Source organism: Lycium ferocissimum, chromosome 4, assembly GCF_029784015.1.
Source record: "Lycium ferocissimum isolate CSIRO_LF1 chromosome 4, AGI_CSIRO_Lferr_CH_V1, whole genome shotgun sequence".
NCBI lineage: Eukaryota > Viridiplantae > Streptophyta > Magnoliopsida > Solanales > Solanaceae > Lycium > Lycium ferocissimum.
This window is the reverse complement of record NC_081345.1, coordinates 46,496,809-46,568,897: the sequence shown is the minus strand read 5'-3', so window position 1 is coordinate 46,568,897 and position 72,089 is coordinate 46,496,809. Positions and strand designations below refer to the sequence as shown.

Sequence of the window (72,089 nt, the reverse complement as noted above, 5' to 3'; positions counted from 1 at the left end):
TTATTTGATATACACTCTTTTATATTTGAAATATATTCTTTATATGTTTCATATACTTACATTCTTTTATATACATAAACATGCATTCTTTATGTACTTGATATACCTATTTTACATATTCTCATATTTTTAAACGTCTTTTATGCATTTATATACATTCTTTACACTAACAGATATACACTCTTTATACCAACAGATACACTTTTATACTTACGAGGTACATTCTCTTTACACTCCTTTGTACATTTCTATCGATATACATTCTTTATAAAATACTTTATAGTTGATATACATACATTTTTATACACTGCATTGAGACGTTTCCTTGAGTAGGCGACATGCCAAGTGGGTGGAGTTCATTGAGACGTTTCCTTATGTGATTTCATACAAGCAAGGTAAGGACAATGTGGTGGCTGATGCATTATCCCGCAGGTACGTTCTTGTCTCTACTCTTACTTTCTAAACTAATGGATTTGAGCACATTAAAGGTTTGTATCTTGATGATTCCGAGTTTGGGGTTGCTTATCCGCGTGTTTGAAGGGACCCTTTGAGAAGTTCACTTTACGTGATGGGTTCCTTTTCAGGGAAAATAAGTTGTGTGTGCCAATATGTTCATTGCGTGAAGTTTTTCTAAAAGAGGCACATTGCGGGGGTCTCATGGGACATTTTGGAGTGCCAAAGACCTTAGATATACTTGCTGAAAATTTCTTTTGGCCTGGCATGCGCAAGGATGTAGAAAAATTTTGTGCACAATGTTTTAATGTAAACATGTTAAATCTAGTGGTTTTGCCATACGGGTTGTACACGCCTTTACCGTTCCGATTTCACCTTGGATAGATATCTCTATGGATTTTGTCTTAGGTTTGCGAAAACAAAGTATGGTAAGGATAGTGTCTTTGTTGTGGTGGATAGATTCTCTAAGATGGCTCGTTTCATTCCATGCTTGAAAACTAATGATGCTTCTATGTGGGCCGATTTGTTTGTTAAAGAAATTGTGAATTTACATGGCATACCTAGAACTACTGTTAGTGATAGGGATGTTAAGTTTCTTGAGCCACTTTTGGCGTGTTCTTTGGGGAAGGTAGGGACCAAATTGTTGTTTTCTTCTTGTCACCCCACAAACCGACGGGCAAACCGAGGTGGTGAATAGAACTTTAGGTAACATGTTGTGGCTGTTTTGAAAGGTAAATTAACTTCTTGGGAGGATCACTTGCCTTTGGTGGAATTTGCATATAATAGAACTATTCATTCTTCTACCGGGTCTTCCTCTTTTGAAGTTGTTTATGGTTTTAATCCCTTACTCCCCTTGATTTAGTGCCATTGCCTAATAATGATGTTGCTAGTCTTGATGGAACAAATAAAGCCGAGATGATGAGAAAAATACATGAGCGAACTAGGACCGGCCATTGAAAAGAGGAATGAGCAAGTTGCTTCGAGAAGAAACAAAGGACGAAAACAAGTCATCTTTGAGCACGGGGACTCGGTTTGGGTTCACGAGAAAAGAAAGGTTTCCTTCTAAAAGGAAGTCTAAGTTGCGTACTGAAGACAAGCGACGGACCCTTCAAAGTTCTTGAGCGAAGTGGAGACAATTATTACAAGTTGGACCTGCCTGGTAAGTATCAAGTAAGTGCTACTTTCAATGTTGCTGACTTGTCCTTGTTTGATGAAGGGTTAAATTCGAGGACGAATTCTTTTCAAGAAGAGGGGGATGATAGCTCCGTAGGCGAGGATGGCGCTATAGAAGCCCAAGAAGATCGTCGTCAAGGTCACAAGCTAAGGAGATGCAAGCCAAGGTTGCTGAGGCTTCAATTGGAAATCAAAAAGATGCTTATCATGGAAGAAAAGCCCAAGAACGAGTCCAAGAATTATGCGGAAAGAACGGGCTAAATACTATGCATATTTCATGATCCAAGTCCAAGCTCAAGAGGAGGAAGATTGGGCCCACATGGAGCCCAAAAGAGCTTAAATTCAAGCCCACATGGGGATGAAGTTTCTGCCCAGAAAGGAATTAAATCCAACCCAAATTGGGTTGGAGAAAATCACACGTACAAGTGATTTTTTGGGCAACCTTCTCCTTATTCTATTAGGTAAGAAGTTTGCCAATTATTTTACATGCTTTCCTAGTTTAATCCTAATTAGGTTTTAGTATTTAATTATTTCCATAAAAGTAGATTCTAATCCCATTCTATTTGGGATAAGTTTCTCCTATATATAGGGGTGGATTTTGTTATTTTAAATGAGACAAAATATTATTATTATCGAGAGTTTCTCTATTTTACACCTTTTCAGGCAATGGCTACTTTGGATTTATCTTTAACCTTATAAGAACGATTCTTTTAAGAGGTAAGATTAATTCGTACTTGATATCTTTGGTTCTTATTCGTAATTAAAGAAGGTAATTAGTCTTATACTAATTATTGTCTCTAATTTCTTCGAAATGTGGTCTAGATCACCTTTTGATATAAGTTTTTGAATTGACTCTATTAGCATCTTAATTAGTCTTAATCCACTAATTTTGAATACTAAGACCAATTAGGGTTCTTATCACTTAATCTTGAAATTTAGGGATTTTATTCTTAAATTTCGCCTATCTTTACATTCTTGTCTTTAATCTTCGTATTTTCGCTTCCGCATTATAATTTTATTTTGTTCAAGTAACCCGATTCTTATCAGTAATGTTTTGAGAATTTTCAATAGTAATAAGTGTACAAGAATAATGAAGAAAGAAGGAAATAAGTAAATATGGGCAATAAAATAGTTACCTAAATAAATAAGGATACTACAAATCAGCAATTACCTAGAAAAACTCTTTTATTCCCCCAATTATGTTGCCAACAACATTACCTATTCCTCCATAAAAGGGAAGAAGTTACTATTTTTACTTTTCCCCAAAAAATATTCCCAAATAATGTGGACCCCACTCCCCATAATAAAAGCAAGAAATAACCTACTTCTCCCCCAATATCTCTTCAAACTTCCAATTCAACGTACACTTCTTTTTAAATAGTAAATATATATATACAGGGTCTTAAAAAAAAGTGATCCCCCTAAAAGGTTGGGGCCCTAGGCCATTGCCTTACCTTCCTGCTCTTTCAGCCGGCCCTGATTAATGGTGTTCGTTGTGAGTGCGGACTTGAGGTGGTAGTGTTGGCGATGGTGATCGTTGTGGGTATGTAGTAGCTAGTGGTAATGTGGCTGACAATAGTTGTTAATGATGGTGGTAGTTGGTGGCGGCGGGTGATAGTGGTGGACAATAGTGATAGCTAATGATATTGATGATGATTGGTAGCGGTGATTGGAAATATATAATGGTATGGTTAAGGGGATTGGCGGTTGTTGTGGTAATAGTAGTTGATAGTGATGATTGTAAAGGTTGGCTAGTGATGATGATGACTGATTGTGGTGATTGACAGCCGTGGTGATTGTGGTTGAGGAAGGTGGTGATGGGTAGTGGATGGTGGTAGTTGATAATAGTATGTGGTGACGGCAGTTAACGATAAAAGTGAATGGAGTAGTGGTGCAATGTCATTTTTACATAGATCCTTGAACTGATTAGCATCTTAAAGATATTAAGACATTATTATATATCTTAATCATTCAAATTCATTAAATAATTTTGAAATTAAAAAAAATAAATATACTTGATGGATGAAATCTAAATAATTAAGATTCGACAAGTGAGGGACGGTGGTAAAAACAATTAGTGAAGTGTGGAAAACACTTTTAATTAAGATTCTGAACTAAAAACAATTACAAACACTTTTAATGAGTGAAATCAAGCGAGAATAATTAAGATTCAAACTTGACAAATAAATGAGGCCATACTTCATGGCGAACTCACACAAATACCACTCATTCTATAAGTCTAGGTGATGCAAATGGGTGACTCACCAACCTCCACAACTTACTCTCTTCATTTTTCATTCAGTATAAAAACATACATGCAAAATGGATGAGTTTTTTTTTTTTTTAAATTTCCCACCCGGTGTTCGGTATCTGCATTGGAATTTGACTAAATCCGAATTTGCACCAAGAAGTGCTACATTGGGGGTAAAGCGCTCACTAACAAAGGCTACTCCGTACCCAGAGAGACTCGAACTCGAAAGCTCTGGTCAAGGATGAAGGAGTACTTACAACTCCACCACAATCCTTGTTGGTAAAATGGATGAGTCTGAACAGTACATTATGCTATTTACTATAGAAAGTTTGATAACTCGAACCTAACCAAATCAGGTTCAACTCAATTTTTTCTTTAGAGATCAATCCACTTGCAAGTTAATTAGATGGAGGTCCACAATCTACAATTTTATTTGTCCTTTGAAATTTCTCATGCTTTCCTCTTAAATTAATTTAGTTCTGATTTTAGATTTTTGAAAACAATGTGTATTAAGATGTTGAATCAGACGAGTTGATTTTGCACAAAGAAATAATATATCTAGAAAGATAATATAGTGAAGCAATCAAAATCATCATTTATCACAAAATATGCACTTGATAATAAAGAAAATTTTAAACTTGATTTGATTAAAAAAAAGATGGTTTAAAGAAAGAAATAGATATTTTGAGACTAAACATGCCTATAAGTAATTGTTTTCGCTATCCTAATTTAAGCTTTATTTAATTTGTTTTCCTAGTTAAACCTACGATCATTGGCCAACCAATTACTTGTGTTTTATCTTTTATGACTGAAAAGTCTTAAATACTACATATAGTACTTGTTTGGCATGTTACCCAAAAAACAAATATACTTTGTTTCGTGTTATTATGTCATACACTAACAATTATAGCAGATAGGACTTGGCATGTCAATGAAGCTGAGCCTTTCATCTTCAGATGTATTTAAGTTATTTGCATTAATAATGTAAATATTTTCTACACATGTAGTTTAACTTGTAAAAGCAACATTATTATTATTATTATTATTATTATCGGGTTATTAATTAATATTTATCATAAATATTTACCTCTAATTATCTTATATGACTTGATTCAAGGTTATCGGGTGTAATTTCCTGCAAATTTTTGCACGGATTAGCCTTCATATGGACTGGTCTTTTATTTTTGTCCCTCAAATCTGTGGTCTTTAATTTTCCTCCCAACTGCTTATATACTGAAAATATTCAAATATGTTTCGCTCGGCATAAGTTCTGTAACATTTTTATCTTCGGAAACCGAACTTTTGCCTTGCTCGGCACAAGTTTAATAGGAATTAAGTGATAACGTCCAAATCCACTCCTCAAGTGAGAAAGTGTACACAGTTGTATGCGATATAATTTACCCAACAATAAGTTGGGGTCGAATCCCACAGAGAACAATATTAAGGCGATTAAGAAAGTTAAGGATTTATCACCAACTAAGCTAAGCTAAACACTTTTTTTCAATATTGATTTTTGATTTAAAATTAACAAAGATTAAACTAACCTAGAAATCAAGTAAAATGATCAATGACTACCAACATGGATATAAGGGAAATTACTCTCAAGTAACGATCCAACGTTTACGATTTTACAACTAAGAGCGAGTTTACGTTAATAGATAATGGTTTCTAAAGTCTCATTGAAAGTCTTCCAACCAAATCAATGAATTTCATTCTAAACTTTTCGAAGTTTAGAGTGTGATATTAAGCACTACCAATTGAATCTCAAGTTAACTTTCATATTCCTAGCTCAAGTTGTTAAATGGGGTTTAAAGCCTCAAATCCAGGTTAATTAATCTTTTCCAACCTCAATTTTCCTCTTTCGAGCTCAAATCGAAGTAAATGGGCGAGTCCTAGGGTTAGCTAATCTCTTAAGAAGCATTAAAGAACAAGATTAATTAAAGAAATAAAGACCCACTTCATTAGAAATAAAAATAGTTCATTCAATACATAAGAAAAACAAGAGATTTAATTCAACACTTGATAATAAATATCCTCATATGCAAGATTCAAGTAATGAAATGGAGTAACACACACTTAGATATTCAATACATAACAAGAATTGAAGAAAGGATTAAGAGTTTTCTCATTAAAGCAGTTCAATCTTCTCTTACAAGGTGTTAGTTGATGAACCCTGCCTCTCCAAGCTTGAAAAATATGGCCAAAGATGATAATAATTTCTCAAAGTCTTGCTTTTATAGTTCCCAACTTTTTCAAGTCCAAGAATAACAAAATAAGCCCCAGATTTCAGATATTGCAGATCTGTCGTTTTTTGCATTTTTTATCCACTTTTCTCATTTCTTAAATTTGGCATCTTTTTGACTTGTTTTTCACTTGGTTTCTTCCCGATCACTTCTCAATCACGTAAGAACTGTAAAATGGAAATAAACAACATTAAATGCACTCTTTTATCAATCAAACAAATCAAAAGTCTAAGAGTAAAGAAGAGATAAGTTGGAAAAATACCAACTTATCATTAAGTTATACGACATAGGCTGTGTAGTGTTTTTCAGATTATGTCGAGTGTTGAAAGTCTTGCTTTTTCTGGCATAACTTGTGTGGATGTGATGATACATATGCCAAAGCTAAACACTAACTATGTCGAGCGAAATCTAAACTTATGCCTTTTTTCAGATTATGTTGAATGTTGAAAGTTTTACCTTGTTTGGCATAACTTGTGGGATGTTATGATATACATGATGAAGCTAAAACGATAATTATCTTTGGTCGAAATTTAGTTTATACCGCGCCAAAAGTCTTTGAATGACAAAAATTAAATACCACAAATTTGAGAGGCAACAATTAAAGACCACCCCGCATAAGGACATTTGTGCGAATAACCCAATTTCCTGCTCATGTTTATAGTCCAAAGTTTAAGAGATGATCCTAAGCCCGGTAAGTCCGTGGGTCAACTTATTTACATGAACAAATTACACTGAAGACAAAGAGTGTGTTTGCTATGGAGGAAAACATATTTTGGAAAATGTTTTCAATTTTTCCATGTTTGGTTGGTCACAATGTCTTGGAAAACATTTTCTCTAGGAAAACAAGTTCCTTGAAAATGAGGAAAATAACTTCCTTAATGGAACTAGGGAAAACAAGTTCCACAAGTAACATTGCAAGTTCACTGTCTCCTTCCCACCCACCCATGTGACACTTCGTACCTTTGGGCTAAGGTATGACCCTTATGATGGGAACATAATGGAACCAAGATGAGATATAAGAAGTGTTTCGAAAATCAATCAAGGTATAAGAAGAGTCTGGCCAAAGTATAGTCGGAAGCTACTCTACGGGCCATGTTTTCAAGTGAGTTGCACAAGGCCTCACTTAAAGCTAGTATTCAAAAAAATCTATAAGGAATTTGAGAAAACTCAAAAATAAAGTTGTAGCCCTTTGAAATACCTTTCTAAAGATATGGTGCAGCTTAAACGTAGCTCTATGCTAATAGTTATGTTTCTTTTACTATCGCTGGTCAGAGCAAGATTTTCAGATTTTGGGCGACGTTTTAAGCCTTCTCCTACTCGAATTGGGACTCCTTATTTTATTATTTTATGAAGTAAAAACGTCTCTAACACTATTCTAAACCCTAAGAGACTATTTATTCTCTCTCTACCTCTATCCCTAAAGAACCTACGCACTCTAATCCTTCAAGAACCGCAAGAAACTCATTCTTGCAATCAAGAAAAATGAAGAAACCGTCAAGAGTTTGGTTTGGCGATTTAGTTTCCTAAGGTTTCCTCCAAGGTAAATCTTTTAATCAAGAACTTTTGTATTCTACAAGATTACATCATTTCTAAACACTTGAATAAATTCATCTACCCCTGCACCCTATAAAATCAAGAGTCATGAAGAGTTAGTATTTTCCGTAGACTTTCACTGTGATCAGTCATATTCAATTGGTGTTTCCTGGTAATCTAACCATTGGATCGAGCCTAAATTTACCTGAGTATTCACAACATATAAGTCTATAATCTGAACGGTGGAGATTTGATTTGGAGGTCCGGAGCATTTCCCTTTGAGCTATGAACAGTAGCTATGAAAATTAGTAATACTTCTCTAATGATTCAAAGCTAGAGTTTGGGTATTCTTCGTCAGAGAAGCAAGATACTTCGTTGGATTAGAGCATTTACAGGTGTAGGGTTTCTATCCACTTGTGGGAATATCATTGTTCTTCCCCACGCCACGTTCTTCCATGATTATACGAAAGTTTACCAAAACTAGGGTTTTAAACATGTTCATGATAACCCTAAGTATATGTACCATTATACACTTTGTTCGTATAATTAATTCGTTATTGTGTTCTTAATATTCTATTCTGGTTATTGAGAATCTGTTCGTAATCCATGAAAATCCAAACTTTGCATTTCATGAGTTCTTAAATGCAAGATATGGATTATTACGCTTACTTTCATGAAATGCTGCATGCTTCCATGTTTTCATAAAAGTTATAATATATATCTATATTCATGTTATATTACACTCACGAATCATGTTTATAACTCGTGTTATGAAAATCATGGGCTGCTAAGCCAACTATATCCATGTTCATGTTTTGGGAGTAGTACAAATTACGTAAAGGCTCGGACAACAACCAGCGTTTGCCGAGCCGTAGGATAAGGATCGATTCGCCCAGTTAGGAAAATACCTTCATGTTTACCATTGCGGGTTATTGGATCCATTCGTGCCATGTTGATGTCTTGTACCCCGGCAAAGTACGAGATGTCTTAGCTGATCGGGCAGAGATGTACGCCACGTGCTCACATGGTGGTTACATGTCGGTTATACTAAGGCTCTCCCATTTAAAATGTTTTACTCATGTTATATATATATATATATATATATATATATATGCGTAATCGCACTATGTCCATGTCCATGTATTTTACCGGTATAGCGGTTTTCAATTCTATTATTTCATGTGCCATGTTATTTCATTCGCTTGCTTTCTGGAGACCAATTCAAATGTACTAACGTCCCCTTTTATTTGCCCGAGGAGCTCGCATTTTCATGATGCGGTTACAAGACGTCAAATAAGCTCGTTAGGATTGTGCTCGTATCAGCTATTGGTGAGCCTCATTCCGTTCGAGGTGTTATGCTTAATTTACTTTTATGTTAGTTATGCAGTTAAGGTATGCTGGGGCCTTGTCCCGATATACAGTGTAGCAGTCAGACTCATGCCAGAGGTTTCATAGACTAGTCAATATGTCATGTCAGATGAGTTAGCCTCATTGGCTACCTTATAATATTTCGGCGTTCATGATATATACTTATTATTTTCAGACTTATGAATATTGAATTCCATGTTTTTCACAAACCATGCATGTTTATATTGTATTCCACACCAGTTCATGCCCCATGTTGATTCAACAAGCCATGTGATTCGCCCGGTCACATCATGCAGTCAGTCACTGAGTGTCGTGTTACGCCCAGGCCATGGTTCATGGCGTGACAACCTAACTCCCCCAAATCCTACCCCTCGACCTTCCTACACCCCACCACCCCCGAACCTCCATCCCATACACCACCCCACCCCACCTCACCACCTAACCACCCCTACATCCCCACCCCACCTCACCACTTAACCATCCCTCCTACCCCTAACCCCTACTACCTCCCTCCCCGCCCCTTACCCCTATTACCACCTACCCCCAACCCCTACCTCTCACCTCCTTACCACCACCCCTTATATCTCAACTTTAAAAAACTAGGCACTTTGTGAAAGTAGTAACTTTCAAAAATAGCAACTTTACAAAAGTAGCCGCTTTTAAAAATACTACTTGCAAAAAGTAGCTACTTTTCAAAAATAGTGATTTTGCAAAAGTAGTCACTTTTAGAAAATAGCCACTTTGTGAAAGTAGATACTTTTTTAAAATAGTCACTTTTTGAAAGTAACCAATTTTCATAAATAATCATTTTGTGAAAGTAGTTACTTTTAAAAACTAACTACTTTGCAAAAGTAACTATTTTTTAAAAGAGCCTCTAGAATAACCATTTTTGCAATGTGCCCTTTCTAAGATAGTGGCCACTTTTGTAAATTAGCCTTTTTTTGAAGTGACAAAAAAATGACTACTTTTGTAAAGTGGCCATTTTTTGAAAAATAATAAAAAAGTTGCTATTTTTGCAAATTTGCATTTTTGGTCATTTTGAAAGAAATTTATTTTTGCAAAAATAGCTATTTTTATGTCACTTTTCAAAAAATGGCCAATTTACAAAAATAGCCATTTTGTGTCACTTTTAAAAAATGGCTAGTTTACAAACATAGTCACTTTTTTGGGTTGTCTTTCAAAATGCAAAGTAGTCATTCTTTTTTGGGAATTCTACATAGCATAACTAACTCTACTACATATTTATATATAGTAGCTATAGTTTAAAATAATTATATCCCATAGCTAATAATAATATGTTAAATACAACTTATAGCTATATATATATATATATATATATATATACAAAGTAGAATACCCCATCATCACATTATTCACTTCCAACCCAACCCTTCCATCTCTCTCTCTCTCTCTCCCGTCCCTCTAATGCTCGCCGCCGACCGCCACGACCTTTCTCCGACGATGACCATCGAATCCGGTCATATCTTGGCTTGGATCGATCGATATAAATCAAATCTTCACCGATTGGCCTTTCGTCCTTCTCCGGCGAACTTTGATGGTTGGATCTCGATCCAAGATACGCTTCGCATCCGATGGATATCGACGATCTTCAATGATTGGCCTTCCATCCTTCTCAGGTGAACTTTGATACGTATCCGGCGGATATAATGAGATCTTCACCGTCGACAAATGTTGCTTTGTCGAAGTACGCTTCGACTTCGTGGCTTTTTCCGGTCGTATTTCGGTGCTTGATGTGAAAAATCGTGTTTCTTTTTCAATGTATTCATTAATTTTTTAGCATACAATTCTGTATTCTTTAATTTTTTTGTATACAATTTAGTGTTTGGGTGTATTTTATTTCTTGTATTCGTATTTGAGTATATTCGTTAATTTTTATTTCTTGTATACAAATGAATACATTGAATGTCGAAGTGTATACAAATGAATAGAGGAATTTTATTTCTTTGTATTCGGGTTTTTGAGTGTATTCGTTAACTTTTTAGCGCAAATCCCGTGTTTTGTATACAACCGATTAAATATAATAAAGTGAATACAATATAAAAGTAGCTACAATGAATACGGTTGTGTTTGAATACATTTAAATTGAATACAAAATTCAACAAATTTTAATATTTGATTCATGAATACACGATGCTAATACAATAAGTAACATGTCGAGTTTTACATATTTGCTACATCATGTAAATAGGTAAAATGTAGCTAAAATGCATAAATAAGGCCTTCCAAGTTAGACATTTATGAAACTTTCCCTTCTTTTTTTGTTGTCTTAGAAAAAGGCCGCTTGCAAAGGTACGCACATATTTGGTTATCTTATAAAAATAGCCACTTTGTGAAAGTAGCATCTTTTTCAAAATGACGAGGTAGGGGTAGTAGGGAAGGTTGCGATGGGGGGGGGGGGTTAGGGGGTTGGATTGGTATTTCCATCAAACCAAACACTAAAAAATGTTTTCTACATCCAACCAAACACAAGAAAATAATTAGGAAAATCACTTGTTTTCCAATAAATCATTTTCTGGGAAAACATTTCCATCACACCAAACACACCCGAAATGTAATTACTATTTAAATAGAGCCTAATGATTTCTTTTCAATTTATATGTTTGAGTTTTGTGCTTAATGATAACAACTACTGATCTGTTTGAATAGCATTGATTATTTATATACTAGCAACTAATTTCGTTTGCTAATGGGAAGATACTTTCCATTGAAAATCGATATACATATTTGGAGAGGCACACATAATAATAATAATAATAAAGGGTGTAAATATACCTCTCAACTTTGTGATTTAGAGCAGATATACCCCTCGTTAAAATAGTGATGCATATATATCCCTGCCGTTACACAAATGGTGCAAAGATACCCTTTTAGCTAAACCAAATTTTAAAAAAGATCATTTAGCTTGTTTTTTAATTAACAAAATACCACGTGGCTTTAAAAAATAAGTCTACCTATTTTTTTTAGTAGTCTTATTTTTTTAAAGCCATGTGACAATCTTTTTTCCAGTGAGCCGATTTGGTTCATTAAAAAAAAGAGACTTTTTTTTTTTAAAAGCCGAGATATTTTTTTTAAACGAACGAGACAAACCCATTAGCAAAAATTACCTCATGGCTTTAAACAAATAATTCTACTACAAAAAATGGGTTCACTTAATTTTTTAAAGTCACATGACATTTTCTTAATTAAAACATACGCTAAATGATTTTTTAAAAAAATTATGGCAGCGAAAAGGGTATATTTGTGTAGCGGCAGGGGTATATATGCACAACTTTTTTAACGAGGGTTATATATGCTCTAAATTGCAAAGTTAAGGGATATATTTGCACCACGTATTTCCATTTGTCAATTAAAATTTAAAAGAAAATAACCAATTGATTAGTTTCTTTGGGAACCCACAACTCTTTTTCTTCTATTTTCTTTGTCTGTCAAATCTTTGGTGACGAGGTGAATTATATACTCTTGTTCCTTTCCATGAAAATGACGTTCAAAAAATCTACCTAAATATTAGTAATATATTTTAGGTGTGGTGTTATATTATTTCTAAAAAACTACTTATCATATTTTGCAATATTATTGAAAACATTAGTTTCGACGTTTTCCTTTGTCATTTCTGGGTTAATGGTTTGCTTTGTCCAAATTTTATTGTTTATTGCTATATCAGGACTCACGAGACCCAAGTTTTGAGCATTTTTGTCGCTCCCTTTAGTGATATCCTATAGAATATTAGAATTAATAACCTGTTTTTTCCTTTTTTGGGAAATTAAAAATATTTTCTTATTAAAAAAAAAATACTTATTTTACAAAGTTAAGGCGTTTCATACTTTAAGGGAAAAAAAATGTTTTTGAGTAGTATTAAAAATTGTCTTTTATTTAGAGGTTTCAAAATTATTTTATTTAGAGGTGTCTTTAGTATGAATAAAAATATTTTCTGGAAGAAACTTTGTCTCATTATGCAATAAAATATAAAAATTGTTTCAATTAAAACCATCAAGAAACACATAAGCGAATAAAGTCGTTTTTCTCCTTTTAAATGTTTTTTTTTTAAGAAAAATATTTCCAGAATAACTTATTTTTTGAACCATACTCTTTTGGTTGCAGTTGTGTAGGTCACTTGGTTACAGAGATTAGGGGGTTATTTCAGCATAAAATTAGAAATTAAATCTGTCAAATATTTGACTGTGAATATTGGCTAGAATCAGAATAAAATTTATACAAAATCTTAAGATTATTTATCTTAGATAGAAGGTGGGATTGTAATCTATGATCCTGAGATTATAATCTCATAATTATAACTGAGATAACACCAAAAGTTAGTGATAAAATGCTCAAAAGATTGGATAAATCCAGTTATTAAGGCTAATCATATACTTTAATAACCGAAAATATTCCTACTATTATGATTTCTCTATAGTTAGTCCAAGATGTGAATCTAGCACGTTTAAAGACTGCTTAGAATTCTTTTTTTTAAAAAGACGCAAAAATGCATTTAGTGAGTTCGATCTCGCAACCCAACACTTAACCAGTGCTTCATTCGATCTTGTTTGATCATGTGTTTCTTCAGTTAATATTAGCCGTGTCTTAAGAATTATCTACATAATATACCGAGTTTAGTCCGATGACCATGGGTTCACGTGACCCAATTTTTCTATATAAATTCACCCCGATTAGTCCCCACCATAATCAATTCAATACTACTAAATCTATTAAGGCATCATTGTGTTAATTGCTCTGTGTTGCTTCAATCATTCCAATTCAGAAAGAAAGAAAAAACCCAAATAAGTGATGAAATTAAAGTGAGATAAGCTAATCATTTAATTCTTTTACTCTTTATAATGGGCAAAAAGATGACCTTTTTTTCGCAAAAGGGTTGTCCCCTAATTATAACATAGACCAATGTTATGGTGAAGTGTCCAAAAACCCAAGAATTAAATATTTTTTTGGTATGTATATTGAAAAATACTAAATAAAAATATTACATTTTTTTTATAAGCTACTTTGTTTAAATCAATTAAAACTCTATTCTCTTAATTTCGTTTTCCCAAATTATTAGAGCTTCTTCATGTTTATGACCTTCACTTTTTAGAAAGTCGACACATTTATTTGTCTCTATGTATATATTTATTATTCATTTTTTATCTTCAAATAAATATTTACAATCTTTCATAATAACCCTTTTAAGTGAGATTAGTTGATCATTTAATTCCTATTTTTTAAAATTCTATTATCCTTTGTAGTGGTAAAAAGATTGATCTTTTTCGCAAAAGGGTAGTCCCCTAATTATCAGGGCCGGTTGAATAACAAGGCAAGTGAGGCAATGGCCTAGGGCCCCACTTTTTTGGGGGCCCCACTTTTTTTAAGCCCATATATATATATTAGAATGGTAAAATTTCTCGAACGAAATTTTATCATTGGAACTTCCTACCATTTGTAACTACCCTTTTAATATTACAATTCGTAAAAAAATGCCTGATTTGTGTATGTTTTCGGATGTATTTCTTGTCAAGTAAATACATGAGCATACGGTAAATAAGGGAACAAAACCTTATTTTAGCCTCTAAACGTGGTGATATTAAATTAATTCAATATATTTTTTAACTTCCTTTCCACATAATTACTGTATTATCCCACACCTTAAACGATTCTCTTCTTCCATTCATTGTTCAATCACTAATAACGTAAAAAATTCAAAAAATTCAAAAATAAATCTTCAACACATCTGAAAATGCAAAAAGAACAAAACACGACAATCATCGTGTAATTCGTAAAAAGACCGTTTTTGATTTCACAAATTTCGTATATTCAATTTGTATTTAGGTGATTTCAATTGTTTTCTTGGATCAATGTCAAAGTTGTTTATTTCTTCGATTTTGGTTTTTTTTTTTTTGATTTCTCGTCTTCATCACCGATATTCGAAAATAATAATGTAATCTTATTGTAAGTATGTTAATGTACATGAATTGTTAGGAATCCAAAAAAAAAAAGGATCCATTTCATATCTTTTATTTTCTCTCAAGCTAAAACTAAGTATTTCCGTTATGTAACAATATGTGTATGTTATATTGAAATATGTTTTCTCTTTTACACGTTCCAATAACTTTTCGAAGTTTTCATCAATAACTTTCCGAAGATCCAGCTATATATATCTTTTATTCCCCGAATCTAAACTATGTATTTCTTTTCTCGTAATTCAATATCTAAACCATGTATTTCTCGAACAAATGTAATTCAAAAGAGTAGCTCTACTATGTATTTTTATAATATCTAAACTATGTATTTTTGCACTGTCTAAACTATGTATTTGTAAACTATGTATTTATGAACAATGTAAACTGAACTATGTATTTATGCACTGTCTAAACTATGTATTTATAAACTATGTATTCTCGAACAATGTAAACCTAACTAGCCGAACTATGTATTTTTATAAACTATGTATTTACGAACAATGTAAATCGAACTAGCTGAACTATGTATTTATAAACTATGTATTTCTGAACAATGTAAACTGAACTAGCTGAACTATGTATTATTTAAATTTGAACGTGAATCTTATGTAGGGCATACATATTACAGGTTTATGTCGACACACGTTGATTCAAAGGAATTTTTTTTATGAAATGGCCAATATTTCATCATTGATTAGACACTCGGGTATTTGGAACGACAAGAATAAATACGTCAATTACAAAATTGATGTCGTGACTTTCAAGGAGTATTCGACGTATGAGGAATTGTTACAAACAACATTGCAACACAATTGAATTTGGACACGAAAATGAAAAACATAAGCATAAAATACATGGTTGAAGGTGATTATATTCCAATGGAAATTCACAATGATACGGGTGTTAGGGTGTATGTGAATCCGAAGAAGGAGAACAAATCATTACCAATGTACCCATTATGTATCATTACAACCGATAAAATCATGGAGATATGTATATCGGATGAGAGTTGTGTTCAAGGTAATTATTTGCAAATCGGATACACGAATCAAACAAGCTTGGTTCCCATGATTTTGCATCATCAAGTTGTGGAAAGGCTGATTTGTTATTCGAAAACAACAAGGGTATGGTTATTGATGACAAGAACCAAAAAGTAGTTGCCGTCGATCAAGGCAAAGTTTGCCCATAAGGCATAAGTATGCCCCCATCGGCATAAGTTTAGTAAATCCTTAACAAGTTTATGCCGATGGGGGCATACTTTTAAAAGGGAAACTTTTATGCCGGACCCGCATAACTTTGTGAAGGAATTATCAAAGTTATTTACCCATTGATACTTATGCCAAGTCCGCCCCATAAGGCATGGTATCATGCCGGTCCCAGATAAAATTTGTAATTCACTTAACAAAAGTATGCCGGTCAACGCATAACTTTGGTAATTATAAAGGGGTTTTCAAGTCGGTCCAAAGTCAGCTTTTGAAAACAAGAGGCACGATAAAATCTTCATAGTCCGTGGGATCAAGAAATATCCATATCAAATACGCAAGATGTGTTTATTAACCTAAAACATATCTACAACATACATATTTTGTGACGGGGGAATTAAAACACATATTTTGTAGAACCTTGTGAATAAATGTATTTGTGGATTCATGGTGTCGCATTTCTCGTATTTTCTCAAAACTTCGCATTTATTTGACAATATATGGAACTAAGTACTTCAAACATATGGAACATAAAACCCACCGAGATTACTTTGGTTAAATGATAATTATCCAACATAAGTCAAAATACATCTAAAACATCGTATTGTTTGCTGTAATGAAAAAAAGGACAAAAAAAATGGAATGCACGAATAGTATTTATCAAACATCAATTGCATCTATTATTCATAATCGATTGGTGGCCCGATGGTCTCGTGGAACTCATTATTACCGCATTGTCGCAACCTTGCCTTCAAATAGTCCTACACAAGAGTGCAATCGTATCTCATACGCCGTATGCGTGCATCAATGACATCCGGAATCCTTTCACCCGATGTCAAATACTAAAGATACGCCGGCCACAAAAACACCACAAACTTCCTAAAAAAAAAAAAAAAAAAAAAAAAAAAAACTTTTATTAGAAAATATATGTTTCAAGTTCTAAACAAGGTATCTCAAGTTCAAATAACTCATGTATTTTATAAGAATAATAAATTGATATGATATATCATGTAATTGATACTCTATGATATTTTAAAAATGTATGTCTATAACTTACGTACCAGCGCTTGTCAGGCAGTTATCAACATAGACAACTTCAAGGATATCGAACCGTCCCTTATCCGCATATACGGGGTCTTTCACCAAATCTATGTTGATTTACATAGAACTAAATTGCATGTAGAAAATGTAAGTGTTACGGTAGCAAGCTTTTTTTATTTCATTCCTAATAACCCGCGTGTCTGTGCGATTGATACGATTAGAATGTCACACCCCTTTTTTTTTTCGTAATAAAAATAAATTTGATTTGTTTTTATTTAAAAGGGTTTTTCCAATTAAAGTGACATTTTGAGAAGGGATTATTTATTTATTACAGAGTCGCCACTTGGAATTGAGTTTTGGTGTTCCAAGTCACCTTATAAATCCCTAATCAAAAGGAAATGACTCTATTTTTATTGGTCTGCGAAACAAAAGTCCTGATAAGGAATTCGTTGACCGAGGGGGAAGGTATACCCCTCGAGTCCCGTGGTTCTAGCACGGCCGCTTTTATTGACTAATATTCGGCTTAAATTAATCTTGAAGAAAACATGTTTGTCTTACTTAAAATATATATTCCCGACCAAATCAACTGAGAGAGATGAAATAATATATATTCGAAGAAGTCAAGACAATTAAATTAAACTAGCTATTTGAAGTATTGTTAAATGACATGAAACTTCTCGTTAAAACCATTATAATTTTTCGATCTCTTACCCATGTCCAAGCAAGTACAGCAATGTTATTTTTCTAGCTTAAAATATTGCCTGACCAATTTTCTAAATAAAAAAGAAAAAGAATAGCAGATCAATTACTTAAATGGATTGAAGTCTTTTTTTTTTTTTTCTCTTTTATCCAGGACTTAGAGTCCTAAGACTTTGACGACCTCTCACTATATGCAAGTAATCAAATCCCTCAGCCACGAACGTTCAACGTATGTTTTTTTTTTTTAACATCATAAATGCATTAGAATAAATTAATGATGCAACATTTACGTTGAAGATAAAACCAAATAATTTTAAATATGCACGGATTGAGGATAGCAAACACTCAAAAATGAAGATTGTGATTAACCTTATCATATGTGGCTAACAAACTTAGCATTATTATATTAAGCATATCACTTTATTCATGCAAATCCAAATATAATAAGACAAACTAATCAACAATTAAATACCCATTGCTACATGGAACATATCCATAGAATTGGCTCAAAGAGAATGTAGAAAAGAATCCCATGTAACGATCGTAAAGTTTCGGTAATTCCGTAACCAAACAGAACCGAAATCGAAACCAACAAATCCTCCAAATTCTTAAATCAATCTCGGACTCACTAAAATATGACATGATAAAGTTAAGCATGAACTTAAAATTCAATTGACATCCATATTTTCCTTCTTGAACGTAAAAATATAATCTTGACCCAAACTGATTAAATTAATGTCGCCTAAACTTCTCTGTGGTTTTAACATTTATTGCTAGATCATGTATCAATTAAAGAAAGAAAATTATTTTAGCACCAAGTCACTAAAACATGGGTTTTCAATAAAACTAATGGAAACATTAGAACTTAATTAATGCTTTCAATTCCACATTAGTTTTAGGCCAGATTCACTCATTATTTGAAAGAAATAAACAGATAACAGAATAATTACAATTAATCATGGCATAAAATATTAAAATAAATTTCCTTTTACGTCAATTTTGGCAAATAACTTTACACCCCAAAATACTATTTGAAACCTCTAATCTCAACGTAAAGAACTATTAGTTAACTGTAATCAATCCATCACCTATATTCGATCATAAAGCAAGGTTAAAAGGTTATTCCAAGATTTCTGACAATTAAAGCTAAATTCTCGATAAGTCACCATAACTAAGCAAACACAACTAAGCTTGCACCATTAATCCCTTTTTTAACATTTAAAATCATCACGAGTTTGAGGAACATCTCTTTATTTAACCTTTGACTTTATAAACTGATACACCAAAACTATCAACAAATGATTTCTACACTCAACGTCTTAAAAAACAAGTTACTGATATTTATAATTTTCTAGAAAAGAACAACTAAGGTTCCATTTTACAAACCCAACAGCAACATGTAATATAAGAATATACCACGTATAACATCATTTATTTGCAGGTTCGAAAGTAGTCTTAGTTCTGTCCATGTATTTACTTGATTCATCTAAAAAATAGATTTAACTTAACCAATTCCTAAGAAGTATAACCGAACCCGTGCTTTTATTGAGACATATAAGATAAATTCATAAGAAATTTTCAATTAAGTAAACACTTTTGCACGAACTAAAATCTAATTTACTTTAATTGAGATTGCCAACATGATTTTAACTACATAACTTATTTAATAATGGATGCACTAGCATAAACTACAAAATAGTGGATACATCAGGGATATGTATATATCAAAATCATATATAACACGTACAAATTCATATAAAAGAAAAAGAGTGTAGAATATGAACCTCTTAGTGTGAATCTTCTTTAATATGAAATTGATTACAGCAAACTCCGGCGGACTCGATCTAACCGGAAAAAAAAAAAACTGTGACAGGAGCTCGAACCACAAACCACGAACGGAATCCAAATCTCGAACTCGTAAACCCTCAAAGCTCTTTGTTACTGAAATTACTCTCTTTTGTTTTTCTCTCCGTATTTTTGTGTTTGTGGATGTATATCCCTCCTCCTTGTGGTGTTTCTGTGCGTGTTTTTATATAGGTGAGGTTTGTGGGTCTTGTGCAAGTGTGTGCTAGTGAAAATAGGGACGTGAAGGAGTAGGAGAATTGGAGGATAAGTTTTGTTGAGAATTTTAAGGGAGTGGGGTTTAAGAGATTGGTTTTGTTGAGGATTTGAAGGGGAAGGAGGACGTGAGGGATGGGGAAAGGATAAGTTTAGGTCTTTTAGATTTTGGGAAGAGACATGATTTCATGGGATTTGGATTAGTTATTTTAGGAAAAAATTTCGTTCCCTATTTCTATTTGTTTGGCTCTTTCCGTTTTTTTTTTTTTTTTTTTTTTAAATATGGTAAGAACAATATTAGCTAATTATTCTAGACTAATAAAAATATTTAACATTTAAATAGTAGTCCAATCACTAGCTTATTTATTAAAACGTAATTTAGAGGAAAACATATTTTTTTATAAATTTTCTTTTCTTTGGAAATGAGGGCAAAACTTACCCTAAAATGTGACTATTTTTTGTAGCTTTCGATCTTTAAATGCAAAACTTACTAAAAAAATGAGATAAAAATTAAAATATCTAACTAAACCTAAAAGAAATATTTAAACGCTAAAAATTATGTAAAAACTTATGTTCGGTCAAAAATTAGGTGTTCACAGTAAACATACAGACGCCTGTACATTTTTTAAAAAAAAAAAAGAAGAAGAATTCGAAGGTAAAATAATGAATGAAAAACTAATGATAAAATATTTAATTCATCATTAAAAATACCTGTCCTTGAATGAAAGGAGTACCAATAAGTTGACTAAAATACACAAAAAAATGAAAAACTTACACAAATACACAGCCACCCACGAATCTCTTGACAAAAAATGTAGTGGAATCGTGCTTGATGGTAATGGATAGATTCGATGAGAAAAAAAGGCTAAAATTAATGGAAAGGGAGAGAGAAACTAAAGTATATTACGTGCGTTTCAAAAAATGGGAAGATGAGATAGCGTTTCCCTTTATTTACTATGTGTATTTGTGAACCGATAGTGGAAGTTACCGTTGTATTCATAATGGGCAATTTAGAAAATTAATTAGCTATTATTATTAATTTTAATAAAAGGTAGTTATTAACATTAAATAGGTAGTAAAAGTAGCTATAACAAGTAAATTTCCTATATATATACTAGTTATGTGAGGCCCGTGCTAAGCCCGGGCCCAAACTCAAGATATATAAAAGCAAAGTATATTTTAACTAAAGAAATATAATTTAAGTTAGTACAAGTGTACAATAACAACAACAACAACCATATACCCATTGTAGTCCCACAAGTGGGTAGTTATATAAAAGCAAAATTTTCATTCCACTCCTTTAATATTTTAACTTCCATTTTGATGAAATTATTTAATTCAAATCAAATTTGGAACCGAATTTGACATTATAACTTATGTATCCTAATTTTCCGAAGTTATTTAATTCTAAATAAATAATCTATACATAGTTAATGAACTTTTAAGACAAATACATAATTTAACTTGTGCAAGAACATGGAGTACCTCTTCTCTTAATTAGGGATTAGGGGTTCGAACATGGATATGGAAAAATCTTTGGAGGAAGCGCTCCCCGAATAAAGGCGCGATGCAAAGGCGTAATTATCCGGATTAATTGGGCTCAAATGCGGATATCGAGCACCAATCGAAAATCAAAGAACGTGAAAAATGAGGTAGAGGTTCGATAGCTTTTGAAAAGTAGACTTTAAAAACAAAAACAAAAAATTGACATAAATAAATAAGATTAGGACCTAAAAGTAATTAATTAAAAAGTTTTAAAAAAAATTGAAAATTATTGTAAGGACTACAAAAGTCCCGTGCTCGATAGCTTTTGAAAAGTAGACTTTAAAAAACAAAAAACAAAAAAATTGACTTAAATAAATAAAATTAGGACATAAAAGTAACTAATGAAAAAGTTTTTAAAAATTTGGGAAATTATTGTGACTACAAAAGTCCTCACATTCCCTCTTATATATAATAGTAATTATATATATAATATATATATGTATATACTTAAAAAATAAGTGTAGTGTACTACGTTTGACTCTATATATTGAGGTAAAAGTAAAAAGTAACATCTTCCTTTGTTAGGGGAGTGGGGCCCACATTTTAGGAATATTTTTGGGGAAAAAGTATAACTTCTTTCCTTTTTGGGGGGATTAATTATAACGTTGCACTAAAATTGGGAGAATGTAAACATTTTTTTAGGTAATTGTAGATTTGATAGTATCCTTATTTATTTGGATAACTATTTTATTGTTCATATCTATGTATTTCTTCTTCCTTTCATCATTCTTCTACTCTTTTATTATTGAAAATTCTCAACTCTCCTACAGTCCTAAAAATTCTACTACAAAACATAGTGCTTACAAAAGATCAAAGATTTACTTTTTGATGTCTTCTTCAAATTATCAAGCAACGCAACACTATTTCGATATCATTATATCAACTTATCAAATTCTTGAACCAAAGTTTTATTGTTCTAATTTTATCTTATATTTCATTGAAAATTTGTCATTGTTGATATTCTTATTTCATAAGTATATATTTTTGCTTTAGTTAGTATTAGAATTTATTCAGTTTAAATATGTCAAACTAGAAAACATGAATCTGGTTGTGCAAAAAGAGAGAAAAAGAGAAAAGCTGAAGAATTTGTTAAATCCCAAAAAGGAGCACTTGATAGGTATTTAACTAATAATAAAAATATTGATTCGGAAAATATAGGAGGATGTTCTTCAAATGAACAAGTCACTAATAGAGTTGAGTTAGATGATAATAACATTCAAGAAGAAAATATAGAAGAAGTTAATGAGAGATCTGATATAGTTCTAGAAACTCAAAAACTCCTAAATGATTTAAATAATTGCATCCCTAAAAATTTATACGATCCAAGTCAATGGGATACTATAGATACAAAGTTGAGAGATCTATTAGTAGAAAAGGGACCAATTAGAATAACTGACATAAATTTTTCAAAGGATAAATACTCAAGACATTTTTCTACAACACATTATATTCAAAAATTGGCAAATGGGGAAAGACATGAAAGAAAATGGTTAGTTTACTCAAAAGATTTGGATAAAGTCTTTTGTTTTTGTTGTAAATTATTTAGTAAAACTTCTAGTACTTGTAACAGTAAATTAACTAGTGAAGGTAGTAATGATTGGAAAAATCTTAGTGCTAAAAAATTGAGATCACTAGATGATGAGAGTTTGAAAGAGTATTGTCTTAACCTTGAACTTTCTTTAGCACATAATAGTTATTCGATATTTATGGTTTAGATTTATTTTTTGAATTAAAAGTGTTAAGAGAAATAATACAAGTAGAAGATAATGATCTAATCGAAATACTCAATCAAATAAAAAGACTTGATTCTTTTCCAAATACATATATTGCTTATAGAATAATGTTAACGGTTCTCAGAATCGTTGCCTCACTCGAAAGAAGTTTTTCAAAACTAAAATTAATAAAATCTTATCTAAGATCAACAATGTCTCAAGAGAGATTGAATGGATTAGCTATATTATCAATTGAAAAAGAATTGTTAGAACAAATAGATTATAAAACAGTAATTAATGAGTTTGCAACTAAAAAAGCTAGAAAAGTAAACTTTGAATAAAATTATATATGATGATCTTTCTATTTTTAAGGAAAAAAAATTAGGGCCTCTCTATGAAGTTTGGCCTGAGGCCCCCGATTTTGTTGAGACAGCCCTGCTAATTATTATACACAGCCTGAAATGTCCAAAACCCCAAGAGCACTATATTTAATTTTTTGGCACATTGAAAAAAAAATAAAATTAAAGTACTGATTTTTTATAAGCTAATTTAAGTTAGCTAGGAACAAAAAATTTGGTTCCTTGATCACCTCTTTTCAAATTAGCAGAGTTTTCAGTTTTATGACCTTTATTTTTCAAAAAATCGACTTATTATTTGCCTCTTTTCAAATATATTTAATATAAATGTTGTTAACTTTCATCAAGTATATGCAATGTTTAAAAATAACCTGTTAAAGTGAGATTAGCTGATCACTCAATTCATATTTTTTTGAATTCTTTTGCCCTTTATAGTGGGCAAAAAGATGACCTTTTTTTTTTGGTCTTTTCAAAAGGTTAGTCCCCTACTTATTACACAGAGCCATGTAGATGATGAAGTGCCCAAAAGTCACAAGAATAACACATTTATGATTAACACATCAATTATTCAATTCACAGGTCGGTGAGTCACAAAATGAAATATCTTCCCCCATATGTTACTTTTAAATGAACAAAAATCATGCATGTCTATCATGACTATTGACTAGGATGACTTTTGGGAGGGCCCTTCTCCTCCCCTCACCCCACACTCTTTAAATAAAGACAAGGATTATTTTACTTGCAATATTTTTCATTTTTTTCCGCGGATTGCCCTTCTTTTGGGGTGGTCTTTAAATTTTGCCTCTCATATTTCGCCTTTAAATTATACCCTTTTTATATCGTCGGTCTTTAATTTTTGCCCTTCGCATTACAACTTTGAGCTTTCACGCCAAATCATGAGGTTCGAGTTCGAATCCCCGCTCAAGCATAAATTAAAAAAAAAAAAAATTACAAGGCAAGGTTTGAGTCGCGTGTATGCGGACCGCATACTTCTTGTTAAAGAATTACAAATTTTATGCCGGACCGCATACTCATGCCTTATGGGCGGACTTGGCGTAAGTATACGGGCCCGCATAACTTTGATAATTTCTTCACAAGTTTATGCGGCGGTGGGGGCATACTTTTAATGGGCAAACTTTATCTTGCCGACCGCATAAACTTGTGAAGGAATTATTAAAGTTATACGGACCCAAAGATACTTATGCCAAGTGCGCCCATAAGGCATAAGTATGTCTGGGTCCGCATAACTTTGGTAATTCCTTCACAAAGTTACGCTAGGTGGGGGCATTTTTAATGGGCAAACATTTATGCGGACCGTAAGATATTGTGAAGGAACTATCAAAGTTATACGGACTCCGGCATACTTATGCCAAGTCCGCTCATAAGGCATAAGTATGCCGGTCCGCATAACTTTGAATTCCTTCACAAGTTGTATTATCTCATGGGGGGCATAGCGAAATTTAAACTCGCCTTGCGAATTTTTTGTAAAATTTTGACCGCGCGTGGGTTCGAACCCGGAACCTATGGGTTTTGTAGAAACAAGAAAAATTTAAAGATTTCAAATATGAGAGGCAAAATTTAAAGACCACCCCAAAAAGAAGGGCAATTCGCAATGTTTTTTGAATTTGAGCAATTCTATCATTCATTAAACGTTCGGTTTAACAAAACCCCACATTAGAAGCAGTGGCTAAGCTTTCATTTTTTAAGAGAAGTTAATTTACACTCCTTTATAGCGTATCATACTATATATATATATATATATATATATATATATATTTGGCATGATGAAAAATATTTTTTTAGGTAGTAGGCTTCTTACTTATTTTTCGTGTATTTGGTAAGTAAGCAAAAAATAAAATTAGCAGAGAATTTATATATAACTTAGAAAAATACCATAGGGGTAGAGGTGGGGTCAGGGGTGGTGGCGGATGGGGCGATCAAGGGGCGGAGGGAGATTGGGAGCGTTAGAGGTGGGGAGGAGACAATAAATTTGAAATGTCACTTATAAAACTTATTTTTTATTCCAACTAGGGAAAGTCATTTCCTGATTTTTAAGGAACTTTTTTGGAGGAAAAATTTTCTAAAATATTTTAGCCAACAAAACATGAAAAAACTAAAAAAAGTTCAAAAATATTTTGCCCCATAGGAATCACACAGTTGAATTCCCTTGAAAGGAGTAAATTATATTTTGACTCCTCTTAGAAAAGATCTTGGCTCTGCCATTGGTTAGGAGCTCGTTTTTGTCCTTAAAACCTAATGAAGCTCCGAGGTTTAAAATCATAACTAAAAATTAAGGGATAAATTTGAATCTTTTTTCTCCAAAAATATACACTTGAAGTTCCCCATTTTATGCTGGAATTTTATTAATGACAAAAAGAAATACAAGAAAATTTAGTAACCAGAAGAGTACAAATGGATTAAAAAAAATATAACTAACAGGAGGACTAAATTGAACATTTCAAAATCTACAAAGGGTAACTTTGAACATTTTGCCTCAAATAAATGCCATCGCATAATTTAAAACCTGTGATCAGATTATCAGAATGTAATAACTGAACTAAGTGCATGTCAAAAGAAACGTATTGATTCTTCTCAGTTACTTGCAAGACTTTGGTTTTTTAAAAACATTAAAAAAAACAGTTGAATTTTCCATTGAAGCAAAGCTTGTAACTTGCTATATTGGATTTTTGAGAATCCAAAAAAGAATTTATTCTTAGCTCATCTCTCTTGTTTTATCCCATTTCTCACGCTTTGATATTTTTGTCTTTTTTCTGAAATTGAGTTTTTGATAGTTATCTTTATTTTACATAATACATGAGACTTTTGTTCAATTATTGAGCCTGAAAAAAACACTTTCAGGACAAGAAACAAGACCATCCATTTATTAGAGGTATTTATAATTAGTTCTCCCTTTTTTTTTTTTGAATTTTATTTATGTTCTTGCATGTGGTTTTTCTTTAGCACTTATCAAGAATCTTTATCAATATTTTCCTTGTTATGATATTTTTTGGGTTTTAGTTATGTTGAGGGTATCTTATCACTGCTTCATTAGATGCTAGAAAGTTCTTTTTATTTTTCTGGGCTTACATAGTTGAATTTCAAGAATTCTTCAAAGTTTCAATCTTTAATGACAAGTTTAATAAAGTTTGTAAGAATTTGCTTGGGTTTTTTTCAAAAGGTTGGTTTGAACTTTTTCTTGAAAAAAAGTAGGTACTGCCTTTTTTTGAAAGATTTTTGAAAAACTAAGTAGGCGTTTGGCCATGAAAACCAAATATTTTTCACTTTATTTGGAATTTTGAAGTTAGAGTTGTGTTTGGTTATAGTTTTTGCAAAGAATATTTGGTTGTGTGAATGTACTGAAAGTGAAAAAAGTGAAAACAGGGTTTTAGGTGTTTTTCAAATTCCAAATACAAGCTGTATTTGGAATTTTCATGGCCAGTGAAAATTCTCATGGCCAAACGGGTCAGTTTGAAAATCTTGAAAATGAAAAGGTAATTCTTTTTTTGTCAAAAACAGTTGAAAGAAACAAGAAAGCAAAATCACTTTTGCTAAAGCTCAAAATTTCCTTCTTTTATGTTCTTCTGTGAGTTATGTTGTGCTTAGGAAATGGAGATTATGGAGTTTGGTTAGCTATTAAAGGAAAATGTATCTGATTGTTAAAATTTGGATTCCCAAGGGTTACATTGTTAACTTTCTTGATTTTGTGAATGCAAATTATAGAGTCTCTGTATTCTGGTTTAAGATTTGTATGTCATTGTAGTTATATGATAATGTGAAATAAAAGCCAAAATTATCTGGTTTTGGAATGAATTGGACATGAATAGAAATACAATGGAGTCATATAGTTGATCCTAGATGACTTGGAACTCGAGCGACAGGTCATGTAGAGCAACCAAGGGCGGAGCTACAGTTCGACAGAACTCAGTAGTGTCGGCTCAGACCCTGTATTTTGTGTTAAAAATCTACTTAATATGTATAAGTAATTTATTCAGAACCCAATAAGGTACCTTTTCTAGAATCCAGAACCTACAAACTCAAAATTCTAGCTCCGCCTCTGGCAATGGGTAAGGGCCAGTACAACACTCGGGTAGGGGATTTGGAGGGGTGGAGTGTTTACCATTACTAAAATTTGGAAGTGAGGCTAAATTTACTGATTCAATGAACTGTGTCCTCAAGTTTTATAGTTAGGCTTGTAAAATGTATCTTTCTCTTCACCTCCTTTCCTCTTCTAAGCAGAACTTCAGAAAGAGTGGTCAACCTTATTGTTAGTGGCCAATGGAATCGTTCTGAAGACACCTCTATCGATCTAATGTGTAAATGACTTTGAACTATTTCCCTATAGAGTTCTCCAGAAAAATGTTTCTGGCTTTTCTGATAGAAATTGCAAATGAGCAACTAGGGGGCGGCAACTAAAGAGGTAGCGAGACTGATCGCAATTTCAGGAATAGGTTGACTTTATTTCATTTTGTTATGGAAAGTGAAAGTCATTTCTTTGTTTTAATCCATATCTATGAGGACTTAAGTGATCTTAGTTTGTAAGTTAAAAATGAAGGACTGGTGCCCAAAGTTAATCAGCTTTCACGGCATGAGGAGGGGAAGAACAATGAAAGACGTTATATAAGTTTCAAATATTCCAGCTTCTTGACGTTTGATGAGTTTAAGTTTTTGGTGAATTTCTTCTAGCATAAACTAGTGATGTCTGATTTCTTTCCGACAAACTTAAAACAACATTTTGTTCAGATCTTACCCAACATGATTTTGTATGCATTTACAACAAATGCTTTCAAGACATGCAACCAATTTAAATGTTTCCTCTGTTTCAATTTATATGATGGTGTTTAATTAAACATGGAGTTTAAATAAGAAAGAAAGACTTAACTTGTGGTCTTAAACATTTCCTCGGCTATAAAAGCATGTCATTAAGGGTAAAATGGGAAGTTCAATAAGTTAAGTTGTTTTCAAATATAGAAAGCTTGCCATTCTTTTCGGAAGATACTAATAAGGAAAGAGTGCTACATAAAATGGAATAAAGCAATTGTCACTTCTTGATAAGAAATGGAAGTGTTCCAAAATTACTTCTGCTCTTTCACTATGTACAGCTGTGAGGACTAACATCGATCTGAAAGCAATCAGCCGGTTGGGTTATTATTTTTGTTGTTGTCCTTATTGTTTTGATACATTCAAGAAATTGTTATAATTCGATCGTTGTTTGTGCAGAAATAAGGTGGTGTTACGTTGATAAAGAATCTCATGGAGGACAAGCAATTGAAATTTAATCAACCTCTTCTGTCAGTTAGACGAATCTCTTCGGCGGTGATTTCCCAGAGAGACGAGAAAAAGAAAACAGACAATTACTTTCCTGCTATGACATGTCCTCCTCATTACAAATCAGAGTTGAAGTCAGGCCTAGTGGGGAAGCCGGGAACTGTTCCTTTCCGCTGGGAACATAGCCCCGGAAGACCTAAGGATGAGAGGGGCCCAAAAACTCATCTCACAGAAAAGCCGAAGCTTCCCCCTGGGTGGAAATTAAGAGATAACCACGATTTCGATCAAACAGGAAAAATTCAAAATACAATGCCAAGTTTCACTTCTTCGGATGAAAATGTAAAAAAGATTGAGAGTTTTGACAGCTCGAAAGAAATGATGCACGATAAGGAAAAGATTGAATCGGAGGATGGCGACGAAACCTATTTGGATGCCCTGGATACACTTTCAAGAACCGAATCGTCCTACCTAAATTGTAGTGTAAGTGGCTTAAGTGAATTTGATGAGCCAGACTCGAATCCACGGACTAAGGATTTCATGATGGGTCGGTTTCTGCCAGCGTCCAAGGCTATGGCTTCAGATAAGACTTCAGAAACACCTTATTACGTTCGCAAGAAGCAACCGCCTGTCGAGGATCACCAGAGACAGATGATGAAGGTAATAAATGGGGATAGACGGCCTCAATTGCGCTACGGACCTAGTTTTACACTTTATCATTCCCAAGCCCATGAAGAAGAAGAAGAAAGTGATGATGACGGTTACAATAATGAAAATTTATCTACTAAAATTTGTGGACTGCTGCCTCATTTTTGTTTGAAAAGTTCATTTCGTCATCTGAATCCCATACCTGCAATGGGTGTAAGAACTCGAATACCCGTGTCTCCTGTCAGTAGAACACGAACGGGGTCCTCTTCTACTGCTTCTTGTAGCGGAACCGAGAATGAGGTATGAACTTCCATACTTTTCTTCTTGGCACCTCATTGCGAAAATGGCAAAAATTGTCCCTTATCTTTGGTAGTAGGTTCAAAGTAGTCCCTTAAGTATCGCTTGAACAATTTTGGTCCTTTAAATTTGTCAAATATGAACACTTTAGGTCTCCATCAGATGTTTACCAAACTCTGGTTGTTAAATTTAATTGGAACTGTGAAAATAGAAAGTATTTACCGGGAACTCACATTTGGAATGACAAATATTGTAGTTTATGTTATTTTAGTCTATTTCCAGAGTTTGTGCAACTTTTTTAGGAGCAATTTCAGTTATTTTTTGCTTCTAGTGTAGTTCTTTTTATCTCGCGGTTTCAGAAATTTTGAAGAAAATTTCTAGTTTTTCTGGTTAACTTTTTTCCACAATTCCGGTTAAATGTAACAATCAGAGTTTGATACACATTTGACGGAGACTGAAAGTGCTCACATTGACAAACTTAAAGGACCAAAGCTGCTCAGTTGATACTTAAGGGACTATTTTGAACCTACTACCAAAGATAACGGACTACTTCTGTCATTTTTCCGCAGCTCATTGCTTTACTTCATGCACTCTCATGGTGCTAACTTTCTCACTCAAATTTTCTTTGATTAAACTGTAATTATAATTCTTGTACAGCAATCAACATCTGATATAAGTGAGCAAAGGTCTGTAGTTGGATCCGTAACAACTCAACTACACGAGGATAAGAACGATGTCAAGGGCAGGGCCGATTCAACTTATGCTAATGATATTTACAAGAATAATACAATCATTAGCACTAATCCTGAGGTCAAGTGCTTGGGCTTGGAGGAAAGACCCAGCCAAAGATTTCATGAAGTGGATGTTTTAACTCCTGTTGTAGAGAAAACTTTGTACATAGATACTGTGCATAAAATGGATTCTTCAGCTAAAATAGTACCTGACAGTGAAGGTAGAGAAAAAACCAGAAAGCCGATTCAGAGAAGAGAAGGTTTAGAAAACTCGTGCAAAGTGCATCCGGAGTTTTTTCCTGTTCCGCCACCTTTACCAAAATCTCCATCAGATTCATGGCTTTGCCGCACTTTATCCACAAAGAATGCACCTTCACGGGCTTATATAGGGACAGTACTAAATCCTACTAACCAGCCTTCTAAGCCACTGCCTAGTGATCCCAAGTGGGAAACAATTGTTAAAATGACAAAGAAGCAATAGCATTTGTGAAACTCTGAGGTAAATTCTTCATTTCTTCCAATATATGAGTTTATGTATTTTTCAACGTGTGTATTGCTGATTGTCTGATACTCCCTCTGTCCAATTTATGTTCCAAAAAGAATTGACAACTTTCTAAATATAGAAACACTGTAAGTTAAACTTCCCATTTTATCCTTAATGAGAAGCTTTTATAGCCACACAAATGCTATGGAATGTTTAATACCACAAGTTTCAAAAGCCTTAGGGGCCGTTTGGTTCAAGGGATTAGGTGAGTTATCCCGGTTTAATTTTGGAATTGAAGTTATCTCATGTTTGATTGGAGGTATTAGCTAAAATCGGTATTATAATCAGGACTATAATATAAATAACTTATCCCATTGAAGGTGGGATGAGTTATCCAGGTTATAGTCCTGGTTTTATTCCCAGGATTATAACCAGGGATATCCTGGTTTCAAACCAAACGGACTCTTATATCCACACAAATGTTATGAAGTGTTTATGATCACAAGTATTAAAAGTCTTCATTTATTTCTTGAACTCTGTGACTACTCAAACTTTGCCACATAAACTGAAACGGAGGGAGTATACTATTTAAGCATGTTCTTTATTTTTCCTGTTTCTTAATTTCGCCGTTCTATCAGGAACTCGGGTTGGGACATATATACAAGAAGGTCAATCGAAGATGAAAAGGCTTTTCTGAAGTTCTCTGGTTGTTTCTCATGCTTTCTTGTGCATAACAAATAATACAATTGGCGCGAAGGTGACCGATAATAAATTGTTTGCTATATAGATTCTACACTTTCTAGTTGTAATGGCTCTATATCTGTGAACTCATTACATGATGGAGTGAGAGTTATTTGTACAGGTGATCATGAGATAAATTTAGGCTTAATCCCTTGCATGGGTGAGGGATTTGTAGAGAAACATAACCTATAATGTAATAGAGTTTCTTGTTTATGTGATGGAGATACAGTGAAGTAGTGTACCTCACAATTGCGTTAGTGAGTGAGGTAGATGTATTGATATTGGACAAAAGCCCGGAATTAAGTGGAGAACAGCTAAGGGACGGACTCATTATCCACTGAGTCTCGAACCGTGTGTTAGCAAGCTCTCGGAGATTTCTCGGTTATCAAAAAAATGTATCGGTAGTCACATTCATGCCTCAAAATATTGTCATTTGGGTGTTTTACCCAGAAGAGCTAGCATTGAAATCTAGTGATTCTCGAATGAGATGTGAGCAAACAGTTTCTGTCTTCCTTTTTCAAGATTCAGTTGCCAGAATACGGGCTTTCCCTTTTTATGAATCTACTTGAAGAAGATAAACTGTACAAAAGTACAGAAATCAGTCAATCTGAATCTTCAATCCTGTTATTAAGTCTTGACTAATCATGTTGACCTGTTGGAGATTGAACAAGTTCTTAAGGTCGTTAGGTTCGCGTACAAGTCATACTGTGTTATTCATCGACTCGTTTAGCACATATTGGTGTGTTGGAGATCGCATGACTTGATTCCTCTTCTTCCACTGAATACCCTTTCTCTTATATACAGTGGAAGAAGACGAATCAAGTCATGCAATCTCCAATCTAGTCCTAGCTCCTGCATTCGCTCCTCGGGACTAAAGCTGCTAACGTTGCATGTCCGCCTCATGTATAAGGCGGAAAGAAACATGTATTTGAATAAGTTCATCGGTATTAATCCTCGTGGAAAACTTACATGTTTGGTGTCATTTGATTTAGAGACAAGTTATGCAAGGACTAACAATGCATGAATGATAATGCGTGGATTATTTTTTGTCATATGCTTGGTTTGATGCACTAAAATTGACACCACTTTGTATGATTTAGAATGTGTGCTTTTAGCCTTTTACGGTTTAACGAAGTAAGAGTTTGTTTACAATTAAAAAGATTAATTTGTCAATTTAGTTACTCTAATCCACATATTACTGAACCCTTATTCTTAATCCACATTTTATCGTGCCACTTTTGTGACAGGACATTGTTTCAGCTGTGCTGAAATTTGGTTTAATACCAGATGATGTCAAACACTTATATGATATGGAGCTCACTGCCCCACAGGCTTCCATACGCTAAATGCAGTGTGAGAGCATTAAAACTACTACATACTTAACATTCCTTCTATCCCAATTTATGTGGCAGTGTATTATTGGACATGGAGTTCAAGAAAGAAAAGAAGACTTTTGAAATTTATAATCTCAAATAAATAGACATTTGTATGGTTAAAATTCATCTCATTGAAGATTAAGTAGAAAGTTTAAAGTTAAATTATTTCTCACTAAGGAAGTATATTATACAAGTAGCGACACATAAATTGGAAAGGAGGAAGTAACTGAATTTCAGATTCTTTGCTGGATAACATCGATACCAGCAAAAAATCGTGGGACTAAGAGTATCAGTTTAAAAGCATAAATTAAGGTGAGATCAGTAAATTAATATATGGTATATAGATATGTACATAAGAAATGGCCTATTCTCTAGAAAACACCAGTCATTATTTCCACATTGTCTAGACATAATACAAATTCACCTCAATAATGCCCAAATTAACTAATCACTGCGTTCAAAAAGTTGATCGAAAGAACCGAAAATGAATCATCCTCTAAGGTTTGATGGCACGACCCTTGTATTGTCCTCGATGGATGACAAAGTCATCAGGAGGTTGAAACTCTTCCAACCAAGTCACCTTTGAGAATATCTCCCCCTCAACCTCGAGCTCACCTTAACGATGTGAAGTATTTAAAGTAAGATTTGTAATACAGTTGAATGTTCATATCCATATAAGAGTTGGCACCAGAGTAATTACCTGGTAGATCACCTCGAGGAGACCTTCGGAAATAAGTGCAATGACGTCCATCATCAGCAGAGTAAGGTGGAGAAAGGATATCAAAAATAGCACAAGGGGTTATAGCTTTGAAACAATGAATATTGCCTCCATTTGTCGGATACAGAGTAGTTGTCCCACATGGAGCTGTCATCTCACAATCTTTAAAAAGTTTGGCTGGTCTTGCACCTGAAAACATTTAACAGGTAATGAACATGGTAAATGGTCAGTTCAACCTAAAATCAAGATTTAGAATAGAATCATTTCATGACAAGCATAGACCCCAAATCCTAAGAGCTCGTGGAAGAGCAACTCCTTCCAGCCAAATGACCCAAATTGCCAGCATCTATCTGATAATAAAACATAATTCCGACTTCCAAGGATCTAGATTTGAGTATAAATTGAACACATTCGTATTTTCTTTCTGCTCGGACGAGATATTAATTGTCCAGTTATCGATCTAAAAGCAGTTTAGTTCCATGTGGTGCAACCATACAGTTTACAACAACAACATGCTCAGTATATTCCCACAAGCGGGGTGTGGGGAGGGTGGGGTGTACGCAGACCTTACCCTTACCTCTGTGGGGTAAAGAGGTTGTTTCCGATAGACCCTCGGCTCAAGAAAATCATTTTTCAGAAATGATTTGAAAGAAATGCAAGATTAAAAAGCCAACATGAAAATAATAAAAGAAAGAACCGTAGTAATAAAATCGAAGCATAAGATAGTGCTAGCATATTAGTAATAATACTGGTAAGGGAGCAGACAAATGCTCCGGACTAGAACCCCGCTCTACCATTGTGAAGAGAAAACGCTCTACAACCATACAGTTGACCTTTGTGCACAAGTATTGAGATATATAATTCTGAAAGAATATGTGAACTAAACTCTAGTACCTTGCTAGTCTACTGAGCTTAACAGTGATTATTTGTGAAATGGAATACAAGTTCTGCATAGGATGTGAATGCAACTCTCGAATACGACATCTACTCAACAACAAAAAAAAACGACTCTTACCAAAGTACCATCACAAATCCTTAAACCTAGTTTCAGTCAGCAAGAACTTTAGTTATCAAGTTCTTAACATAAAGCATCACTTGGCCAAAACAAAACCAGCAAAAAGAGAAACAAATACATGTTTTTGAGTTTATCTACACTGAAACACAATAACAGAAAGGCAAGTCAGCGAAAGGATTCCAATTCCATGAGAAGTAGATAGAAAAAAGTGCCTTACGATTAATAAAACTCCAAAGGAAAAATCAAACACTAATGTTGCCTCAAATTAATTGAACATCAAAACGTTATATGAAACAATCCATGTTCTACAATGAAATAAAATTTCAAAAGAGAGCTTATTTAAATAGACATCCTGTGCAAAAATACCACTTCAAATAGTACACACCTTCGGGTGGAAATGAAGGCCCTGGACTATCGATCCAATCATAGGCTTTCACATGTAAGGAACCATATATAAGCTTACTTAAAACGGTCATCCCAGGGTGGTTATGTAAAGGAATGATTGAAGAAGGTGGCATGCAGAATATTCCCATCTGTAAGAACATTCAACAGGCTAACGGATCTCAATTATGCAGTTTTCATACCTCTCCTTATAGAAGAACAACATTCTTCTTAATGGAAAAAATTAAAAAGCTAACAGTTGCACAACACTTACAGTGAAGCTCTCACATTCATGCAAGTGTAGGTATCTGATTGGTGGGACCGACCGTACACCCCCATTACGCTCATGCATGGTACCTTTCCAACTCTTGACAAGTTGTGCCTCCTGCTCAAGACCTACATCAGAAGGCTTGATTTTCTCTGAAAAAGAAAAAAAGAAAAAAAGAATAGCCGACACACCAATAATGAGAATTTCAAGAGTGGAACACTAAAATCTGGGGTATCAGGCAAAGGATTCAACAAATAACTGACACTTTCACTTCATGGTCCCAATATAGAAATTAAGGAAAAGGGTCCCCGAAAAATTATTCAAATCTGTGAATTATGTGATTTTATGCACTGTCTAACAAAAGAATGACAAACATGAATTTGTTTCAGACTTTCAGGAAGGAACAGACTCTTCATGAAAAAAATTATACAAGTCAAAATCAGTCCCTATTTCAAAAATGAAATACTGAACAACTCCAAAAACTTGAATAAAACCTGCATCAAACCAAATTGACTTGGCTCAGTTGGCTCAGGTTGCAGATGGGAGGAGGAGATCATTCACTTCCCAAACTTAGCACCGTTACAAAAAAGAAATGTTTGTATACAGAATCATGGACCTTAATCCCTTCATTTCCTAACAATGCCCCCCCGACTCTCCTATTTTCTCTACATATAATATATAACTAATAGTTCCAGCAAAACTCATCGTTCCTTCAATCACCCTCCAAGTAGCATAGCAGTCTCACATGGAGAACTGAGATTTTAGTTCTTTCCATAGACTCCTATTCCTCATTCAGTCCACGAAGCTGCTCCCTGCTGCTCTCCACTTCACCCCTGTAACGAACAAGGTAAATCCTTAATACCTATCGTTAGATTAAATAGCACCAACCTCACCCTTTTCATCTCTACCTTCTTAGCACCAATCTAAACCCCTACCCACCCTGAACCACCACCACAGAAAAGAAAAAAGAAATCCAATCCGACACCCGAGAAGCTGCACGACATCAATGTCAGCTTACAAAACTAGTAACTTCTTGATAATTAAGATATGGAATATATTTATAGACTGATTTAAGTTTTGAAATTGTTTGTTCCTTTTAACCATCTGTTTCTTCATCGTAAAGTGGTTAGCCAGCTCTGGAATCTGTTTATCAGCTTCAAAGGTGTAAAATGGACTATGCCTGGAAGAACAACAGAGGCTCTAACAAGCTGGAATACTGAGGGAAGTGGCAGCACAAACAAAGACAGATGAAGAATTGTCCCAGCAATTATATGGTGGACTATTTGGAAGGAGAGTAATTCCATGTGTTTTGAAGGCAATAGTAGCTCGTTGCAAAGGATCAAAATGAATTGCATTCTAAGTTTTTGTTATTGGTGCAATTTTGATTATATAGATGACCCTGTTTCTAGACATCCTAGGATCCTTATAAGATGAGATAGGATTTAGAGATAGTCTTTGTTTTTACTCTTTTGGATGTAGATTCAATGCTGTAAATTTTTTTATGCCAGCATTTTGTGCTAATGATTAATATACAGTGTCTGCTAACTTGTCAAAAAAAAAAAATTGTTTGTTCCTCTTTTTACAACCAAGAAATCTCCGAAGGTCAATGGCGCACTGTTGGAAACTCAGTGGATCATGATCCCGCCCCCCTACCCATCTCCACTGAAATACCAGGTTTTTGTTTGTGGTAGGGCGCAAACCGTTGAAGTGTGCCTAACCACAGATCACAACTTGCTCTCTTACCACTAGACCAAAGCCCGATTGGAATTATTAGTTTTCCTTTTTTGCAAAAAGGAGAAATGAAACAGGGTAACTGGGCTCTATGAAATGAATCTTCATTTGATCTACTAGGAGTGCAAACTCTAGATACTTTGGTGTCTACCGCAAGTAGTTGGTTCTTCATTTGGGCTTCAGTCGCTAAAAAATTATGTGTTTATTTTCCTATCTCATGTGTGCTATAACATCCCATTGGTTCTTTGCAGTGACTGTTGCCATCACAGAAAACTTAAAGGGATGTTTTCACCTTTACATTGTAGCTAAGAGGGATATCTAATAAACAATCTGATAAATACTTATCAATAAAAAGAAACTATATGATTCAACTATAGGATCTGGACATTCATCTTCAGGAGTTTCTTAAGATTTATCTTAATCATCCAGATGCTTCATTAGCCTCATTGTACTAGTGTAAAATAAGTTGGAACAGAGTTGTGAGTCTTTTGTACAGATCCTTCAATATCTACACAAAAATTACTAAAACTTGATATCATACACATACCACAATTGATAGACACACGGGATCCCATATAGGTTTTAACCTAATTATGTAACATCTTCCCCAACTCCACCACTTTGATACGGGAACACACCAATCCTCTCTAACGACATTTTTGAGTCTGTCTAATGTTTCGATCATATTCATGATGCATCCAGCTAATTAATTTCATTAATAATCTTAGCTCCATTTTCTCACCTTTCCAACAAACCTAACCTAATTTTGGTGAAGTAGAGTTCAATTTCTTTAATAATATAGTTGTATCCAAGTTGCTTTTTGCCTTCCCTTGCACTAACAATAAATTAGAAGTCATTCCTGTACTCACAGATCTTATAAGTCCAACCATAGAACTATACCAAGGTTGTTTTCTAACCACCTAAGAGCCCACAAAATGTGAGGTGACTTAGAGATGCACAGCAATCCATAAGCCTATCGAAAAGAAAGTTCCTTGTATAGATGATTGGGTGGAGTTTGTAGAGAATCATATTCTTTTGTAGATTCTTTACCTTCAGGTATACTCCTTGTGTGCGGCCAATTTGGCCATGTTTATGAATGAAAATATATTTACCTAATTAAAAAAAAAATTAGAAAGAAAAAATTGTTATAAAATATTTGATGAGGTAGCTTCGCACTAGTCATACCGATAGCAAATTAGCAACTAGCTAGTAGTTTCTCAGATAAAGGATCATGTAGCTTTCCTTTCAATGTTTTTGAATATAACCATTTCAACTTTTTCCTTTGATAACCTAACAATTTTCACCTAGACTAACCTCCTCTCTGCCTCTCTATAGTTCAGACCTCCTTGCCAATCCCACACAGACACTTCCACATCTCCACATCAAAACCCCAAATTTGACTTCTTTTCTTTTTAAATCTCAATCAGCAACACTAATGTTTATTTTTTGCTTACATTTTTATTTTGATCAGGTAAAAGTATTTCATTCAAAAACAAGGACAAAATCGGCTGCATACAAGTGGTATACCAAAAGGTAAAGCATCTGCAAAAACATATGATTCTCTACAAAATCCATCCAATCGTCTATACAAAAGGGCACTTTTTGGGTGCACCAAAAAGCAATAAGGGACCGAAGACTACTCCTCAACTGGGGAAAGCTCGTCTCTACTCCTTCAAAAGCTCTCCTATTTCTCTCTTTCCATACTATCCACATTAACGCAAATGGAACAACTTTCCACGCCCTCTGTCTTCTTCTCCTCCCGCTCTTCCAACTGGCCGTCAACTCCTCCACGTTGTTTGATATCACCCAAGGAGTTCCAAACCACCTAAACATATCCCACCATAACCTCATTGTCAATCCACAATGTAAAGGAAGACGATTCACGTCCTCGCCCGTCTCCTTGCACATGTAGCACCAACTGACGCATACAACCTTTCGCTTTCTCAGATTTTCTACTGTCAAAATCGCCTCTCTAGCGGCTAACCAAGTAAAAAAGCACACTTTTCTCGGCACTTTTTGAATCCATATTGCATTACATGGAAACACCTGCTCCTCCTAACCAAAAGCTTCTCATAGAAGGTCTTCACAGAGAACACACCATTATTCCCAATTTCCAGCACCATGCATCAGGATTAATACTCAGATTGACTTGGCTATGAAGTGAGGCTGGCAATCTTTGGAACTCAACTACTTCCCAGTCATTAAAATCCCTCCGAATCTTAAGTCCCAAAAGCTCTCTCCATCTTGTATCCCCCTAATTTGTTGAATTGTCAACTCTCTTTGGAAAGAAATTCTATATATAACTCTAGAATTCATCTTTCAAAATCACATCCCCACACCATCTATGTCCCCAAAAATCTATTCTCTTCCCGTCTCCGACCTTGAATGAAGTGTTTCCCCAAGAATCATCTCATCCCTTCAAAATATTCCTCCATAGGCCACACCCAAAAGGCAAAGTGATATCTCTAGTTCTCCGCCCTCCTTCCATAAAGCACTGTGAAGGAGTTGATGGCCAGTTGGAAGAGCGGGAGGAGGAGGAGAAGACGAAGGGCGTGGAAAGTTGTTCCATTTGCGTTAATGTGGATAGTTTGGAAAGAGAGAAATAGGAGAGCTTTTGAAGGAGTAGAGATGAGTTTTCCCCAGTTGAGGAGTAGTCTTCGTTCCCTTATTGCTTTTTGGTGTACCCAGATTGCTTATATTTTCTATCTACAATGCTGGTAAAATCGAACACTTAGACTTTCCTCCTCAGGATTGTTTAGATTTTTCTCCTCGGGATTGCCTCTTACAACATTCCATATTTCAATGATATTGAGTTTCTTGCCTAAAATGCGTCTGCAATCTGCAAGCTGATACCCCTAAACTAGTTAAGTTTGCTGGAAAATATCTTGACTTCAACAAAAGAAGATGTCATTTAATACTCCATCAGGAACACAGCCATGTGTGCAGTCTAGTTAGTTTAATAATTGGCTAAAATTGTAATGAATTTCCTTTTCAATGGAACCTACATCGACAGCTTGCTGTTACTCATTGTATCAAAATGAACATGGAGTTATGCATTAGGTGAGAGTTGCCAGTGGCTGCCTACAGCGTTGCTCTATTCAGTCATGAAGTTAAACAAAGTTACAAGGGGAAAGAAAAATAATGCAAGCCTTGGAAAAACATCAAGGATACAAGTTTGCTTGATTTTGCGGTGCTCAAAATATCCTAATTTAGTGTCTTTTACAACAGATTATTTTTTATACAGATTGATATCTTTTATGGAATCTCCAGGTTTAGGGTACTACAGGATATTTTCAACATCTTTTCTGCATTTTCAGTGTTTGTTGAATTTCGTTAAAGGAAAGCTTGAGGTCCATTTGAATCCAAACAGCTAACTGTAACAGAAGCGATTTGCAGAAAATTTGCAACTTGTAAGCATTTGTAGAGATGCAACCTTATCCCTATATCTGATGCCAAATGAGTTCAGTGGAAGAAATGTTCACCTCTTCAATTAATTATTCTGGTTCTTTAAAACTTTTGTGACTGCGTTTTTAGTGTTTAAGAGACCAACTTGGTTTTATAGTTATTTGTAAGCCCAAGCTCCATTCCGGAATAACCATAAACTTAGGAAAAAAAATTAAAAGGACATACTCAAAGTTCACCATATTTAGGCACCCAAATAGCTCTTTGTTCCTATCTTTCTTTTCTCTAAATAATTAACCAGCTCAGTCCAAACCAAAATCCTTTTCAACCCAAGTAATTTCCCATTCAGAAACAAATATCCCCAAAAAAAGCCTCAAAGATGCCTGTGCAGATTCGAAAAAGAATCAGACTTTCGTCTAATCTCAACGATTTCCTAATTAATTCATAAAAGAATCAAATTTCCATTTAAATCTCCATACTTTCCTAATCAACAATACGAAAGAGGAATGACATTGAAATATTATGAGCTAAACTAAATGCGACGCTTAAGGTTTAAAACTGAAAGGCTATAATTGACCATAAAGATATTTCCTTCACCATACTATGTGGCAGCAGCAGAGAGCTCAAGTAAAAAACTAATCTGAATACTTATCCGATTCAAAAGATAATGTTAGTTCAGTGTTATCAAAAGCGAAAAGCGCAAAAAGCTCTAAGGTCAGCTGGGGCTTTAAGCGCAAAGCGCAAATAAAGCGTGGGCTTTAATGAAAAAAGGCGCAATGGTGCAAAAATAGAAATATATATATGTTTAGTCGAAGACTAATAATAATAAGCATGATAACAAATATATGGACAACGAAATTGTAAAAACATTATGATAAAGTGAAATATCAATTTTCTTATGTCATCTCTTCAAGAAAGGCTCATTGTCAAGGAATAGTATGTCTTAGAGCTTTGATGATGACACTGAAGGGCACATAAAGCGAGGCGAAGCGCTCAACATGTTTTGAGCCTCGCTTCAGGGCTTAAACGCGCTTTAAGCACGCCTTTGACAACACTGTGTTAGTTTGCTCAACAAGAAAAGAATATAGATAAGCCCATTAATAACGCAGATGATACAACATATCCCGCTCATTTGCTACATGTGCAAGGCTGCACCCATCTTCAGTTTGCATGGTACAGCCAGCATGATATTTTCATTTTTTTAGAAAAAATAATTTGCTGTTATCCAACAGATTTTGTTAAAGGGAACTAGTTTTTAAGAGTATTTTTGCCCTGAGCACAATAGGATAGTGATTTGTCCTTATAGATATACATTTCACCATTTACCGCAGGCTGCAGACAGTAGTTAAGACATCATACGTTTAATGTAATACTACCGACAAAGACTGCATTTATCAACTTGAGGAAGACTGACAGAAAATTAGTGTTTTGTCTCTTCTTTTTATAATCAAATTATAGTGCTTAATCTCAAAATGGAGTAACAAATGGTCACGTAAATAGGTTTTTAAAAAGAGACGCTGCTAAACCTACTTAATGCAAAAGTAAGAGATCCACTTGAATTAAAAAATGATAGGCATAATTGTACTCCAGATCCTAAACAAAACATAAGGAACTAACAAGATCCAAGAAATGCTCAGCTTTTCTATTTTTATGCATTGTCCTGATGTCAACACCAATATATTTCCACTTTTCCATATCAAAAGTTGTCTACAAAAAAACGCCAAAACAGCCTTCACCAACAAGTGGAAATAAATAGAGTAAACAGAAAAGAAAAAAAAGGATCAACTAAATCACGTGGTTGATTGAAATCTATACGCGTGGCCAACAATCAAGTAAACTTAAAAAAGAATTTGAAAAGTTTTTATGAAACCTACCTAAGAGGGAACGGACTTTCTCGAGAGCATCTTCTGACATGGGTCCATTAGTAGAAAGTGATGCTTTACAGGCATTATAAAGCTTTTGTACAGCTGGCATGTTTATCAAACCGACCACCTTTACCCTGACTGCCTACGCAAACGAACTTGTCTTGTAGCTAACAGCTCGAAGCTAACCCTAAGATTGCTGTCTGAAGGGTCCTCTATTTCTCAGAAGACCCTTCAAGTACAAATCAGGCACAAGCTGGACTTTTAACACAAACAAAACCGATGATCGTATATCCACGTGGTGCTTAACGGATCCAGCTTTCTATTATCATTGCCACCTACTGAACAGACAAAAACCGACCGTTAAAACTCCGTGTTGCAGAAAATCACATAAATTTAGCACTGTAATTTGAATTTGATTATTTGAGGAGAAACTATTTAATACTAAATTCCCAAAAAAGAGCTTCAAGCCCTATTAATAGCAAATTATTTACACATATGAGGTTTCTCTGAATCCAATGTTCTATGCCAAAAAACGGATGCCCAAGAAAAACTGTTTTCCATCTAACAATCCATTTTTCACTACAACAACAACATACCAAGTGTAATCCCACAAGTGGGGTGTCGGGAGGGTGGTGTGTACGCAGCCTTACCCCTATTAAAATTATAAACACTAACACTGTTAAAATTATTTAAACCACTAGGTGATTTCTTTCCATCTGCATATAGCATTAGTGGGCAGAGTTACCTGATATAACTATGTTGGTGTGAGGTAGCAGGTACACAAAAGAATAGTCGAGGTGCGCGCGCCCAGACACCACCGTCATAAACAAAAGTCAAAAATTATTTATACTATCAATGTCGTTCATCCTTTTTTTTTGAGAAGGTAACAGTTATCAATGTCGTTCATCCTATAACATTCACTTACCTTATTTCTCAGCTTACCTATAATACTTACTAGTTACTACAGACACTTAGCACTAATTAGCTTTAACTAACCTAATCTCTTTACACCGCCATAATAAACCCTTAGCAAATTATCAAACAATTGAAATCTCGAAAAAGAACAAAAAGAAGTTCATAAAGCTGAAAGAGAATTATAGGAGGAATATCCCAAGCAAATAGATGTCTCAATTGATGCAAAAAACTCAACGGAAGAAAGACAATACTGTCACTCAATGATCAACAAATCGGAAAGGAAAAGAGAAAAACATTTTTTAGTTTCAAGTTCCAAAACTGCAAAAATCCCGAATAAACAGGAAAAAACACATTAATTTTAACCTTACAGACAATCAACTATGCCTCATTTCAGAAAATTAACCTACCGCAACCCTTCTTATTCACCTTATGCTTCAAAAAAACCTATATATGCGGAGTTTAGATAGGTTTAATGTCATTCAGCTATCAACGAATCGTAAATGAAAAGAGCATATCATGTTTTAGTTTCAAGTTTCTAAGGAACTACAACAAATCACAAATAAACAGGAAAAAGACATAACTTTAACCTAAAACACAATCAACTACGCCTCATTTCAGAAAATTGATCTAAGCCTACCACAACGAAAAGAGCATGTTATTATTTAGTTTCAAATTTCAAACAAACTGCAAAGACACGAATAAAAGCGAAAAAACACATGAATTTAACCTAACACACAATCAAATACGCCTCATCTCAGAAAACTAACCTACCGCAACCCTCCTTATTCACCTTATGCTTTGAAATTCAGTGATCAATGAATGGGAAACGAAAAGAGCATGTTATTATTTAGTTTCAAATTTCAAACAAACTGCAAAAAACGGGAATAAAAGCGAAAAAACACAAGAATTTAACCTAACACACAATCAAAAACACCTCATTTCAGAAAACTAACCTACCGCAAACACTCCTTATTCACCTTATGCTTCGAAAAAACCCATATATGTTTCGAAATACCGTCATTCAGTGATCAATGAATCGGAAACGAAAAGAGCATACTATTATTTTGTTACAAGTTTCAAACAAACTGCAAAAATCACGAATAAACAGGAAAAACACATTAATTTAACCTTCCACACAACCATCTACGCTTCATTTCAGAAAACTAACCTACCGCAACCCCACCCCCCCCCCCCCCCCGTTCACCTTATGCTTCGAAAAACCCATATATGCCTCGAAATACCGTCATTTAGTGATCAATGAATCGGAAACGAAAGGAGCATACTATTACTTAGTTCAAAGTTTCTACGAAACTGCAAAAAAACACGAATAAACAGGAAAAAACATTAATTTAACCTTACAGACAATCAAATACGCCTCATTTCAGAAAACTAACCTACCGCAAACCCTCCTTATTCACCTTATGCTTCGAAAAGCCCATATATGCTTCGAAATACCGTCATTTAGTGATCAAACGAATTGGAAACCAAAAAGAGCATATCAATTTCTTAGTTACAACTTCCAAAACTGCACAAAATCACTACTAAACAGGAAAAACCACAATTATCGCATGAAAAATCAAATAACTGCACAAAAGCACTAATAAACAGATTAAATTTGACCTTATACACAATCAACTACGCCTCATTACAAAAAAAAAATTAACCCTCCTTATTCATGTTTATTCGTGATTTTGCAGTTTTGTTTGAAAAATTAACCTCGCACAATTTCATAAAATTGATCTAAGATTATAATTACTGTCCATCAACCCTACTTATTTACCTTATGCTTCGTAAAATAAGTAGAGTTTATATGCACACATAAAATTGTGTATTTATATTAATCGCTAAAAATGAAGTTTCGACGAGGATTGTGAGGGTAAAAAGGGAAACAAAAAGAGGAGAGAATCGTACCTTTTTTTTGGAGAAGAAATACCGCGAGAGAGAGAGAGAGAGAGGGGTTGTTTTTATGTGCGCATTTTGGGAGAGTTGGGAATTTGTTGGATTGGCCACCTGGAAATTATTGCCCTAACTTTCTGCTCTCTATTATGTCACATGAATGTGAATACCATATGGGAATATGTCCAATTTTGACAGTCAATTATGCAAAAATTATTTGTCATGCTCACTCCGTATCAAATTATTGGTAGTGTCGTTACTAAAATTAGTTGTATCAAATTATTTGTCTATTTCAGAAGTTCGAGGCATAATTTTGTTATAATTTCTCCATTTTAACCTTAGGGTGTGTTTGGCATTACGAAAAATATTTGTCGGAAAATGTTTTCCTATTTTCTCTTGTTTGATTACATTTAAGATCTTGAAAAAAAAAATTCTCAACATAAAACATAATGTTTTTCATAAAAAATTGAGGGATGAATTAATAAAAACATGTCGTCTCATTTCCTCAACCCAACCTCCATACGCCCCACCACCCACCACCCCAAATCACACACCACCCTGCCACACCCCAAACCACCGCACCGCCACACTCTCATACCCCAACCCAAGTCACCCCTCCTCTTGAATTTTCTTTTTTTATATATTTTATTTTATTTTTATAAAAAATGGAAAGAAATTTCTTACCCCCACCCCCTACAATATTTTTTTCAAAAAAAAAAGTTTTAAATTTTTTTTTCTGGTTTTTTACACTACCCAGACCTCGGCAGCCTAGCCCACCTCTCCGCCCGTACTTCCCACCACCAAAAGTTGCACTCTGAATTTAAAATTTCATCGTGGTTTTGCTTTAAATATATGCAAATACTCTTACAATGACATTTTTCAACTTGCGCACCAAAGACAAAAAAATGAGTAGAAAAATCACTTATTTCTTGGAAAACATTTTCCGTTGAGAATATTTTCCATCGTACCAAACAAATAATTGAGATTTGGGAGTTATTGGAGAGTTTTTGTCCACTGGCCCGAATTGACCACCTGGAATTATTGCCCCAAGTCCTGCTCAGCTCACATGAATTGGCGAATAGCTTAAGGAAAAAGATTTAAACTTGCTTTTAAACTATGCAAATTGATTTATTTGTTTGGCCCTAATATATATTTATTTTTATTGATCAGAGGTTAATCAGTGAGAGACTGATTAGCACCAGATATACCCACATGGCTTTAGTGTTTTAGGATTACTGATGAAGGAGAAAAAAGTTAGTTTCAAAACCCACGAGTTCATTTATATATCATTTCAATAAAAAAAATAAAAAAAAAAAAGGAGAAAAAAAAAGTGTTTTTTTTTTTTTTTGTGTGGGAGGTTGCTATCCGTAAGACCCTCTAAAGCATGGGAAAAAAGGCGATGACAACCAAGTCGGCAATAGTGATGAGTCGATCGGTTGGCAACTGAATTCTATCAACATATTCTTAAAATGAAAAAAGGGCCTAAAATGTCCCTGAACTATCGTTTTTCCCTTTTTGGTACAATAATACAAAATCATTCACCTTTAGGGCCAAAAATGCCCTCGCCGTCAATCATTTGGCTCTAAAATACCCTTATTTTTAACGGCCCCCACTGAAATCAAAATTAATGAATTTATTTATTACGTAGCGCGATTCTATTGGCTAATTTTGAAATGATTCAAATTAATTAAATTTCAACCCAAACCCGAATCCATCTAAGAGTCATACCGGCCCCGCCGAAAATCCCCATTTAACTAAGAAAAACACCCCCAATTCTCATTCTGTTAATTATTTTAAATCTGATTTGGTCTTCAAAATGTTCATCATCTTTTTCGTTGAACTCAACTTCAAAATCGATCCAAGCCAGCTTAATCCAGCTTCAAAGCACTCCAAAATTAAAATACAGCTTCACAATGATGTTAAGAACAATAGTCTGAATCACCCACTTCAAAATGAGCAATAAGTCATAGATCGAAATTCGAAATCTCCATTAGAGGTTCATCCAAGCTTCAATAGTGGTCAACAGATTTTAAAACCAGATATTTTTTCTTATCAATATTCAGCTCTTTTACAATGAATTCTAAGTTTAAAGTACAACACCAGTTAGATTTAAGCTCAAAATCGCACGTTTTCTAAAATCAAATTTATCTACTTATTTGGGGGTTCAAGTATTTGGGGTTCTATTTAAAGTTGTAAGTTGTTGAATCTTTGAGTATAACCATCTTTGAGGTCGTTTTGGTTTGACCTAATTTGATTTAGCTGTTGTTTTGGTGAATAAGATGGAAGAAAAAGTTGAATGAAACCATTAAAAACTCCATTTTTGAAGTCGAAGAATTTCGTATCTCAATTAAATCGAGAACTAAAGTTTGTAGGTTTCCGTTGTTAAAATCATTTGGGAAATCATTTGTTTTACTTAGGTTTAGATGTACTTACTAATTTGGGGATGTATTAAAGGAAAATTATAATCACCATTTGAGGGTTTGAAAAAGCTTGAAGAATACCCAAATGTGTCTGTTGTGAATCCATAAGAATTGAGTGTGTTTTTCTTTGTTAAACTTAGCTTTTAGGCGGGGCGGGTATCGCTCTTAGATGAATTTGGGTTTGGGTTGAAATTTTAATTAATTAGGATCATTATAAAATTAGCAAATATAATCGCACCACGTAATAAATAAATTCATTAATAGTAATTTCAGAGGGTGCCGTTAAAAATAAGGGTATTTTAGAGCCAAAAGGTTGACGGCGGAGGCATTTTTGGCCCGAAAGGTGGATGAAGGGTATTATTGTACCAAAAATGATAGTTCAGGGGCATTTTAGGCCCTTTTCCATTCTTAAAATTTAGCCAATCTCGCCACCTCTTTAGTTGTCGCCCCCTACTTGATCCAAATATACTCTTGAACTGTGCGGAATCGTTCATTCAAGCCTCAATTTGTTTGAATATGAATAACTCCCTTCGACATTTTAAGTCATGTGTCCAAGCCATTGAGTTAAAAGCTAATTAATCTCTAATTATTTCTTGTTAGTCAATAAAAGCAAATATGTTTTAAAAGCACAAATATATATATTTCTGCTCTCTATTATGTCACATGAATGAATACCATATGGGAATATGTCCAATTTTGCGACTCAATTATGCAAAAACGATTCATCCATGTACTCCGTTAACACTCACTCCGGTCCCAAATTATTTGTCGTGGTTACTAAAATTAATTGTATCAAATCAGTTGTCTGTTTCAGAAGTTCAAGCCATAATTATTATATTTTCTCCATTTTAACCTTAGGGTGTGTTTGGTATTACGAAAAATATTTTTGGCAAATATTTTCCTATTTTCTCTTATTTTGTTGCCCTTAAAGATATTGGAAAATGTTTTCCTCGAAATAGAATAAAATATTTTCCATAAAAAATTGAAAAAAAACATTTCCGACTTAATAAAAACACGCCGTCTCATTTCTTCAACCCACCCTCTGTACGCCCCACGACCCACCACCCCGCCACACCCCATAGTGGTTTTGCTTTGAGTGTATGCAAATGCTCTTAAATCGATATTTTCCAACTTGTGCACCAAACACAAGAAAATGAGAAGGAAAATCACTTCTTTTCTGAGAATTTTTTTTTTTTTTTAAAAAAAAAATAATCCGTGGAGAACATTTTCCGTCGTACCAAACAAATAATTGAGATTTGGGAGTTATTGGAGATTTGGGTTTTGTCCGCTGGCCCGAATTGACAACCTTGAATTATTGCCCTGAGTCCTGCTCAACTCACATGAGTAGCTTAAGGAAAACATTTAAATTTGCTTTTAACTATGCAAATTGATTTATTTGTTTGGCCCTTTCATATATTTGTTTTTATTGATTAGAGGTTAATCAGTCAAGGGACTGATTAGCACCAGAAATACCCACATGGCTTAGGGGTCGTTTGATAGGGTGTATAAGAATAATACAAAATAAGATGTATTATTAATGCAGAGATTAGTTATGATGAGATTAGTTATGCCAGCATTATTTCCTATCGATTGTTTGATGTGGTATATTAAAAATAGCATGCATTACATAATTTCTAAAAAAAATTATCTTTTCAAAAATACCCTCCACATTCTTTAGCTTTGAGGGACTTTAAGGGCAATTTTGTCTTTAACCATGCTTATGCATGTATTAATAGTTTCGGTATTACTAATGCCGTGGTTTGCTATGTGTTAGTTATACATAAGATAATTCCAAATAGTTATACATAAGATAATTCCAAATAGGGTGTATAACAGTACTCGTATTAGTTATATATATGTTGAAAAAGTGTACCGAACAAGAGATTAGTAATACCAAAGCTAATATATGCATTTTTTTTTTTTTTGTAATACATCCTACCAAATAACCCCTCATAGTTAGTGCGTTAGGATTACAGGAGGAAAAAAAAAGTACTTTCTCTTCTTTTTTATTTTATTTTTTATTTTTGAGGGAGGTTGTTACCCGTAAGACCATCTAAAGCATGGGAAAAAAGGCGATGACAACCAATTTATACTTAACATGGAAAGCCTAAACGACAATGATGATGAGTCCATCAGCTGACAACTTACTTTTATCTATAAATACTTTCATCGATGAGATAATATCTAAGTGTGAAGTGATCTCGTACTAAATGAACTATTCACTTTTCATAACAAAAATGAAAGAAAGTCGACATATTCTTAAAATTTAGCCAATCTCGATCGCTACCTCTTTAGTTTTCGCCCCCTAATTGATCCAAATATACCCTTGAAGCATGCGTAATCGTTCATTCATGTCTCCATTTGCTTGAACATGAATAACTTCCTTCGGCATTTTAAGTCACGTGTCCAAGCCATCGAGTTAAAAGCTAATTAATCTCTAATTATTTCTCATTAGTCAATAAAAGCAAATACAAGCCAGAAAAGCAAATATATATATATATATATATATATATATATATATATATATATATATAATGTATAAGATAGATTGGTAAGAGCAAAGATTGATTTGGATTGAACCACTAATGGAGGGCATGGATGAACCTATTTCGCATAATTGAAAGATAAATTTGGATCCCTTCCTTTTTCTCTTTTGATTTTCTCATTTTCTCTTTCTAAAATCGTAAGAAAACTTGAACGGATTAACATATGCTACTACTGTAATTCTATAGAATGGCTATGAATCTATAATATTTTGCACACAATCTAATTTTCATATGTTACTATAGATGATCTTTTATAGTCTTTAAATATTTAAAAGCATCAAATAATTCTCAATACATGATTATAAATCTCTTATGATTTTATGTTTATAAATATGTTTAATTAGATTTATAAACATCTTTCTCAAAGAATTTCTTTAAAATAGAAGACCTAAGGGTGTGTTCGGTATGCAGGAAAACATTTTTCAATTTTTCCGTCAAATTTTTTGAAAAATATTTTCTTTAGGAAAACAATTTCTTTAAAAATAAGAAAAATGACTTCCCTAATGGAAGTTGGAAAACAAGTCTACAAGTGACATTCCATCTAATTGTTTCCTTTCCATGGTTGAACTCATCCCCCACCAATCACCCCACTGTTTAAACCCACCCCCAACCAAACCCCCACCCCACCCCGCCACCCAAATTTTCTATTTTAGATTTCTTACTTTAATTTTATAAAGTTATAAGAAATAAAAAAAAAAATTCTTACTCTCCACCCCCCCTCTCCTCCCACTGCCCCGCCCCCTTCAACCACCCTGCAGCAACCCCCCCCCCCCCCCCCCCCCCCCCAACTTTCTCGTTTATATATTTTATTTTACTTTTATAAAAAAAGAGGAATTTTTTCTTACCTCACCCCTTGAGTGGGGGGGGGGGTGGTTGGGGTGGTGGAGGGGGGTGATGGGGTGGTGTGGTGTGGAGTGGTAGTGGTACTGGGGTGGGCTGGGGTGAGTGGGTATTTTCAATGAACCAATCGAACATGAAAAAATAAATAAGACATTCACTTATTTTCAAGAACACATTTTCCTACCTAACGAACACACCCCTAATCTCTTGCTCGAAAGTAATTTCCCCATTTAAGAAAATGAAAAGTGGAAAAATTAAAGAAAACAATGAAAATAAAAGAGGGAATGAATAATAATAACTGCTAGTTGAACCAATTAGGCGCGGGGAAATAAATAACTACCCATAACGGCCAAAGCCTTTTACGTACCATATATAAATACATGTAATAATTCTCATCTTCATCTTCTTCTAAACCAATCCAAATTTTCTGAAACACTAATTCTTTGGTCCAAGAAAAGATGCAGAATCACAGAAATAAAATTGGTTCTTCTTCAACTCTCCCAAAAGATTTTTTTGGTTCTTCTAAAATTAGTCTACCATTGGGAATTTCATTTAGTCTACCATCAACATTGAAATTCGTTTCACCTATTGATTCTTATCCAAAAGTTGGCCAAACCATCATTGATCCAAACACTTATGATACTTATCTTCTCAAAATGGAAATTGGTTCTTCTTGTCGTAATGGACTATGTCGTGTTTACAAAGCTCTTTATACTAAACGTATGGAGAAGAATGGAATATTTGTCACTTTGAAGATACTCAACAAGAACCTACGTGAATTTTTCGAGCTACAACTTGAAGTTAATGCAAGTATTAGGTTTACTCCTTATAGCAAGTTAATTGGACTCATGAGAACTTTTACAACTAAGGAATATTTGTGTGTTTCATTTCCTTATATGTCACAAGGACCCCTACGTCACATTCTCTCTGCACGTCCAGAAAAAAAATTGCCAGAGGATTTCATTGCTATTGTACTTAAAGAAGTACTTGTTGGTCTACGTGACGAACTTCATGTTGATTCTAATAATCCAAAGGTTCATAAGACTTTAAATGCTGGAGATATCTTTATTCACATTGATCATGCTACTAAGGAAAGGTTGATTAAATTAGCATTTGAAGCATCAGTTTATGATCCATTTTATAATGTTGGAGAAACTAGTAGTTCGTCGTCTACGTTTTTGGATGTGAAGAGTATTTCTAAATGGGGTGCTGCACCTGAGGTATATGTGGGAGAAAATGCAACACCAAAATCTGATATTTGGTTATTGGGAATAACAGCATTGGAATTAGCCTATGGAGATGATTTACGTGTGAGAAGTCGTGAGGACTTGGAATATATAATCGAAAAGATAAGGTTTAAAAAGAGATTGCCAAGATCACTCGAAAAGCTGCTGATCATCAAGAAGAAAGGGAAAATCAAGAAAGTAGTGTTGAATACGTTTAAAAGAAATAAAAGGGTGTTTTCGAAGGATTTTGAGAAGATGGTTCTTGCTTGTCTTTGTGAGAATCCAGAAGAGAGACCAACTGCACATCAGCTTTCGAGTACTCCATTTTTCACTACTGATTTTGATAGGTTTGAGCAATTTTTGTTGAATGGTTAGGAATAATTGAAGAATATCTTGAGCAGTGGAAGAACAAAAAATGAATTAGACATTTACATTCATATGTTGGTATTAGGAAGTCCAAAAATTTAGGTATATTCAGTAGATTTTGGGATTAAACATTGATGTATAGTACTACTGCTACTCCTTTTAGGTATGAAATGCTTTGTTTTTTGAGTTTGGGATGATATGGTTTAGTATATGCTACAAGAAATTGAATTTCTGCTGGATTTGTCATCTGTTTATTTTTCATCTGTTTAGTTTTTCTTTTGCTAGTGGTTTTATTTGGATTATACGTTTGGATGAAGAATTTCTTGAGCTGTGGAAGATCAAAAAAAGAATTATTGATGTAGAATTAGACATTTACTTTCATGAGCTTGTATTAGTTAGAACTGAAATTGAGGTAGATGGTATATTCAGCAGATTTGTGGGATCAACATATGATATATAGTAGTACTGTTTTGTTTAGGCATGAAATGCTCTGGTTTAGTATACACATAAAAATGAAATATTGCTGATTGTCATCTATTTCTTCTTCTGCTAGTGAATTTATTTGGATGAGTCCTATGAAGTTGGTCATTTTTTTGGATAATGCATTTGTCTATGTAGTATATTCGTTTTGTATGCCAAATGAACTCTGGTTCTCCAAAGTTGAGTTTTTTCAATAGTAAGCTTAAACCAACAATTTTTGTTTTCCAATTGTTTCTGGCATCTGGTGGCAGTGACCTGTATATGTTATACATAATAAAGCACAGTTAGAACAAAAGGAGGCTGTATCATTTCGAAAGCCTCGAGTACTAAGAGTGGACATTCACATTCTTTGGACAAAAATGGCAGTTAGCTTATCGAAAATAAAGGACTTAGTCCTGCTACATACGTCCAATCTATACAGCTGAACCTAACATCAACATACATTAGGATATGAAAATGAGTACTTTTAACACCTTTGTGTGTATTAAAGAAGGCATCTGCAAAATATGTAGTCTATGACACCTCAGGGCTTGTTTGGGTAAATCTCCAGGGTCATAGATCACCATGTGATATCTGCCACTTTGGCTCCCCTCACTAAAACAAGAAAATGGCTAAAATATGTAACTTTGTTGTTACTCACAGTAGCTGAGACTCTGAAAAACCATTATGCAATTTTAGTGCATCATTCCAGAAAGGACTGCAATGCAGCGTGTCGAGCAGCATAGACTGCTGAGGTAGCAATCAATAATGGACAGTAGATATTAGTAGTAGCATAATTCATCAACCCCAATTCAGCCAGGAAATAAACCATGTTTCGCATCTGTTTAAAAAACAAATATCTTTGGTCAATTTCATCGTCAAATTGGTAATCTTTGAGGTTTAGTACCAAAAACATAATTGCAACAACTCAAGTCAGTGACATTCACTTGTGCATCAGAAACATCAGCTTTGATGAAGCGCACATAAGCCGTTGGAACTGTTAAGTACCATTCCAATTGGCCAAGAATTATTTTCTCCATTCCCATAACCTGCTTATGAGTGTAAGCTCTGTCTGAGATGCAAACACAGAGTCTTTTCACCTGAAAAGTACATCAAAATTTGGTTGTTAGCAACTTAAGTTTTATGCATAATTGGACTCAGTGATTGATTGAGAATGTGTACCTCAGGTGCACAAATTTCTTCATATGTGAAGGCAAAGAACATGGTAGTTATGCCTATTAACTGCAATTTCCCTCCTTGATGTAGTTGTCACTGCAAGGTAACGATTGACGATATTGATGGTGAGGTAAAGAGTCCCTTGATTTAGCTCAAAATTTTGATGTACTTCAATCGACCAGTCAATCAGAAAATCAGAAGAGCTCTCATCCTTTCATTTATTTCCGGCTGTGAATCCATGTAGTCATGAATTCTGCTCTCATTCTAAGTAACAGAGAAAAATAATAAGCATAGTTAGTTATTAAGGTTTGTGAACAAGAAAAAACAAAAAGTAAATTTAAAAGAGTTAGGTACCTCAGCTATCTTATAAAAACTGTAGATATCCTCAACATATTCCAGCACTGATAACTCATTATTCACATTAGCAGCATCAATGTCCACAATCTGGCATTCAAGATTAATCATTTGATAACCATTGTCTTAGAACTCCACCATTATATTAATGACAAGGAAATCCTCCCACCTGATACCTAAGGCCCTCCAAATGAACTCCATGTATATCCTCTTAGCCAAATAAAAGTATATATGGATCATAGTTTCTCTTTGTGGATTTTTGCAGCAACTACAACTAGACCCTACCTTAACGTGATTCTCTTTTATTTGTCCAGTAAACCATACTGCATGAACAGATATTGGAAATTATTTTCTGAAGATATCCTAATAAACTTGCACAAACTAAAACTGGAATATATGTAAATTTTATACAAGACATAAGAATATCTGTTATATAGGGCATTTGCACTAATTGCCTTGTTATTATTTTTTTTGTTTGTGTGCAGTTGGCATCCTTTAATATTAGGAGGGTTAATGTTTTATTTTGGGCCGGTTTTTGGTTAAAATTAAAATCAAACTAATTTAGTCAGTTTTTTAATTATTAAAATCTAACCAAACCAAATATAATTCACATCTATGGTTCGGTTGTTGTCGGTTTGGTTTTTTTTTTCTTTGGTTTTTTAAAAACCTAATGTTTTCTATTTCATTTTTTTTCTACAATTTAAAAAGAATTTTTCATCATTTTCCAACTTATAATCCGTTATTTACCTTTTGATATAGTGACTCTAATTTGCTTGGATTATGGAGAAAATATCTTACGATCTATAAGCTTTAATCAAGTGAATAACGTTTATAACAAATACAAAAAAATATAGGGAAATTTTAAAAAATATACAACCTAACATAGAATATTACACCACGGAACCCAATATATAATATTAGTACAACATTATACAGGGGGGAAAGCATTATACATAATGTATCAATCTTGTATAAAAGTGTATAGAAGGTGTTTATACGCAGCTATGCTCTAAACCTGTAACAAACTCAAAATATGGGCCTCGCGGCGTAAATTTTTGAGATAGATAAATTCTTACAACTTTATAAATTTGGCTATTTTTTAAAGGGAAAATGACCTAATAATACCAGTTAAGACTCTTAATTACAAAACATAAGAATATTTTTCCTTATTTACAAAATATAACAATTTAATTACAAAATATACCAAATTTAAAAAAATTAAAAGCCCACCATTCCTCCTTTTCCTTGTTCTCTATTTCAATATAGATCTGGGAACAGATCTGCCCCACCCTTCCCTTCCCTTCTTTCCGTTCTCTGACTCCATCGATGTAGCGAATTTGAATTGCAGCAAGCCATTTTTGTTGTTTGTCCCATTTCTTTTCTTTGTCATCCCTTTCCCTTTTCCAACAAATCTCTCAGAATCATAAATTCAAACAAAAAGGAAAAAAACGAATCTCAGTATCTCACAACTGCCAGCACTACCATTGCATTAACCACAACTCAACCCTTCATATACATACAACCCATAAACATATGACATGTTTAAATTTTATTTTCTACATGCTAAGTACATAAACAATATTAAATTTGCGTTAACATTGTATAAAAGTTGTATCCAATGTTATTGCATTTAAATTTTCAAAAAGCTAACATAAACTTTGTATTGTATAAAATTTATACAGTTATATACATATTGCATACCGTTTTTATACAGTCATATACGAAAAATGTGAGAATTCTAATCCTTGTGCGAGATATACATATTTCATACACAAAATTTTAAGCCTTGAGCCAGATACACATATTTCATATAGTTTCCATACACAAAATTTTGAACGAAATTTTTAAGCTTTGAGCGAGATATACACATTTCATACAGTTTTCATACATAAAATTTTAAGCCTTGAGCGAAAATTTTCGTATATGTTTTGTAAGAAATTTACTGTTATGTTTTGTAAACTAAAAAGTATCATCATATTTTGTAAATATACCCTATTCTTATGTATATATATGTCATTCTCCCTTTTTTAAAATAGGCGCCTAAATACGGTTATACTTTGACACTTCACCCTTTTACAAATCACAAGATAGAGCCCACTGGAAGCCCAACTAAGTTACGATCCGGCAGGTCCGAGATTATGGGGTCATTTGCACGATTGTCCTTCAAAGGCACTGGTCTTTAATTTTTGTCCCTCAAATTAGTGATTTTTATTTTTTGTCCTTCGCCTAATACCATGAAGTTTGAGGTTCAAATCCCCGCTCAATCAAAAAAAATCGCCAGATAGAGTTTCGTAGCAAAGTTAAGCCTCAGGCAGAGTTTTGAATGCAAAACTTTACCTCAAGAAGAGTTTTGTCAGGCGGAGTTTGAAACTCTGCCTTAATGCAGAGCTTTGCATGAACTCTGCCTGAGGTAGAGTTTTGCATGTAGACTGTAAAACTTTGCCTTGTGATTTTTTTTTTAACAGAGCTGAAATTTGAACTCAGAATCTTAGGATACTAGACGAAGGATAAAAATTAAAGATCACCCATTTGAGGACAAAAATTAAAGACTAGTGCCTTAGAAGGGAAATCCACACAAAAAACGGTGATTTATGTTGTGGGCTCATTTGCACTTCCCCCCCTATTTTGTGCTTGTTTTTAATTTTGCCCCCCACAAACAATATTTTTGCGGACATAAATTTTACCTGTTTGGATGTGAGAATTATGTTTTTTTTTTCAGAATTTTTCTCACTTTATTTGAAAATTATCATTCGGCTATGAAAATGAAATTTAAAAAATATCTAAAATTTTATTTTCACTTTCGTTACATTCAAACAACCAAATACCTTTTTACAGAAACTATAACAAACATAACTTCATTTTCAACTGCAACTTCAAAATTCCAAATAAAGTAAAAGATATTTGGTTTTTATACTTAGCTGCCATTTGGCCATGAGAATTTTTCAAAAAAAAAAAAAATAACTTTAATTGAAAATTAGAGTTTGACCATGAAAATTTCAAATACAACTTCAAGTTATATTTAGAATTTGACACTTAACTCCTATTTTCTTAACTCCTATTTTCACTTTTTTCTATTTCGTTTTTTTCACTTTCAGTAAATTCAAACAACTAAATACTTTTTATAAAAACTATAACCAAACACAACTACATCTTCAACTCCAACTTCAAAAATTTCAGAAAAGTACTCCCTCCGTCCCACTTGTGTCTTACTTTCCTTTTTGGTCTGTAAAAAAAGAGTGTATTTTTCTATATTTAGTAAGTTGACAATTCAAAAATCACATATTGCAAGTTTATAATTACAAGATTCAAAGAACCTTTTGATACATTAAACACATCTTTAATGTAGGACCACAAGATTTAGAAGTTTCTCTTTATTTCTTAAACTCCGTGCATAGTTAAATTAAACACACTTAAATTGAAACGAAAGGCTTAAATTGGGATAGAGCGAATAAAAAATATTTGGTTTCTATAGCCAAACGCGTATTATATTTTACATATCTCACTAATAGCATATTTGGCCATGCTTATTTTTCCCCAACAGTGTTTAATTTTTTTCAATAAGTGCTTATCTTAAAAAATTATGTGTTTGACTAAGCTTTTGAGAGAAAATAAGTGTTTACGAGGAGTAGTGGTGCGAGCTTTTTCGTAAGCTTAAAAAATAACTTTTGCCTAAAAGCACTTTGAGAAAAATACACTTAGAATCACTTTTTAAAAGCTTGGTCAAACACTAATTGATACTCAAAAGTGTTTTTTAAGTTAGTTGGCCAAACAAAAACTATTTTTTGCCAAAAATATATTTTGAAAAAACACTTTTCAAAATAATTTGATTATAAAACCTTGGCCACACAGGCTATAAGTATGTCCCGATTAAAAAGAACTTATGCGCCTTTAGACATAAATTTGATTTTAAAGGGCAAAATTAAAATTTCACCTTATTTGAAGGACAAACCGTGCAATTTCTTCATTAATATTGCATTAACCATCCAGATTCAGACGTTGGTACTGTAACTGAACTGAAATTCGCCGGAACTTCACCGGAAAATATATCTAGCTCCGGCACCGGCACCGGCACCGGCGACGCCACGTCAGAGTAATTATGGCTACGGTTGATGTAATTAAGTGTTGTCTCGATTCCATTAAACAAGTAAGTCTTTCTCTTAATTCCTAAGTAATTTTCCTTTAATTATAATTCGCTCTATGTATTAAAATCATCAAGTTTTAATTATGTTCTCAGTTCTGTTATTGATTAAATTGTGCATTTGCAAATTCACTTCCTTTGATCGATGTGTTAAATTAGTTAAGTTTTAATTGTTTTCTCAGTTCTGTTATTAATCAAATTGCGCATTCGAAAATTTACTTGGAATTTGGCTTAATGTATTAAATTCGTCAAATTGTGCATTCACAAATTTACTTGCTTTGAAGGTTGACCTGAAACACTAGAATTTCACTTATCAAAAAAAAAAAAAACTAAAAGAAAAAACTAGAATTTTTCTCGATGTAAAATCGATAAGTTTTAATTGTTTTCTCAGTTCTGTTACTGATAAAATTGTTTAAAATTATAAAATCGTCAAGTTTTAATTGTTTTCTCAGTTGTGATATTGATCAAATTGTGCATTTGCAAATTTACTTGCTTTGAAGGTTGACCTGAAACGCTAGAATTTCACTTATCAAAAAAAAAAAAAAAAAAAAACTAGAATTTTTCTCGATGTATAAGTTTTAATTGTTTTCTCAGTTGTGTTATTGATCAAATTGTGCATTTGCAAATTTACTTGCTTTGAAGATTGATGTGAAACACTAGAATTTCACTTATCAAAAAAAAAAAAAAAAACTAGAAGTTTGCTCGATGTATTAAAATCGATAAGTTTTAATTGTTTACATCAGTTCTGTTATTGATCAAATTGTTTAATATTATAAAATCGTCAAGTTTTTATTGTTCTCTCAGTTGTGTTATTGATCAAATTTACTTGCTTTGAAGATTGATGTGAAACACTAGAATTGTCAAAAAAAAAAAAAAAAAAAAAAAAAACTGGAATTTTTCGATGGATTAAAATCGATAAGTTTTAATTGTTTTCTCAGTTGTGTTATTGATCAAATTGTGCATTTGCAAATTTACTTGCTTTGAAGGTTGACCTGAAATGCTAGAATTTCACTTATCAAAAAAAAAAAAAAAACTAGAAGTTTGCTCAATGTATTAAAATCGATAAGTTTTAATTGTTTTCATCAGTTCTGTTACTGATCAAATTGTTTAATATTGTAAAATTGTCAAGTTTTAATTGTTTTCTCAGTTGTGCTATTGATCAAATTGTGCATTTGCAAATTTACTGTTGAAGATTGATGAAACACTAAATTCACTTTAAATGGATTATAAAGTTTTAATTATTTTCTCAAGTTTTCAAATTGTTCGATGTTTTTTCAAACTTTAAATGTTTTCTGATTGTTATTGATCAAATTGTGCATTTGCAAATTTACTTGCTTTGAAGATTGATGTGAAACACTAGAATTTCACTTATCAAAAAAAAAAAAAAAAAAAAAAAAAATTAGAATTTTGCTCGATGGATTAAAATCGAAAAGTTTTAATTATTTTCTCAATTCTGTTACTGATCAAATTGTTCGATGTTTTAAATCGTCAAACTTTAAATGTTTTCTCAGTTGTGTTATTGATCAAATTGTGCATTTGCAAATTGGTTGATGTGAAACACTAGAATTTCACTTATCAAAAAAAAAAAGCTAAAAGAAAAAACTAGTTATTGATCAAATTGTTTAACATTATAAAATCGTCAAGTTTTAATTGTTTTCTACGATATTGATCAAATTGTGCATTTGCAAATTTACTTGCTTTGAAGGTTGACCTGAAATGCTAGAATTTCACTTATCAAAAAAAAAAAAAAAAAAAAAACTAGAATTTTGCTCGATGTATTAAAATCGATAAGTTTTAATTATTTCTCAATTCTGTTACTGATTAAATTGTTCGATGTTTTAAATCGTCAAAACTTTAAATGTTTTCTCAGTTGTGTTATTGATCAAATTGTGCATTTGCAAATTTACCTGCTTTGAAGGTTGAGGTGAAAAGTTAAAATTTAGTGAGGAAATAATTTTAGGAACTGATAGCTAAGTTGTTGTTGTTGCTGTTGATAGCTAATTAGTGTAGGCCAGGATTGACAATGCTAAAGAGATAACGAATTTCTTTTGTTTTTATGAGGATTTGGTTTATATCAACTACGCCTCAATCCCAAACTAAATTGTATAGGCTACATGATTCCTCTATATCCATTCTGCTCTATTCAGGAATAATTCTCATAGGCAATGTTAATGCTCGGAAATACTTTATTATTATATACAACAACAACAAACCCCGTGTTATCTCACAGGTGGGGTCTAGGGAGGGTAGAGTGTGTACACAGACCTTACCCCTACTTTGAGAAGTTAGAGAGGTTGTTTCCGATAGACCGGTGAATTATTATTATTATTATATATTTTGTTTTATTGATTGACAACCGGCCCAGCTTGAGCAACTCGACTATCCAACTCATTACCTGCATCCTCCCAATAACACAAATCAGGTAACTCGCATGGGAAAACATAACCTAAATTTTGGTTTTGTTTTCTAACCGTGTTCTCTTGTGTTCTTTATTCCAGTCTTGTAAACCGCCAAGCCATGCCATAGATGTTAAAGTGCCTGAAAATTTTATAACAATTTGGAGAATAGATTGAGGGAGAACTTCCAAATCATGACACTTAAATTTTACATTTCTACTTTATGTTATGCTTATGATAAAGAAAGGGAGGAGGAAGATGGAAGAAGGATAGCCTCTTGTTAATGTGTGATGGTAGATTATATCTGTAGAAATATAAACTTGAGAATCTCTTCTCCAATTTTTTGTCTTTTTGTTTTAATTGTCTTCTTATGTTTAAGAAGGAACAACATTGATACCTATGTTTTTCCTTGCTAATTACTGAGGAAACTCCAATTCTCATATACTTAAAGTGAAAGAGAAAAGGTCATATTCATTTAATTTTGTTTCTTTCCCGGTAGAATTTCGAAAAGAAACATATCTACATAATGAGTGTTGCATATATTCAAATGCTAAGATCAATAGACGGTCATACAAGATTACACAATATTAAAAATGGTAGCATTTTTGAGAAGGTGCAAGTAACAGACGTAGCTCAGTTGAGGTGGTTTGGTCATGTCCTACATCGGCCTCCAGATACACGGGTCTAAGTGTGAAGCTACGGTGAGAACGAGGTGGAGCGAAAATTACATGGAAAGGAACTTGTCTTGAAAGATCTACAATCTCTTGGGAGCCATGCCGACTTTCGAAAAATAAGGCTCAATGGAAGAAAAAGATCTATTTAGGTGATACAAGTTATTTGGTATTAAATTTTAGGCATGTTAGTGTGTTTACTTAGGGCCAATATTTTCGAGGAGTCTTCTAGTTCTGTCACTAATTTATATATGTTAGTAGAAAATATTATTTATAGTGCTTCTTAATTTATTTTTTAATATTATTTTATGTAATATCATACTTAGATAAACTTAAATGGAGCAACACGGACGACGAGGATTCATATAGCCGACCCATACTTGTTCGGAGTTGAGGCGTAGTAATTGTTGTTCTTGTTATTGTTATTATAATTTTAATCTCTTTACCTTCTCTGCTAATAAAATATCCAGAAATTTACAGAACTATTGTTCAACTCTACTTTTATAGGAGGCAAAATAGTTGAGTACTATTTATGTGTTATATGTCCTCTGATTTTTCTCACCTCTCTACTTTTTTTTAAAAATAAATTATTTTATTACATCGGGGGAGTGGGACGGGAGGAAAGGGGGAGGGAATGCTATCACTACTGATGGGGTCTGAACTCTCCACCTCAACTGTGGGAGGCAGGGATCTCACCAAGTGAGCTAGTCCTCCCCGTACTAATCCATGTAATAAGCAAAAGGCACTTCTGTACTTGTGTAGTCACTGGAACTTTTTTTTTAATAGGCAGCATGGTGAACGGTTGGAACTTGATTTTTCTCGTGAACTTTGGGGAACAATAATCCAATTAAAATCTTTTTCTATATCTTTTTGCAGATATCAGATGAAATTAGAGATGCCATAATTTATCTGGATGCAGGGTGTACTGAAAGCTTTGAAATTCTTGGAGCATTCACTCTGTTTCTGGAGCTTGGTGCACATGCCATTTGCAGCTTGGAGAAAATGTCTCCTCTCGATAAGGTATCAATTGTTATACTTAATTTAGTTGAGTTGGAATTTGTTGCGTGAATTCTCTTTAGTTGACACCACGATATAGTTTAAGTTGCATAATCACAGATGTGTACCATAAGTAGTAGGGCTAGTAGCTTCACTTCACATTGAAAAAGAAGCATTAATATGCTTCCACGTCAGGAGAAGTAATTTGTGTTTGAAAACTGCATATCTTGTGTCTTAAATGTAACATCGTTGTAAATATTTAGTTTGAAATCTCATGAAGAATTCCTAACTCTCGTTAAGAATTGCTTTGTGGAAAAGATAAAGAAAGCCCTCGTTAAAAGTTGAGAAAAATAAGTTGTAGGCTTAACCCAGCCAACACCCCCCACACAACCCCCCCCCCCCCCCCCAACCCCAAAAAAAAAAAACACACACACACACCCCAAAAATAAAAGGAGAGAGAAAACATTGAGCTGTATTTTGGACTGAAAGACCTGTAAGCTCAACATTGTTTCTAATTTTTTTTCCCAGTTTTTGGTCTACCTTTTGTTTGAACCAGTCTTCAATTCTTCTTGTAGGTGGTTGATTGGAATTCGACTTCTGGGACTTCAAAGAAAATTGTTGTCATCACGTCACGTCTCCTAAGTGATGCTCATAGATACATTTTACGTTGCCTGAGTGAACTTCAGACTGTGTGCAGCTGTGCTATATTTACATGCATTTCAGAGGTACTTTTTGTGCCCGTAGATAAAATGTTCTTCATTCTATATATTTAATTTTTGTTTCTGAAAATTTGATCATACTATTTGTTTTCTGAATGAAATGAAAGTATCTGGTTGTATTTCGCGAAATATATTGGACTCTAACCTCTCAAGATGAGATTTTCTACTCATTAAATTCGATAACCTGATATATATTGGTTTTATTACCTGATGATGTTTTGCTTTTCCTCTTACTACATCAACCCGTTATTCTTCATTGAAAAGAAATATACATATATCCACCCATTACGTCTGAATCAATTTTTAAGCTTTTGGAAAAAATGGGAGACATGCAGATCTTTCCTGGTTGGTACTCAGTATATGTGTCTCTATGAAGATAGAATAGCTTACTGTAAGAGTTTTTTCTAAACTTGTATATGTATGCTGGTCCAGCATTTCATGCAGATTACCCTCTTTCCTGTTCCCTAAAAAGAAAAAGTGAAACACAAGAATAAATCAATTGAAGGCGAGATTACTAGATGTTATCTGAAGATATAGTTGTCTTTACGTACTCTGATTGTGAATGAAAGGATAGTTATATTATTCTTGAAATATGCTATGGCCAAGGTTAGCTCGTCCTCTTGGTCTTAGTAGGACAAAAGAAAGCTTCTGAGCACAGCTAAGTGAAGGTACTAAGCGGATTACCTTCACTTAGGGGGTTCGTCAGAGAATACAGGATGGATTGAGAAGGTTCAATGGAAGGCATTCCATTTCACCCACGAATGGCTTCTCCATTCTGGATAAGATCTGCCGGCCAACACAATTATGTCTTAATTTGTTTATTCTTACTGAACTCAGTGTTAGACTACATCTAAGGCCGTGTTTTCAAGTTAGTTACCAGATTTGACGGAAAATTACTTATAGCCAGGATAACTTCTTTTTCTTTGGACCTATCTCATGCTATTGATGGTCTGTCTCTTTGTAATCATTGTGTCACTTTCCTATTAGGTGCGAACATAGGTCATTAAAAAACACTGATGAAACTAATGTATCACTTTGGTATCAAATAAGTTCAATACCGGCACTGGAGTAACTTCTCATATCAAAATACTCTCTGTTCACCAATAGAAACATCTCAATCAAAGAAGGCTGCATCGTGAACTGAAAGTTCTTTATCTATTTTTGAGAAGTTTAGTGTAGTACTTTTGGACTAATACTGCAATGACTTCGAGGTTGTCTATTTTACTGGTATATGTCAGGGTTTAAGTATGTCATTGACATTCCCACCCAATGGACATAGGAAATTGTCATTGAATAGCTTCTTGTACGATCAATCTACAATGTCTTATGTTTACCTCATTTTAAGTGTATGTTCAAATTCACTTATTTCAGACAGGTCACTCAGCATATCCTGAATCACCTTTAGGACCGGATGCATATCGTGAATATGAATCTTTGCTTGTCCAAGATTACGAGGAGCTTGCCAGAAAGTCTCAGATGAACTCTAGTCATGCTGGAGAATGTACAGTAAAGGAAAGTACGTCCGCTGAAGATGAAGGATGGTCGCAATTAACCACCAGTGAAGAGGAAATTCTTAATTTCAGTTCTGTTGCAAGTGCAGAAAAGTTGTATGAAGACAGTGTAATTGACCGGAGAGAAGATGTACGGAAAAAGTTCAAAGTTTCTGTGCACCACTTCCCTTTGGTCTTGTGTCCTTTTTCACCTAGATGCTTTGTCTTGCCTTCAGAAGGATCAGTTGCTGAAGCGTACCTATCCGCTGAACATGATAACTCTTTAAGCTTTGGGTTACCTCCAATAAGTACTGGGACAACTGCTGATGGTGAGGATGTCCCTCCTGGGGCAACTCTTACAGCTCAATTTCTTTATCATCTGGCGGCAAAGGTAATCATGCTTTCACTTGTCTGAAATTTTCTGTACCGATTTTATTGTTCTCTTCTATCATGATTCGTGTCTTGAAAATAAAAATGATATCTTCCAATTGGCAGCCTTGTTATCCACAATAGCAGTGAAATATGATTAGACCTTCTCACTAACATGTGTTTAGGATGGCATTATCTCTATCTTGGAACAAACCTCTGCAATGCACAGGCCATTAATATGTATTGAATATTAACTGGAATATACAAAAGTACTATATAGTAGGTAATTTTCTTAATACACCCACACACACACATACATGTAAAGAACCGTAGTTGTAGGATACCTATCAAAAAACAAGATTAAAAAAAAAAGACATAATAAACAAAAACAGCAGTTGTTAGATTTAGTGAACGATTATTTAGCTATAAAGTTGAAAATTGGTGAAATTCCTAAAAGAAAAAAAAGTGTTAGTTACCAGTTTCAAAAAAAAAAAAAAAAAAGTGTATATCCGTAGATATGCATATGCAAGCCTAAAAATGCTGGAACAAGCCTGCTTTCTGCTGAATATTTAATTTTAATGTACAAGATGAATTAAATTAATAGTAACAAATCAAAGATAAAGTGGATGTTCTTTATTTAAAAAGGGAAATACTGCCATGTATTATCCGACATTGAGCAACTTTTCCGTCTGTCAGATTTTTTGTCTAATCTTACCCCGACGTCAGGAAAGTCTCATTTTTTTGCCCTTGACCCTGATGGAACTCCAATCTGAAGGTAAGTTGAACCATAGTCAATTGAGGGGTAAATTTGGACACGTGGAGCCCACCAATTTCATGTTGGAGGCTTGGAGCTCTGTTAGTGGCCAGAACAAGTATGAGACAATTTGCTAATGGTAAGGGTATGAATGGACCAAAAGTCAAACGGAGGAAAAACTTGAGCAATTTCTAACAGTATAGGAGCAAGCTCGGACCTTTTTGCTTTAAAAAAAGAAGAGGATAAACTCGATGTTAAGGCTTTCTGTTAGGGCGACATTGTTATTTAGAAAGTAAAATGTATCGCAATAATTTAATATGACTTTTGAACAACTGATACATTGAATTGCAATTGTATTATCTATATGTTTCTCTTTTGTTTTTTTGCCTCATTCAGCCTGTATTTTGAAAGCTAATATATTCAATTTGTAGATGGACCTGAAACTTGAGATATTTTCCCTGGGTGATACTTCAAAAACTGTTGGAAAGCTTCTGACAGACATGTCAAGTCTTTATGATGTTGGTCGACGTAAGAGATCTGCAGGGCTATTACTTATTGACCGCACACTTGACCTTCTTACTCCATGCTGTCATGGGGATTCCCTTGTGGATCGAATGTTGTCATCATTGCCGCACAGAGAACGGATGTCGTCCTTAAGTCAAGCTAAAAGCTCCCAAAGCCAGGTTAAACTTGGCCCTACTTACTTGCAACGTTCTCCCCTCACTGTTCAGATACCACTCGATAATTTCCTAAGAGAGGATACTTCAAGTCCTGACAACTTTAAGCTGGTGGAAAGTGTTGAAGCATTTCTCCGTGGTTGGAATTCAAGAGACGCAACTTCTCAAATGGCTGATTTAGTGAATCTTAGCGCTAAACTTGGTGGTGACATGTCCTTACAAGATTTTCAGAGTGACCTTCTTTGTGGTTCTTTTGTCTCTACCGAAAATTTTCATGGAACACAGTACCTAGAAGCCATACTAGAGCGAAGAACAAAAGACGGAGCTGTGCTGATCAAGAAATGGCTGCAGGAAAGTTTACGGCGTGAAAATATATCATTGACCGCAAAAATCCGTCCTGGTTATGCTTCAAAATCAGATCTGCAGCCTATGATTAAGGCATTAGCTAAAAGCCAGTTATCTCTTGCCAAAAACAAAGGAATCATCCAGCTAGCAGCAGCAGCATTATTTGCTTTGGATGAATCACATAGTGCTAAATGGGATGCATTTAATAGCGCTGAGAAGATACTGAACGTAAATGCTGGGGACACAAGCCAAAGTCTTGCTGCTCAAATTAGTGATCTCATAAATAAAAGTGCTTTAGTTAGTTCACTGGGAAATAATAAGATGGGGCTTCTTACTCTACAAGATGCTCTGTTACTCACAGTTGTTGGATATATATTGGCAGGTGAGAATTTCCCATCTTCTGGGACTGTTGGTCCTTTCTCTTGGCAAGAGGAACATTTTATGAAAGAAGCAATTGTTGATGCGATTGTTGAGAACCCAACAGTTGCGAAATTAAAGTTTCTGCAAGGTTTAACTCAGGATCTTGAAGCCAACTTTAACAGAAAATCAGAAGAAAAGAAGGAAGATCTTTCTAATACTGAAAGCATTGATTTTGACGACGACTGGGGCAGTTGGGGTGATGAAGATTCTGGAAAAGATAAAAGAAAAGAGCAAGTGTATGATGACATGCAATTAAAGTTAGAGTTACGTGATAGGGTGGATAGTCTTTTCAAATTCTTTCATAAATTGTCCAGCTTAAAAAAGAATATTTCATTCAGAGAGTGGTCACAGGCTCTGAGCAAGTTCAATGATGATCCTTACTCAAACAAAGGACTGCTTTATAAAGTGCTATCGAGAGTGCTGGCTAAGTATGAAGTACCTGGCTTAGAGTATCATTCATCTACTGTTGGCCGACTATTCAAAAGCGGGTTTGGGAGGTTCGGCCTTGGGCAGGTATGCTTCAATTAGATATCAATAATTTCTTTGCTAGTCTAGGCGTTTGGCCATAAATTCCAAATAGTTTTCATTTTATTTGGAATTTATGAAGTTAAGAGTTGAAGATGGAGTTGTGTTAGTTTGTATTTTTTGCAAAGGAGAGAATAGAGCACTTTATTTGGAATTTATGAAGATGGAGTTGGAAAACAGGTTTGGAGCACTTCTCCAAATTGGAATCCAACTCCAAGTTGGATTTGGAAATTTTATAACCAAACACTGATTTTGAAATAAAGTGAAAAATTATTCTGGAAAAAAGTGAATAATTCTCATGGCCTAGCGTAAGTTGCTGATTTGATTCTGGACTTTGCAGGCGAAACCAAGTCTGGCAGATCACGATGTTATTTTAGTTTTTGTTGTGGGGGGCATAAATGGTGTAGAGGTTTGTTTTCCTTGGAACTCTTCTTCAGTGCCTTTTTAGTACTTCTGTTTCCTGAACCTTGCATTTTTCCGCTTTCGTATTGGTTTAATGAATTTGCGATGTACATATGCAACAAAGGTTAAGATGTTTTAGTTAATAAAGGAAAAAGACTATCAAAACACTGTTATCCTTTCTCTTTCACTTGAAGTACAATGTACAGTTCATGCTCGTTTCTACGAAAAAATAACAGTCCCTCTTTCTTGTATTAATAGGTTCGGGAAGCTCAGGAAGCATTATCCGAGAGCAGCAGGCCTGAAGTTGAATTGATTTTAGGCGGAACAACTCTTCTTACACCTAAAGATATGTTTGAATTACTGCTGGGCGATGATTGTTGCGTTTAAGGCTGTGTAACTTTCTTGGTGAAGTTATGTAAATTTAAAGTGAAAAGTTCTGTCTAAATGTTAGATATGTTGAGAATACAAACATAATTTTTCCTTAATGTAACCACAGCATTGCAAGTCCCCTCTTCCTCTGGCAAAACATCTTATATTTTCCTGCTTTGCTTGGGGGAAAGCTTTGATGGATAGGAGAAAATGTAAGTTTTTTGTTTGTCGTAAACGATGACGTTTGCGTGGCTTGATGGATTAAATACAAAAATCTAGTCGCACCGATTGTTTACATCAAATTAATGATAACCGTGTCTAGTTTGTTACTCAATCTGGTTAAATAATGTATACGTGTTTATATCAAATCAATAATAATATTAGTAAATGTAAGTTTTTTTGTCTTAAACTATGGATTTTGCGTGGCTTGGTGTATTAATTATAAAGGCTTACTCAGCACAATTGTTTACGTCAAATCAATGATAATCGTGTCTTGTTTGTCACTTAATCATCGGTTAAGTTATGTGTGTCTTTTAAGCAAGTACACTTATCCTCTGTCATGTTTGATCTTCCTGCTTTTTGTCTTTATTTTTGTGCATCTATTTGAATTATTATCAGTTAGTTAACTCTCTAATATCTTTGTGCATCTTGATTATGCTGGACTTGTTATTGTTTTGGTAAGAACGACATACGCTGCAATTTCTGTGAGCGCCACTCTTAGGGGTCGATTGGTTGGAAAACAAGTTATCCTAGGATTAGGTATCCCACCCTCCTACAGAGATAAAATAACACTATAATCTTAGGATTAGTTATACTGCGATTTTATCCCAACCAAACGTGTGATAAACTCATCTCAAATTTAATCCTGGGATTATTTATCCCTTATCCCTCGTATCAAACGAGCCCTTAGTGTTAAACTAGCAATTTGGGTCGAGATCTGATTATTCAAAGCACCGGAACTGAAAACAATAAACAAGATAGAGTTAGAAGACGGGATCTAGTTGCTCAGTTGGTTGACTACCTGAGCTTTCACCTTGTTTGTGAGTGTTCGAATCCTCACGTTGTAATCCCCTTCCCCCAATATAATTAAAAAAAAAAAGTTAGAAGAAAGAAAGGCCAATCCAATAATTAAATACACATCTAATTACTAGATTAAATCATAGGAGGAGAGAATGAACTCATACAATGTAATTCTTACCGAGAATCCAAGAAGGGTTCATGAAGAGATAAAAAAAAGAAGATTCCTAAGCTCACAAAGGAGTAACTATGAAGGACTAATAGAAACATACCCAGTGAAATCTCACAAAGTGGGGTCTAGGGTAGTGTACGCAGATCTTCCTTACATGCTTTCTTTAAGTCCTCCAAGCTCATGATAGTTGGAAGAATGGTCCAAAACCCTTGATGACCTTCATGGTTGTCACCATTAAAATCTTTTTTAATGAATCTTCCGTGACATTTTTAAGCTCTTCGTGAGTGATTGAAAACTTTTATGTCAAAGACAGCTCACACCCTCACTTTTGATATCGACATTGGTTTACATCAACACTCGTGGAGAAGTTGTCACTGATTTTTCTAAACAAGAGCTTATGGAATATTTGGTTTATGACTGTGTCTGGGATAATGGATTTCATAAGGAAGCAAACTATCCATTTAACACTACATGACAAGATCATTTCCTATCTGCTGGGATAGAAGTAAGTAGAAAGTTGATTTTTTATTTTACAAACACTAATTCAAGAACGTACTGACTTTGGATATGTGTTTTCATGCTTTTCAAGGACCAAAGATCACGATAGATTGTTGTGATAGGCTATACGAGGCGGAAGTCTTACGGACACTAACTCGACATATTATTGCATTCATGAAATTTTAGCATCATAGATTCTCCTTATAGAGTAATGGTAGAATATACTTGAAAACATCAAATGCTGCCACTGATTCATTCAATTTCTATAGTAGGTGGAAAGACCAAAAAGTTTTTACATTTAGCATAATAACTTAAATACAAGTATCATCTCGATAAATAACAAGGAAAACTGTCATAATGGTGAATAAGACAAGCCTAGAGATGCAATTTTCCAAAAAGATGACATAATACTACACCTAGCAAAATATAAAAAACCCTATACCGCTGGCTCTGAAACAACAGCTGAGCCTGATCCTCAAATATCTGTTGTGACCATAGTCAAGGCACCAACAATTCTTGACAATGTAGTATAATTGGTTATAGGTATCATAACCATAAGCCACTACAAACATACAATGGTTTCCTTGGTCTTGGTCAACAGGAGCATAAGGCTCTCCAAGACCATACACATGCTTCGGATTGTAGACATTAAACACGCCTCGAAAGCAATAGTGACGGGTAGTAGCGATTATTGGGTGACTACCCAATCTTTTGCCGAAGCTATGACTTCTCTAACAACTGTTGTCAATCGACAATTGAAATTTTGCGTCCTTCAATACCAATTATTGAAAAGGTAAAGATTTATTCAGCTTCATTATGAAAGTGCTAAAAGTGACGAGATTTATTCAGCTTCATTATGAAAGTGCTTAACACAACATGAAAGTGCTAAAAATGAAGCTGAATAAATCTTTACCTTTTTTGCAAGTGCTTAGCCCGTACATTGTGGTCCGATCTGGTTCGGCTGATGCCTAAACAAACTATCTAGATCCACTAACAAAACTCCTTGACCCGATCTGACCCCTAAACACATTGACGTAGTTCAATCTCTCAAACTCTCACCCCTTTTTAGGTCCTAATAGGCCGGTAAGATTTTTAAAAACAAATCGATGTTTTTATTTTAATATATTTGTATATAGTTTATTAGTGACATTATTTGATAAAATAACAAATTAAAATAAAAGCTTCAAACAATAAAGTCTTTAATTTCACATAATAATATTATTGCTATTATTATATCAGTAAATATTAATTTAAGCTAATAAGATGTTAACCATAGATTTGCAATACAATCCGTTTGATGTTGTTATATAAAATTTTATGTATTAATATGAAGATGTGAATAGTTTAGTTCAAAATTCTAAAATATTTCTACGATAAAAATAGACAGTTTTTATACATATTTTTTACTTTTTTA

The 72,089-nt window shown here is 34.0% G+C and overlaps 4 protein-coding genes and 1 pseudogene across 6 annotated transcripts; 3 read left to right on the top strand and 2 right to left on the bottom strand.

Moving 5' to 3' along the window:
- The first annotated feature begins 26,159 nt into the window (after positions 1 to 26,159).
- LOC132053329 (uncharacterized) lies at positions 26,160 to 31,128 on the top strand. 2 transcript variants are annotated; one of them, XM_059445304.1, is made up of 3 exons: positions 26,160 to 26,490; positions 28,818 to 29,810; positions 30,465 to 31,128. In XM_059445304.1, the coding sequence occupies exons 2-3, from the start codon at positions 28,851 to 28,853 to the stop codon at positions 31,017 to 31,019; spliced, it is 1,515 nt and encodes a 504-aa protein (XP_059301287.1). In that variant the 5' UTR covers positions 26,160 to 26,490; positions 28,818 to 28,850; the 3' UTR covers positions 31,020 to 31,128. The 2 variants fall into 2 exon arrangements, with proteins under 2 accessions (XP_059301287.1, XP_059301288.1); XM_059445305.1 differs by lacking the exon at positions 26,160 to 26,490 and adding an exon at positions 26,818 to 28,736.
- A 2,300-nt stretch (positions 31,129 to 33,428) lies between these two features.
- Positions 33,429 to 42,668, bottom strand: LOC132053328 (plant cysteine oxidase 4). The gene is made up of 5 exons (XM_059445302.1): positions 42,529 to 42,668; positions 35,528 to 35,673; positions 35,258 to 35,405; positions 33,840 to 34,046; positions 33,429 to 33,754 (listed from the first exon to the last, which is right to left on the bottom strand). The coding sequence occupies exons 1-5, from the start codon at positions 42,626 to 42,628 to the stop codon at positions 33,636 to 33,638; spliced, it is 720 nt and encodes a 239-aa protein (XP_059301285.1). The 5' UTR covers positions 42,629 to 42,668; the 3' UTR covers positions 33,429 to 33,635.
- An 8,926-nt stretch (positions 42,669 to 51,594) lies between these two features.
- Positions 51,595 to 52,737, top strand: LOC132054114 (serine/threonine-protein kinase BLUS1-like). The gene has a single exon (XM_059446175.1). It carries the CDS (start codon positions 51,595 to 51,597, stop codon positions 52,735 to 52,737), a length of 1,143 nt encoding a protein of 380 aa, XP_059302158.1.
- A 521-nt stretch (positions 52,738 to 53,258) lies between these two features.
- LOC132054113 (G2/mitotic-specific cyclin S13-7-like) lies at positions 53,259 to 57,141 on the bottom strand (annotated as a pseudogene).
- Positions 57,142 to 58,651: 1,510 nt separating this feature from the next.
- Positions 58,652 to 69,294, top strand: LOC132053327 (sec1 family domain-containing protein MIP3). 2 transcript variants are annotated; one of them, XM_059445300.1, is made up of 7 exons: positions 58,652 to 58,861; positions 62,799 to 62,942; positions 63,494 to 63,643; positions 65,009 to 65,518; positions 66,682 to 68,205; positions 68,558 to 68,626; positions 68,878 to 69,294. In XM_059445300.1, the coding sequence occupies exons 1-7, from the start codon at positions 58,814 to 58,816 to the stop codon at positions 69,004 to 69,006; spliced, it is 2,574 nt and encodes an 857-aa protein (XP_059301283.1). In that variant the 5' UTR covers positions 58,652 to 58,813; the 3' UTR covers positions 69,007 to 69,294. The 2 variants fall into 2 exon arrangements, with proteins under 2 accessions (XP_059301283.1, XP_059301284.1); XM_059445301.1 differs by lacking the exons at positions 58,652 to 58,861; positions 62,799 to 62,942 and having other exon boundaries at positions 63,495 to 63,643; positions 65,013 to 65,518.
- Positions 69,295 to 72,089: the final 2,795 nt, after the last annotated feature.

Coding starts and splice junctions, on each gene's coding strand:
- LOC132053329 (XM_059445304.1), top strand. CDS start 28,851: ATGGAGGACAAGCAATTGAAATTTAATCAACCTCTTCTGTCAGTTAGA. Junction 29,811..30,464: donor GTAGCGGAACCGAGAATGAG/GTATGAACTTCC, acceptor ATTCTTGTACAG/CAATCAACATCTGATATAAG.
- LOC132053328 (XM_059445302.1), bottom strand. CDS start 42,628: ATGCCAGCTGTACAAAAGCTTTATAATGCCTGTAAAGCATCACTTTCT. Junction 35,674..42,528: donor GAAAGTCCGTTCCCTCTTAG/GTAGGTTTCATA, acceptor TTTCTTTTTCAG/AGAAAATCAAGCCTTCTGAT. Junction 35,406..35,527: donor ATGAATGTGAGAGCTTCACT/GTAAGTGTTGTG, acceptor ATGTTCTTACAG/ATGGGAATATTCTGCATGCC.
- LOC132053327 (XM_059445300.1), top strand. CDS start 58,814: ATGGCTACGGTTGATGTAATTAAGTGTTGTCTCGATTCCATTAAACAA. Junction 65,519..66,681: donor TTTATCATCTGGCGGCAAAG/GTAATCATGCTT, acceptor TTCAATTTGTAG/ATGGACCTGAAACTTGAGAT. Junction 68,627..68,877: donor GGGGCATAAATGGTGTAGAG/GTTTGTTTTCCT, acceptor TTGTATTAATAG/GTTCGGGAAGCTCAGGAAGC.
- LOC132054114 (XM_059446175.1), top strand. CDS start 51,595: ATGCAGAATCACAGAAATAAAATTGGTTCTTCTTCAACTCTCCCAAAA.